General features: G+C 39.8%; 1 protein-coding gene and 1 long non-coding RNA gene across 2 annotated transcripts in view; both read left to right on the forward strand.

The window, feature by feature from the left end:
- Positions 1-4,504, forward strand: part of LOC118208429 — an 11,011-nt gene extending 6,507 nt beyond the window's left edge. Inside the window, exons 3-4 of the long non-coding RNA XR_004761561.1 lie at positions 531-833; positions 942-4,504. This is a non-coding gene — a long non-coding RNA (uncharacterized LOC118208429). The remainder of the gene's footprint in view (positions 1-530; positions 834-941) is intronic.
- Positions 4,505-22,816: 18,312 nt separating this feature from the next.
- Positions 22,817-53,327, forward strand: LOC118207353 (synaptoporin-like). The gene is made up of 5 exons (XM_035380839.1): positions 22,817-23,362; positions 38,952-39,076; positions 48,038-48,236; positions 49,858-50,046; positions 51,169-53,327. Exons 1-5 carry the CDS (start codon positions 23,339-23,341, stop codon positions 51,463-51,465), a joined length of 834 nt encoding a protein of 277 aa, XP_035236730.1. The 5' UTR covers positions 22,817-23,338; the 3' UTR covers positions 51,466-53,327.
- Positions 53,328-71,868: the final 18,541 nt, after the last annotated feature.

The following is a 71,868-nucleotide window of genomic DNA, read 5'->3' on the forward strand; positions in this document are numbered from 1 at the left end:
TTCTTCTATTTGGCTGGTGATATTTTTGTGATACCTGGTGCTTACCCTTTAATCTTGGATTGCTTTGCTTTCAGTGGGTTTTCATTTGTTTCACCGTTTGTGATCTGGCACAGCATTCTCTGAAGACAAGTTGGGCATTGTAGCTACAGTAAACTGTAGAATATCACTCGATACAGCGAGACATGCTCCTATTGACATTAGTGAGGTAAAAGCACCCTATTTCCTTTCATAGGATGCTTTTTACTCACTAATTCCATTTTCTTCCAAGTGCTGCAGGAAACAGGTAATATCATAAATGTAGGTCCAGTGCAAACACCATTTTGATCAGTGTTCATACGTTCTAGAAAACTGCTTGGCAGCTAGGCAGGCACAGAAGTCATTAATATGCAACACCTCCGACTTGGCGTCGGAATCTGAAGACGATATGGAAATCAAGCCAAAGTTTCGGCATAAGAAAAACAAATTTTTTGTTCTGTTCAGAAACTGAAAACTAACTGAAACACTTGGCTGTTTATTTTGTTTTATTGCAGAAACTTTTTTGGTGACACTGATTGGGTGGAAAGTAGAAATGATTAGCCTTTCTCACAGAAGGCAAAATCCGAGGTCCGAGGACCAGCTCAGCAGTGTCCATCTGTCCGTCTGCCTCTTGGACCTCAGTCACCGCAGTTATTGCAGTACTAGCACCCACAGGTAGCTCCACCACCACCACAACCTGCAGTACCGCAGAATTCTCCTCCACCATCATGTCATAGGGCTGACTCTCCTGGGGATGATGTAAATGGGACCAACCTGCAGGGTGACAAAGTCTGGGATTGGACCAATCCCCTGTACTGGTAAGCTCCATTTATAAACATTTGTTTTGAAGTGGTGTCTGTAGTTATTTAGCTAGCATTTACATTTGTTGTCCCCATGTTTTTGTCTTTTTTCCCTCCATTTTGTAGCTGCTCAATTGCGTACCCTTACCTTGTTGGAACGTGTGAAAAATCGGCAAACACATATCCTCTCTGTGCTCAACACCTTCGCCTCAAGGATGGATGCCAATGAGAGAGGATGCAGTCCTAACAGATGCTGTGCATTTCCCTTTAGGGGCTTCAGGAAATGTGGAGGAGTTTGAGGCCTGGCTTAGGGATGCCAACAATGCAGCAGTTAAAAAGAGCACGGTACTGCTGTCTCTTCCACATTACTATTTAGCTCAAACTGTACATAATCAGTGTGGCCTTATTTTACCCAAGATTAATTCAAGTGATAGCTTTCAAATTCAAGATATCATTCAACAGACAGCTGTACTGGCCTCCATTGGAGGACATGACACAAAGAAAGTGAGGTGGTACATTCTTGGACACATGTTTTGCAATAGCCAATCTACAGCACTGGTAAAAAATAAAAAAGTAGTCCCTATTAAAAATTATAATCTGCCAATCACTGCTGCCAAATTGTGGGCCAGCTTCATCTTTCTGGGCTGTTTCGATCAATCACAGATATGAAATGTTGATAATCGTGGATTATTTTCTGTTGCCTGGGGATTTTTATTTCAAGATGAGACACATGCAGTTTACCTGAAGATAAAACCATCATAGCAGTGAAAATACAGTCAGCTAATATATAGCCTAGTTAGTTAGTACTTTTAGTCCCTTAGCTTGCCGGCACTAAAACAGGTAGATGAGTTGGCTACCGTTATCATGTTAATGTTACATTGTTATTACTTTATATAGGTGTAGTACTTACCTATGAGTGGCTATGTTCACTCGATTGAGTTTGTAGTTGGTAGACTACAAATATGAATGATCACGGCTGTTCATTATTGGTAACTTAAGCAAGTGTTGGTACAAAAATTAATGAATGATAGTCACAACATAGTTATTGATAAACAAGTTTCATTAAAGAAAGCTCGGCTGTAAAGTTAGTTCTTTTTTAAGACAGCATTTGGGTGAATATTTGAAGATGATCAAGCTTTAACATTGGCTATTGATGAGCAAGCACTGCTACAGAAATTATCAAGTTGTAGCATAGTTTCCAAGATGGAAAAACTTCTCTTTGACCTGGGTAAGTTTTATCTAGGGTAGGCTAGTCAACATCATGTTTCCCTGTGTGATGCTGCAAAACTGTGGTGGCAGCAGGTATTTTTCATTTCCCAAGTTTAACTTCTAGATTGCTAACCAGTTTGTTTTGGCAATATTGACTTCCTGGCTTGCTGGACACAATGGATCGGGATTATTCAAGTGGGTCTACAAAGATAAATTGACTCGGCAGCAGTTCTGCAGAAGGTAACCTAACCCTGCCTCAGCTATTTATTTTTTTCAGTTGTTGCTCCTGCATGCTAATGCTACTACCAGCGATTCCACTCGTGCTAGCTTCCTAATTAGTAGGCATACACAAACCACAATGGGATAGTAACGCTTTTAGTTTATTGGTGGACTAGTCGGACCTTGTCAGGATGCTAGAATTCGAGGATAGCCTCTGTAACCGCTTTGGTAGGAGGAAGAAGACCTTTGAGGATAAGACACATTTTATTTATATCATGGTGGTGGTATGTTGCATAGTCTAATATATTACTGCGCCCCAGTTGCGCTAACTCCTGGAGTCACAAAATTACCAAAACAGACTTGGACATGCCCTTATTCACCAGTGCCTTGAGTTCTGGTGAGTGAGGGAGGTACAACTCCTTTTTTGAAACTTACAATTGCAAAATGGTTGGATCAATATTGTTATACACTACAGGCTTCATGAGGGTTGAGTCAGCTGGGTTGAAACTATTTCTTTAAACTTCCCAGTTTTTTTCCTTCCACTTACAAAATAGAATGGGCTACCACTGCAAGATCCTCCATAAAATACTGCCATACTGTATGCACCCGAAAAAAACTGGTTCAGGCTTTTTGACTTTTTCTGCAGCCCAGCAGCAGATCTGGCAAACCACCAACCACAGAAATCACTGTTATGCACTTAAGTGGAGAATACCCTCCCTCCATGGGAGATGAAATAGCCAATTACACATCACCCTGCAGGACTCCTGGCCGCAGTCAGCACTAGCACAGCCAGGATTCTAATGTTGGTTTATGAACAACTAAGACCTTGTCCTGGACCAACCGTAAACAATGTCAAAAACACACTGGTTCAATTTCAGCATGCCTTCAGTCTTTAGTCCGTAGCTGCGTAATGAAAAACGTTTCCGAAGTACCATATTACGGGATTTGCTGTATATTGAGTTTAGGACAATCAGCTGATCTCCAGCAATCCTCCTGCTGGTCCCAAAGTTCAGTGTTTATGTTTTTATCACCATTGTGCACAGCGAACGTAAAGAATGGAAATATTTTTTAATATTTAAAGTGGGATAATCTTTTTAAATTCCTGAAATATCCGCAATTGAGCTTATTACTATGCAGAGCCCACATAAACAAGAAAATACCTTTAAAGCACTTAAAAATGTGCTTGTGAACTTCTAAATAAACTGTTACAAAATGAATATTTCTTTGCCTTACATCCTAAACGTTGTATTCATAACTTCAAGATTTCAGTCTTAACTCAATAACAAAAATGTTGCGATTACCTAAATTATTTGCCTCTCTGGCATTACCATATGAAACTGATAATGAGACAAATTTGGTCAAAAACACCTCTGTTCACACATTGATATTGTTAATACTGTTGGCTTTTGACTAGGGCGACCAGTTTTGCTCCCCTTGTCCTCCTGCATGATATTTCAGTTTGTCGCCAGCTAGAGGTCACAATAGTCTCTTTGTCAAGCCCCTTCTCAAACAATTATCCCATGTGCATCATCTCAATAATCTAAGTTGAAGTAATTGCCCGTAATTAAGCATAGACGATGAATCACAGCAATGTTTACAAGCGAAACTCATTCATGTCCTCTCTACAGCACTCAGATGTCAGGCTGTGCACATGCATGTGGTTGGAAGGTGGGGCTTTTAAAGGTTTTTTCTTTTCTTCAAAATCTAGCTCTCTCGTTTGTTTTTCCAAACTTGCATACTGCACCTTTAAGCAGGGTCGTTCAGAAGCTCGAACAGATTTTGTGCTCGAGATTTTATCGTCTGTATATAAAATAGATAAGATGGGTTGTGCGTTGGCCTTTTTATGGATTCCAGGCCACAAGGGAATAAAAGGAAATGAAATGGCAGATAAAATTGGCAAGTCAAGATTGCAGTCAGAAAATATCCAAGTTACTGTATCTTTTGGGAAAATGGACAGGTTTAATTAAAAAGAGTGTTGGGAAGGAGTGACAAAGTCAACAGGAAATGGATAAGAGAGGGAGACACTTTTACTCAATTAAAACATCTCTCAAGAAAGGATCTGTTTATTATGGTAGAAATCGAACTGAACCAGTGAAAAGAATTAGACTGGGAATGGGCTGTTGTGGGTTGGGGAGTGGGTTGAAAGCTATTGGGAAACATAATGATGGACTATGTGAGTGTGGTTGTCTGGATGTTCTGTTAAAACACTGCTCAGTTGGGATGGGAGTGTGGACCACTGGTTCACAGACATGCTTTACATAGCATTTAAACGTCCATCCATGTTCACTTTCATTTCACTGCATATTAGATCAAATAATTGTTTATAAATGTCTCAATTCAAAATTAAATTGTATGATTAGTCACTTGCCATTGGAGTTGAAGAGCCTTTGGGGACCCCTGCAGGATAACCATTGAAAAGTTTAAATCCCTGCGGGTCACATGGTGGACACAAACGGGTGGCCCTACTTTTGACTGAATATTATTATTCAATTATGAGTATAGACCACTATACAATGCATGCGCTGCAATGATAACATGCTGATTAGGGAAGTGATTTTCAATCTGAAACGTGTGAGTTATTGTTCGACAATCAACAGAATAATGAATAAAAGTTATTGAGTAATTTCATCATTAACTTAAGTCTCTTAAATGACAACGTTGTCAAAAAATGATATGAGTTTGAGGTAGTGCAATGCAAATGTGTGTAATGCACAGCCAGTTCTTTAAATTAATAATGGGGTGAAATCTAAATTAAATATTTATCGCTTGAGCATGAAGTAGTGCAGACTTTTAAAATACCTATTTAATGAAAGAACAATTCTCAATGTAACCAAGAACAACAGTTTTAGATACAAAGGCAATAAATAATACCATATGTGTAGCCTATTTATTTGTTTTGCAACAAAATACATTTTTATTTAAATAATTTGCATAGCCATGCGCAGATGAATGGTGAAAGAAGTGGATGAAGTAGGCTTTAAAGAGTTGTCAGAAGGTCCCAGGTTGAAATCCCTGGCCGGGGCCTTTCTATGTGGAGTTTGTATGTTCTCTCCCTCTGGGTATTCTGGGTTCCTTCCACAGTCCAATGTAGGTTAGGCTAATTGGAGAGACTAGCTTTCCTATTCATATGAGTGTGTGAGTGAATGGTGTGTGTATCCCGTGTGAATGGATTGGTGACCTGTCCAGTGCGTAGTTCTGCCTCTTACCCAATGCATGCTGGGATAGATTCCAGCCCACCCTATGACCCTGACCAGAAATAATGGTGTTAGAGGATCGATGAATACTTATGTGCAATTAAAGTTTAAGTAATTATGCTTCAAACATGCTGATTTTACTAGTTTTTCACATGGGTTATAATTACTTAAACCACAGTTAGCAGAGTGATCTTATTACTGTCACTGATTTATATTTTGTGTGTGTGTGTGTACTGTACACATGCATGTGCATGTGTGTGTGTGTGTGTGTGTGTGTGTGTGTGTGTGAGAGAGAGAGAGAGTAACATGCAACCATATAGGGTTGTGTGCGCAAATCACTTTTTAATTCAAGTATTTAAAAGTATTTCAGAACTGCAAATTATCTGCGCATATGCATTTTCATTTGCATTCACAGATAAGCATGTATGTATTTCCCGTACAAGTCCTGTAAAAGCAGGTTTCGAAGAATAGGACACACAGGCATGGGTTACTGCTAAGATTTCTCAGTTCTGGGCACTCAGCTACTGCTAGTGCAGAGAAATTGCGCCCCTGTGTGGATGTTGAATAAAACTGCCAGACATCTCAATGAGAAATGAAAATTCTCTACTGATCTTCATTCCTGGTCTGGAGAGCTGCAGAGCCTGCTGGTTTTTGCTGTTATTCAGCACTAAATTGATCAATTAAAGCAGTTCATTACACAGTTAACCTTGCCTGGTTTCTTGCATCTGAATTAGTTGCTGATATTAAGGCAAAAACAAAAACCAGCAGACCCTGTTCTCTCCGGGACCAGGAATGAAGACCACTGCTTTAGACAGGCGGCAGAAAAAAAAGTCTGCAAAGAGTGCTGTAGCCCTCAAGGTCAGGGTTTCAAACTGCTGCTGCAGATACATATACACTGACCTCCATAATGTTTGGGACAAAGACATATTTTTTCTTGATGTTTCTCTGTACACCATTTTAGATTTGTAATCAAGCAATTCACATCTGGTTAAAGTGCACAGTCTCATCTTTTATTTAAGGGTATTTTAATATACTTTGGTTTCACCATGTATAAATTGCAGCACTTTTTATACATAGTCCCCGCAGATGCTTTGGGTTGGTTCAAATGGATAGAATCAGATGCTTGGGGTTGGATCGAATTGATTGAATCAGATACTTGGGGTTGGATCAAATTGATTTGTCAATCATTTGTGGTGCAGGGAAATAGCTGGTAGACTATTTAACTGACGCTGCTTGCCAAAATCCATTTAAAATTAAATTTAGGCAAGAAACCGGCCATCCAGGTAATGTGGTTGTCTTCTTAATAGCTTAATCGTTTAGACTTTGCGGAGTCCGTTTGTTTTGTAGTTATGGAACAATTGTTTGGCAAGTGGGAGAATTTTCACTGTGGATCCTAAATCTGATCGGTGTCAGGGAAAAGTTAATTGAATTCAACGTTCCAATCACGACATCCACTTACTGTGGGAAATTTACATCAGCCACCAGCTCAATGCTGATAATTTTTTATCTTTGGCTGCTTAATTTGCGTATCTCTACCAGCCGCTTCGGCAGGTAACCACCCATCACTTGGAAGTCCTGTTCTATTCTAAATATCCAGCTGTCTCGTAAAACAAAGAAATTTGCCGGTGAATCTTAGAATGCACCAGTGACTGTGGCCAGTGGACAAAAAGTCAGTTACCTGCCCTGCTTGCATCAGGATGCCAGCTATCCCTTTGGGCTTTGCACAAGTGATTAGACCCTAATCATAGAAAATTAATGGAGGTAATGTGGAACCCTAGCAATATTGCTTTCAGTCTGGCTGATCTATTGATCCAGACGGACCATTGTATTGCCTTACCAGCCCAAGCCTAATGCCAGTACTATATATCTATTTTACCCAACTTTTTCAATTACTTCTTCACTGACTGATTTTCTTAACTAATATATGAAGTATTACTTAAAGTTTTTGTTTTCAATTATAGCAAGGAGAGAGTTTTCTAAAATAGTTCTTCATGAAGTGCATCCACCATTCATGAAAGAACAAATCATTCATGAACGACACACCACTACTTAAACAATGAATGTAATCGTGTTAGAGATCTTCATTAGGGTCAGATAGAATGTACTATAGGCTATTTTAAATAGTAATATTTTTATGGAAAGATTTTTTTTTTTTTTACAATAACATTTTCTTTACACCTTTCAGCTATGTTTGAATGAATTACAGTGGATGTAATTAATTAATTACATGATGTAGTAAATACTGATAGCCGCAGCATTTGTCCAGGACCTTATTGGCTAGGCCAGTAGCTATTGAAATGTTAGGCTATTGATGGCTAATGTCTGCTGTCACAGTAATAGCGGTTTCTGATCAAACGTTAGTTAAAACTTTTCTGTGCCCTGAAAAACACGTAAACAAACCTGAACAAAGAAACTCGGTCTCGGCCTCAAACTGTGGAGAGCAACACACCTTTAAGCACCTGGGCTGATTAGTTAATGCTGCCCAGGTGCATGTGCTCTCTCCACCAGCCGACGAAGACGAAATCAATCAAGCTCACCACCGGACCGAATGCCACAGCATGCTTGGCCTTGTATCCAATAAAGGGGTCAATACATCCAAATGAAACCTGAACCGGAACCAGACTGACGCAAATTTTGCAGATTGACCATTTTTACAATTACATCGGCTCTCAATACCCATGCCTAGTTACCAGTCTGTTAAAGGCAAAAGAAAAATATCCAGGGACGGTCCTAGGATTGTGTCCCTAAACAAATCTGTGGGGTACGTTCGCACGGGTGGGGGGGTGTGGGGGGTGGTTGCTGTTGGATTCTGTCGAGTGGGGGGGATCGCTTGGTAAAGTCCGTCTTACATTGTTATGAAATGTTCTGTTGTCATTCCATTTACAATTTATACCGCTAGTTCCGCGATAGGGGATGAATAACGTAATTACGAAAATAATGTTATTTATCTTAGATTAACATAGGATCGTGTGGCCCCCCCTCGTGGTCGTGTGGCCCCCCTTAGTGGTTGTGGCCCTAAACAACCGCATAGCGCGTTCATGCCACGGCCGGCCCTGGAAATATCGTTATTTTGAACAGAAGAGCTGTGTCGCAAGAGAAGGTTAACCTGCTACAAGGTCTTACTGTAGCTTTACTGCACCTCACTATACTAACTAGCTTAACTACAGTACATCTGCTACATATGCAAGGAATGACTGGCTGTAGCATTTCATGAAAATGAACCACTGCCTGTTTAGAAGCCCCTGTAGTTATTTTATTTAAAAAAAAACATATCCTGTCTGGGTGTTTTGCTTATTTATAGGGTATATGACAGCATAAACTATAAAATGTGTGCTGAACAAGACCACAGCTCCACAATTTAGTGTGCAGTTATGCATAATTTATAATAATTAAATGCGTAATTGAGATGATTCAGGAAAAGAATGTGGTTTTTTATTTTTTTATGTTTTATAATTGCCCAACAGGTGGCATCAGAACCTTGCTGTATGATACCAGAGCTGCAGGTTTATGAATAATAAACAATATAAATAAGAGAGTAATTAACCATAACAAACTATTCCACATAAATGAAAGTTATCAATCAAAGCGGAGAGGGAATATTTCTTCTGAATTATTAACTACATATTATATTAGTATTTGAACATCTTAATACATGATTAATGGGCCTACATAAATGAATCAGCTAGGATATATTGTCAAATAAGTGAGAGAAAGATTACTGATGAGAGAAAGTGTTTTATTATACAAATAATTGATCTTGATATCACTGATAGCATCCTTGGATCAGTATCCAAATGATAGTTCTGTAATAAAAACCCCAGTGTTCTCCTTTCTCATCTAGAGGGCTGACTAGTGTCCTTAGCTTGGTACTGTGTCCGTGGGCGGGTTGGTACAACAGTACAATTCTCTCTCTCTCTCTCTCTCTCTCTCTCTCTCTCTCTCTCTCTCTGATTCAAATGTGCTTCATTTATACATTAATACTGCATGACCTCTCAAAAGCACTGTCAAAGCGCAAGGTCAGCATAAAGACGCTTAGCCTGTGCGGTCTTTTTTCATCTGTCAGTCACATTGCCTGTTTCCGAGTTACACAGAAACCCGCAGTAGAGTCTGCTAATTACTGCGGCCCCCGTAGCCATGAGACTGTAATCCCCGTTCCTCCGGCGGCCCGGTAAAGTGCCCTTCATCTCTGCAGCACGCAGTTTGGAGAGGAAGACAAGCATGCGGGGTGCAGCCCATCTGCAGCTTACCAGCTCAGAGGAGTGTGCAAGTCTTTCTGTGTGGCAGGGTTTCTGTGGGAATCAGATGAAAGGAGGTCGCCGGTGCTTACAGAGGGGGGGGGGAGACTGGCAGGGGCTCTCCACTGCAGGCGACCTTGGCTGCTTTAGGTGTGTGTGTGTGTGTGTGCATTTATGTGTGAGTGTGTTTGAGGTGGAGGAGTGGCTTAATATCAATAATGGAGGAAAAAAATCTCCCCCGTGTTGACATTTTTTCATATAACCCTCCCTCCTGTGACAGTGAAAAGCAGTACACACACAAATGCATGCACACGTGTATGTGTGTGTGCACATAAAATGTTGATACAATGATACACCATCATTAATTTTAATATGTTGGAGGTCACTTGCAAGCAAATTAGTCATGAAATAAACAAACCATGAAGATGACCTCTTCTACTCTGATGCTTTCTCCAAATTGATGTGTCTGTCTTTTCTTTAAACTCCTCCTCCCCAGATGTGTCAAGTAAACTGCTTCTAAAAAGACTGCATTTTAAATGGGTTACTGCCAGTAGTTGAATCTAAGCAGCCAAAATGACAACCATATTTAGGCTTTGAAAAACTCCTTTGTTGCTTTAGCAGTATGTTTGGGATCATTGTCTTGCTGTAGGATGAAGCGCCATTCAATGAGTTTGGAAGCATTTGGCTGAATTTTAGCAGATAAGATGTTTCTGTGGACTTCAGAATTAATTCATCTGTTGCTGTCGGTAATTACATCATCAATGAAGACAAGTGAGACAGTACCTGTGGCAGCCATACATGCCTGACCCATATAACACCCTACTGAAAATCTCTCCCTTTGTGGAAACAAGTCAGGACCGGTGAAGTAACACACTGACAACCACTTTCCAATTGAAAAGGTTTTATTTTGATTTGCAAAGGGAGATCCATGTGTGTGCCTCAATAAGTTTTCTGTCCGAATCTGAATATAACAGCCACAAGTGAGGGTTTAAGTATCCTGGTCAGAGGTGTAACAGCTGGCAAGTGTGAACAGATTTCCCAGGAACACCAATTAGGTCTGCTGCCAGTGACACATCTTTGATCTGCAGCAGTAGTATGTCCTGAGAGTAAAGCCACACATCCTTCGACAAGAACTGAATTTGTAATCATGTCCATTCATTTCAATGACAACATTTATTTGCGTCTGCAATGCATGATGGGATAGCTGGCAATGCGAGGCAAGCTGGCAAGGTGACTGGAAAGAAGGGGAACATGACGTGGTAATCAGATTAAAGATCTGACATGCCAGTTGTCCCTGTTATTTGCCATAGATCATTTTGGTACATTTACGTTATGAGAGTTGCGTATGTATTGCGGTGGCAGAAAGCAAGTGGCACAACCCAACATTTGGTGAAATACTGTTTGGCTGCTTTTTTTGCCAGCAGAACCTGACTTGTCCTCCCTGTTTTACAGGAACTCTTTTTTTGAGTAACATCTTAAAGACTTGGACAGTTCTGGTGACCTGATATTTATCTGTTTGGCTTAGAGTTTGCATTTTTATTCTTTACTCTGGGTGGAACACTGTGTATGAAAAACTGTGTAATTCTAGAAATATTATAACCAGTTGTATTTGCAGAGTTTCCTTTGATTAATACAAGTGAATAGGCATCAAGGTTTTCCACAGGAAGGATGATGATGGTAAGAAAGATTGTCTGCCCTCCTGATATATGTCTTCCATTGCGGTGTTGGAGTTACTGGGACTTCTGCCATTATGTACTAATGTTCCCATGGCAGTTTCAACAAAGTTTAGACGTACCATTACAGCCAGTGGCAGATGGACACAAAATTTTGGTGACAGTGAAGAGTGCAGAAACTGAAATAAAATATGTTGGCTAGTACACTAATGTACTGCTGTGCATCCCTCTGGATTTGTGCATCTGCTTAGGGACTGTAATGTAATGTATCAAAGATGAAATACATAGTTCATTGATGCACAGATTTCAAGTTGAACTGCATATTTTCTACTGTTACGAAAGGTTACATAAACTGTGGGCCCTGTGTTAAGTCATTGGACAGCATGCCCAGGACAAATAGGATAATGATTAGGGATAGGGTTACGGTTAGCATTGAGGCAGCACTAGGACCCTGCTTAGGAGCTTGGATTAGGGAAGTGGAACAGACCCACCTTTGAGATGTGTCTTCCAGGGCTGATGCCATGACTTCAGACCTACACGCACCACAGAGTCCGGTTTCTCTCTGTACTTTTTTCTTGTGTAGAATCTTAATTTCACCACTAGAAGGCAGTGTTACATTGCATTACATGGCATTACTTTACAGTCACTCGACAGACACAGTTATCAAGAATGACATACAGTAGTGGAAAACATCAGTGCCCCTGTCATATATACAGATGTGACCAAGGAAAGGGACCCTTTAGGAACAGTAAGGCAACCATGCACAGCAGAGCAGTCTGGTGGGAGTATAAGGTTTAAAATTAGATGTAAGGTAGGTATAAGGTTATATGAAATAAGATGTGAGGGAGTTAATCTTGCTGTCCCTTAGGTTAGAATAAGAGCTTTCTATTTTATTCAAGCCACAACCAGTAAACACTGGAGGTAGATGTTGTGACATGCACTATTAAAAACTGCAGGCTCCCTCAACATTAAATATTAAGGTGAATGGTTTCACAGTCTTGTTAATCAGATCTAACATTGTGGCAAAAAGTTCTATAAAATACTAATTTTGAGCTCACTTGGCAAGTCTTTTGTGCAGACTGAGAAAAAAAGGCAAGATGTGTGGACTTGTAACTTGTTCATCTTACATGAACAACATGCAATAGTAAGTTTAAGAAATGTATGAGACTTAAAACTAATATAAAACAGCTATTACTGTAGAACACGATTAGCTCACCAAGTTCATTCACCTTCAAAAGGCTGTGTGACCAGTCGCCTGAACAGTTACGACATACTAAAGGTAATCCATCGCAGGTGGAAACTGCAATAAACTAGTTCAACGAGTCAGTGTTCGAAGAAAAAAGCAAAACGTTAGTCATGAAACAAAGGAAAAAATACCCTTAAAAGTTTTAATAACTGTTTTTACGCACCAACTGTTAAAGAGAAAAATTGAGGAAAAGGATATATGGCACTTTTATGTTTGCAGACAGAGTAGTACAGAGGAAAAGCACCAATCAATCAATGCTTACAAAATGTTTATGGATCATAAAAAGAAGAGGAACAGGGCAACGCATAGATGTGGAGCATTTCAGCTGCTATAAGACTGGAATTAGAACAAAATTCAACATTTAACACAGCAAATAAAGACAACTTATCACAGGTCTTGGTAATGTCAATAATATTGGTCTAACATACAAAGACCAAAAGGGAGTCTGCCTTTGTACTCCATATACACACACATACTGTATATATATATATATATATATATATATGTGTGTGTGTGTGTGTGTGTGTGGTGTGTGTATAATAAACATTTCTTCTGCATTTCGGGAAGCAGAAAACCTTTAGACAATTTTAACTTTGTAAGCTTGCAGGGGTGGGTTAAAAAAAAAACTTGGAGAATCTGAAATGTAGCGAAGCAGGAGTTGGTGATTACTTGATAATGAATTCAGTATGTTTTTTGAATAGTGTCATATTCACAATCTTTTTGGGAAAAAAGAATCTCTGTTCACATTTTCACTATGGGAACAATGTAGCAAATTATGCGTGGATAATGTTCCATAATATCAGTCTTTCATTGTGTGAGCAACTGCTGGTGTTCTGATTTTTTTGTTTGTAAGTAGTTGTTTCTAAACGTTTAGAAATATTTTAGACAACAAGGTCTAAAGTTCTTTGACATACATTCTCATGTTGTAGCATTTAACCAACAACCATCAGAGGGAGAATGTCCAGTTTCTGTGTTCCCATTGTCACCAGTAGTTCTCTTGGATGAAAATATTCTGAATGTGTATATATATATATATACACACACAATTTACTGAGTGCTTTTAAGGGAATACATTAAGTGTATAATATAGTTTAATTTATCCAGGGTAAAAAAAGAAAGAAACCTTAGTAAAATCTGTTGATAACAATTCCCTCAAACAGGTCACGAAGTATGTTCAGGGGATATCCAATCACAGGATGAAAAAACAATGTATATTTCATTAAAACACATTCTGCCGATTTATAGATTTCAGGTTGACCTTTTCTGTGAGCTCATCAACAATTCTGTCACATAATCATGGAGTTTGTAACAAAATCTGTCCTTGTCTCACCTCAGTGGTCTGAATGTCAGTCACAGATCTTAAACAAAACCTACAGAATCATTCCCCTCAAAAACTCCAGGAATCCTATGAGGTCATTACATATACTGTATATTCTGGAGTAACCGAGAAAACTGTCCCTTGTAAATTTTTCTTCAAAGGGATCAGACATAATCCATTTTTCACAACAATATTTGTGTATGTTCCTTTTATACTCAGAGGCAAGAGATAATTTTCCATAGTTTGTTAGAAAATGATTTATGTTGTCAATGACCTCAGAAAATTCATAAACAAATGACTACTTAATATTATAGTTTTATTTCTGTAGAATGTATCCAATACCTATGGGCATATGACCTTTCAGGATCTATACAACACCATTCACATTCTCAATTATTTGCGTTGCAGAATTTTTTTAAATGTGTAGAACTGTTTGCAAGGAGAGAAACAATGCAGCAATTTTGTGCCCACTTAAATTGAAAAATTCTTTGATTTCATCAGTAGTCTCCAAATTACTACTTCTGACATGTGATGCATGTTCCTCAAAATGATGTCAGAGACCAATTGAGTCCAGCCACTCCATGATGAACAGTTGGTCTTGTGAGTGCTTTTATGATTCCTAGTCTTATGAACACTGAATACAGAATAGTACTTGATGTCAAAAGAAAATTTAAAAATGGACATTTGTCATGTGAGGTGAAACAGAGTACCCAAGTGCAGGAATTATGCCACAACACGAGATGAAAGAAAATACAAATACTTTTTTAGAAACACAGGGATAAATTATAAACAAGACTGAGCATGATAAAACATAAATAAAAAAAACACATGAGAATTAGGGAGGCTTGATGCGTCTATACAAAGACTAAGACCAAGCGACAAGACTAGAAGCACTAGGAACTTAAATACTAAGGGCTCATTCCAATCTCTTATTTTATCCGTCCTTGTCTCCTTAGTCCTTGTCTGACCTGGAAATCGATTGATGTCCACTATCTTCAAGGACATTTCAATCCATTAAATACTCCTTGAAGGAGCTAGGAGGTTCCCGAAGGATGCTTGAGCAAGGAAACACGAGTGCATCGTTTTCAGAAGTATTTTTTTCAGAGCGTGTGATGTTTTTTCAGTAGATCGACCTGTGGATCCACCTCTCCCCATCTGCAATGTCTGTAATTGACATAGTTTCCAACTTGAAGCTTGACTGAACAAGGACGTTCCATTTGGCTGGTACATGTTGGTGCAAATGGCCTAATACACAAAGTGATTTGTGATGCTACATGTAAGGTATTCATGTATTCGCAAAATATCTTGGATCAAGACATAACTCTTTTATGTTGGCCAATTCTGTCATTCCTGCAGTCTCCCAGGGAGATCCCCCCCCCCCTCCCCCAGAGGTTTGGCTGTTAGGGGTCAATGACGATCTGTTAAATACATTTCTGATAACGTGTAGTGTGTGCATTGTCATTCAATCACAAACTCACAAAAAATAAGTGGACAGTAGCCTATTAGATAGGAGTTTGGAGTGTAGAAAATGCACTTCAGGTGTCTGTATAAATCAGGTGGAACATTACAATACAGCCCTCAGAGGGCCTGGATGTTCTTTGTGGCATGTTGTTTGTTGCATAACAATTGCAAAAGTCATGGATATCTCAGACATAAATGAGGACACGTGTAGGACTCTAGAAGGCATGATGGTGAATTGCATGTGCCAATGCCAATCAGTGAACTAAGTTCAGCAGGACAGGCAGAAGTAGAAGAGCTAATTCATCTATAGCCTGGTAAGCAGGTCCGAAACTTTGTCACCAAAATGTTACATTTTAAATAACCTTAATGTATTGCAATGTTTTGCAAATATACAGTCCTGGGGATTCACTTGGCATTACTTTTTTTTCTTCTTTTTTTGACATCTCAATACGCTTCAAAAGATTCATCCTAATTTCACCATTTTAACACAATTTTTTAAATGGTGAAAATGGTAAGAATAAACCTGGTAAGAACAAACCAGACAAAATGGTAAGAACAAACCTTATTCTTCGTTCTTTACATTTTTATATCACTTTTTCATATGGGTCATATAGGTGTTTGATAACTTTTTTCATTAAATAAATTAAATAATAATTTCAGGTATTTTGTGTTAACTCTGTTTCTCTTTTTCTAATATTACATTTTGTCTAAAGATTTGAAACCATTCAGTGTCACCAATGTGCAAGGAAATCAGGAAGGGGACAAATACATTTTTATGCCATGGTATGGCGAGAGGACCTTATAATACACTGTAAACCACTTGTTAGCATACATGTTAAAGTAACCAAAAGGTAGAGATGAAAATCTGAGGTGTCAAACAGTTTCTGTTCAGATGCTGCATAATCAAATCACTGTTAGTAACTGAAATCCCCCCCGCAAATAGGCGATGATGACTAATGGTAAATGGACTGCATTTATATAGCGCTTTTATCCACAGCGCTTTACAATTGATGCCTCTCATTCGCCAGAGCAGTTAGGAGTTAGGTGTCTTGCTCAAGGACACTTCGACACGCCCAGGGCGGGGTTTGAACCGGCAACCCTCCGACTGCCAGACAATCGGTCTTACCTCCTGAGCTATGTCGCCTAAATTTGAGTGTCATTTGATTTTACCGAACACACTTCTTCAGTTTCACTCAATAAACTCAATTAAATGTATCGTTTATTTTTAATTTAAACTGCAAACTTAGAGTAGATCTTCTCATAACAGCAGCTTTTTTTTCTAATTTGATTCTTAATGCCTAAAGTTGTCAAGCCTCACAAACTTTTATTAAGTTACTGGGGGGACCTGATGGCACGTTGTAGGGTGACCATGCAGGGAGAGGGTTGCTCTAGTCCAGTCAGGACAGCACAAGGCCCAGACTGATGAGCTGGGCAGCACATCTAGTGAGAAACAGATTCATTTAGTGGATGCTGGTGTGAAAAGAAAACAGAAGCTCCGGCAAACTTATGCAATTTTCTCAGTGAAAGACAGCAGCTTGTTTTCTGGAAATACTCTGGGATTCTGGGCAGTCTGGGGTGCAGAGGCCATTATACACACCAAGAGTAATGGACAGATCCTTGGGGGGGGAGGAGGGGGATGTACCTGGATGTACCTGGTGCAGTAAATCAGTTTCTGTGGGAGCGAGGTTGCGATGCTGACTGATCATTCAACTGGAAATATCACTCAGACAAGCTTTGGTGCATGAAACCATAGAGCAGCAATGGGGGAAGCCATGGGAGGATATTATTTAACAGAAAGATTCAGTTTCTGAGGAAAAAAGCTGAGGCCCGAGAACCAAACCCTGGGTGACTGCAGAGGTAAGGCTTTGGGGTTTTCAGATAGAGCCATGCCAGGTCATCTGGCAAGAGTGGTCACAAAGGAATTATAAAAGAATTTCCATTTGGCGACATTGCCTACCATTTCCACCAGGGTTTCCAAAAAAGACCTGATGTCCAATTCCATTGAATGCCACAGGCTTAGTGCTGCTTCTGTTCCAGAGAGGACAGCCATCTCTGATGTGTGTCTGGCCTTGAAGCCAGACTGATGAGGTAGTGTGTCAGCCGGTTGGATACAATCAGTTCAAAGAATTTAGAGCGAACAGGAGGAAGGATACTGGTTGGGAGCATTGGACTGTGGACAGGCCCATGGTTGGGTTTTGAGTAAGGGTGTTATTTTTTCATCATTTGAGATCCTTTCATTTTCTCAAGGAATATTCTGTAAACAACATAACGGTGTAAAACAACATAGCAGAAGCAGAGGTAAAAAGGTGAAGTTCATCCTTCTTAAGGCCCAACGTTGGACATTTACGGTACAGGGTTATATTGATCAGAGATCTTGAAATAGCACAGCGGTCTCACCAGAAATAGTCACCTGGGTCCAAGGGCATAACCTTGGTGCAATAAGGTTTGTGAGCTGTCAGCATGGACTGTAGAGAAGCATGTACTCTAAGGCACTACTGACTGAAACTTATGTTCCATACGAGACAAAAAATATAGCTGCTTACTGCTAATGTGAATTTAATTAACTGAAATTTTTAGTATGATGTGCAAGTGAGATCAATATACACCAATCGCAAGAGACAAGTTGGCTATTGCCTGACTTACAGTTAATGAGTTGGTTTTCAAGTATGTAATTATACCTTATACCTTTGGGACATCTTAGAACTTTTTTCTATGCCTTCCTGTCTCAGTTCGTAGCTCTTTTAACTGTTCACACTGTATTTGTTTACATTTTTAATCAAATGAATAAAGAAGTGAGTGGTGGGCCATTGGCTTTCCAATCGATCTTTGACACTGCAAATCACCCACTCAAAATATGAGACATGCCTTCAATGAGACGTCCAGACCGGATTATTCTCGATGACCCAAAAGGAGGAAACTTTGAGGAAATTTAAAGAAATTTAAGGAAATTATTTTGCCAAGATACAGTCGATCTGATAGCGGACCTTCTACTCCTTTTACTCATATAGTGTATATCCTTACTGGCCTCATATAAACTATGTGAGAGTAGACTGAGAATAATACTATGTAAAAAATATTGTTATTGGTTATTGGTGAAAGAGTTAATATTTTCATGTCAATGCCTGACATGTATTTCCATGGTGACTGTACATGATACCAAACAATAAAACAATCAGAAATTGTGTAGTTTGAATATGTTTGTCCAAATGAATTTCCTGAAAGATACTAAAAGGTGCTGTAGTAATGGGCACTATGGAGTGTGTGTGTATGTGTGTGTGTGTGTGTGTGTGTGTGTAGGTGTGCGGGCATACGTGTGTGACACTGTGGAGTGAGTGTGTATACACATGAAAGTGTGTACCAATATGTGTATGTGTGCAAACATTTTTTGCCTCTATGGTCGGCAATAAATCTGTTTGCTTTGGCGGTGTAATGGGGGGTCAATAAAAATATGTCAATAAATATATTTCATGCTGAGCAAGTTTAGTGTCTAATGTGTTTGTGGTTTTAAACAACCCAGATCACACTCTTACTCCAATGCTAGCACAGGTGTATTTTGGTACTCTTACCAATGCACATAATATGAACACTCAACACATGGGGCAGGCAAGTGATCACACAAACCTACTTTATGGATGTTGACATGACATCACCACTGGTCATGTTGCCTAAGACGTGCATTTATATATATATAATATATATTCAAAAATAGGTTACACAAGTCCTTCTCAGTGATCCACTTCTGCAAATGGTTTGATTTTATTCTGGTCTTTCTTTATATCAAAAAACTGTGCAGAGTTTTATAAAACTGCAGTAGCCGCAAGACGAATCTAGCATTTTCACACAGGGATATGCTTAAATGTGCACAACAGAAAAAGCATACATAAATAATACCCAGATGCGTATGGACACATAAAACAGAAGAACAACAATGTGACTGTTGCAGTAAATTCTAGTCGCAAGAAGACCCGTTTTTCTGTTTTCCTCTTTTTTAAATTGTTTATAAGAATCTGGGTAATAATTTATTTGTGTTTTTTTTTCTGTTGAGTACATCTGAGCATTTCAACTTTTTAAGAGAGCCAGGTGGTAATACACTACATTGTTTCAGTTTTTTTAATATATACTGATTTTTTGAGTGCATCTCGTCATTTCACCACAGCAACAAGTTCACATTCACACTTTATTTTGTGCAGATTTTATTCTTTTGCATTAGTGCTTAGACATACACCTTTGTCTACTTTTTATAGTATTTAGATGGAACCTAATTTAATGTTTGCATTAGAGTGTGTTGCTACTTTGGGTTGCTTATGGACTCGGTTGACTGGCATTGTTGGCTCGAGGAGCATCCTGACAGGATCATTTGCCTGAGGAAGCTTTTCTGAGGAGTCAGAAATGGACATGCGGCCATTCTGTGTCTTCCGAATAAGATATATAAGACATGAGGAACCTGCCAGTTTGCTCCTGACCTTGGTACAATAATATTAAAGGGAAAGAATGTGGTTCATCTAATTGGCCATAATGAAACCAAAGCTCCACCACACCCACAGATAATGTATTTATTTTAAACCAACCGCTTGTGCAGTTGTACTGCAGGTGCACTAATGTCACAAAATTACATAACTTGCCTTGGACACACTTTAATTTACCAGCGTCTTGCGTGACCACTGGAGTATGACAACTGCACCTTGACTGTGAAAACAGGGCCTATAATCATATTGTCTGCTGGCAAAGATATTTCCACACCTGGCAAAATAGTTTTTTCATTGTCAAAATTGTGTTCACTGAGAGTAATTCCATATGCTTTGTTTTTCAAGTTACTGATCGCTATTTTACATAATAAACTTATGTTATGCTAAGTTTTTTATTTTTCCTGAACCAACTGGAGTTTGCGACTGATATTTAAAAGTGGCGGAAAGGGGTAAATAACAATGGTGGTGTGTCTTTAGGCCCCTAAAAGGAAAGCATTAATTGAGCTTTCTGCATCAAGCCATTTTGCAGTATTTTTGGTGGGGGGTTAGTTCCATGAGATTATGTATGAAAGTAATATAATGGTGTAGTTTGCTTGAATGTAGGATAAAGAGGATCCATCCCCATTTCACAAGCCAAATGTAAAGTATGTGCACACAGCTAATACTCAATGCAAACCAAGATGCATGGTGTTAACTGCTGCTTTACAATCCTAACCTGATTACTTGAGTTAAAAATCATTATTGTTACAATACAATATTATTCCATTACATTATTATCACATTACATTATTTGCATACTTAATATCTTTTGTTCCTGCAAGCCAGTTATATCTGTCATATGGCACTGTTGGCATCGTGTATATATTGTAGTTGCTACTCTGTTCAGCACATGCACAGATAATACTGAGCTACCTAAATTAGCATAACCTGGGGCAAGCTTGCACTGTTTGGTTAGCTAGATTGACTGTTGTGATATACACATGACTTATCAACGAATACAGTGCCTGATTTCCTCTATTATTGCACGTCACACTGAATGGTTTCAGATCTTTAGACAAAATGTAATATTAGACGACGAGGACCTGAATAAACACATTTTTAAAATAATGTATTTAATGAAAATAGTTATTAAACACTCAGCCATGTGAAAAATGTAATTGCCCCTTAAACTTAATAACTGGTTTCACCAGCTTTAGCAGCAATAACTGCAACCAAACAGTTCCTATAATTTGATATCAGTCTTTCACATCATTGTGGAGGCCACTCCTGGGAAGATTCCACCATGTTCCAAGTGTTCTGGAGATAATAGCTCTCACTGTGGTTCGGTAGATTCCGAGAGCCTTAGAAATGCATTTGTAACAACTTTTTTCTCATCTCTTCTGGAATTTCCTTTGATCGTGGCATAGTGTGCTTGTAGAAACTTTGAAATTTCTGCTGTAGCAGCTTTAAAAAATGTTGAAAAGGAGAATGTGAGTGATCTGAAAAATATGCAAAAAAATACTAATAATTCCCTCTCCCTTCATATATTTGATTGATTATCTGACAAAGTTGGCCTTCCATAGCAACAGTAACCATGGGCAACATGGCCCTGTGGACAGGGCAGCTTACACTGGTAAGGCTGCAATGTGAAAATATGGAGAGCAGAGTGGAAGAAGCAGTATTTGAGGTCATGACTAAGATCAAGTAGATCATTGATTTTTATTGGATAAGGAAACATACAGAAAATAAACAAGGAGATTGTGTTAGTTTTGCAATGTTTGTTTAACATTTAATATATGTCTGGACCTGGCTCAGACCGGTTCAAATTTGAGGGCTCTTCCAAACTACTGTGGTCCTGAAATTTTTTACGCACAGGCGTATTGACTATTTGGCTAGGCCACGTCTCTCTCTACCCATTTATGAAACCCTCTGTTTAGAAATAGGTGCACTTTAAGAAGCATTTAACTGTTGGTTCCCAACAGACTTTTTAATTAAGCCTTGCTTTAATTGCATCATCACCTTGAAAACCTTGGGCAGCTCCCTCATTAGAAGGCTAATGAAAGACATGAAAAACCAGTAGGAAGCGTAGGAGACCAGCAACGTGCTATTCACCCTTTGAAAAAAAAAAGATAAAAAGGAGACTAAAAAAGCACAGTATTCTGGCATCCCAGACTGGTAACAACTAAGCAAGGTGATGCTGCAACAAGTGGCTTGATGTCATAAATGTAGGTATATCAAAATTTTGCTCATTAAAAATCTTTCTCGGGGCTGTCTGTTCTACTTGCATCTAGTACAATGACTGACCAATGCAAACAAGACCAAAATACGTTTAATCCAGCTCATAATTTCTGTATACTCATTTGCTTCTGCTGGGGGTTGACATTCCTTTAAATCTCTCATTTCTGGGAGGCTGTTTGAAATTAAATGAAATGTTCTCTTTCTATGACTTACAGTACCTTAAATACAGAAGACATCCATACTGAGTATGATGAAGCCAATGGTAATCATTAGAAACCAATTAACATTAAGATTATTGTTGTGAATGATGCAGTTATTATGTTTGTTTTATCGCTGTTCTTAAACTACTAACGAGGATGACAAGCTTGCTCTAGTGGCTAATGAAAGCTGTCTGAGCAGCAGTAATGATCTGATGTTAATTGATTCTGAATGAAGGTACACAAAATAGCAGGACTGCAGAAGTGCACTGGGAATCCCACTGAATATATGTAAATTAAAGACATATATAAAAAAGATGTCTCACTATTCTGAAGGCAAGCTTTTCCTTTCATATTAACAAAAGAATTATGCGCACATTGTTATTCACACATCATTTTCACAGCATTCTTTTGATGGTATTACTTTATGCTGTATGGATGTGTGTTTGTTTTCTGTGTGTGTGTGTGTGCGTGTGTGTGTGTGTGTGTACATGCACATCTGTTTGTATTGTGTGTAAGTGTGTGCAAGTGTGTGTGCATGCATGTGTATGTGTATATACATGCAAACATCATGCGTTATTGTGCATGTACGTATGTGCATGCATGGATGTGTGTATGCCTGCGTAAGTGCATACATGCATACTGTACATTGCCAGTGTGTCCTCACATTGTGAATGTGTGTGTGTAGGTGTGTGTGTGTATGTGTGGCTGATCCTGGTTAAAGTGGGTGATCATATTTGATGCTATCATCAGTAATCCAGGCCTTATTCAAGTGCAAAAATGAGATTCTAATAAAAGAATGTGCAGGACTTCCTGGCTGTTTGAGGGGCTTTCTAACACTACAGGTCTGTGAGCTCATGTGAGTGAAGAAGGAGCAGACTTGAGCATCTGATAGGAGCCTCCCCGAGCCTCTTCCTCTCTGCAGCAACTCCCAGCCTCTCCTCAGAGCTCCGACGCACAGCCCAGCTCCGTGTGAGGGAAGAAGCGTGTGGGAATCCGTGCCGCTCTTCTCACCAAGCGTCTGTAGCATGAGCCAGCTGCCTTTTCCCTGTCGCGGAGTGAGACCCGGCTGCATTCCTTCATTTTAAATGTGTATGGTGATATTCGCTCCGGTAAGTTCATTAACTTTTTGTTTGTGATTCTGTGATATTAATGGCTTGTTCATTCTCTTTGGGAGATTTTATATATGTGTATATAATTTGGGAGATTAAAAAAAAAAAAAAGTGCTGTGATGCAGTGGCGTTGCCAACAATAGTGTACATGTTGCTTATGTGATTGCCAGCTCATAGATCAGGTTTCACTGAACTGTGTTAAAATGTAATGAAAGTAATGATAAATGTGTATAAATAATTTCAGTTGGGGGAGGGACACTATAGGGGAAGTCCACAGTGTATGTTTTATTCAAAAGAGATGCCTTTGAGAGTTGTCTGAGATTATTTTATTGGTCATTGAATTTGGCATTCAAAAAGCAATGATTTTTTTTTCCATCACTTTTATCATTGTTTATGCTTTTGTTTCTGAGGACCCACATGTGCTGTTCATTACTGTGAATTACATAGATCACAGAAATTATAATATAATATAAAATATACAGTTTAATACTGTGTGCCGTGCCACTGCCTTCTTTGTGTGAGCAGAAATCAACAGGTTAAAGCAGTTTGTCATAGACTGCTCAGCCACTCATCACCAGCTGTCATCTCTCTGTTTGCGGTCTACCTGTCTAAATTATTCATTTGTTTCGGAGCTCTATTTAGCAGTGTAAAAATCTTGATTGTTAGCCTTGATGAGAGCTGTCATAGAGGGGTAACACACGGCGCAAGCTGCAAAAAGGACCAATTATCAGTGCCTCCGGATCATCTGACAATCAAATCTGAAGATGGTTTCCCCTCCTCTTCTTCTTCAATCCCATCCCTTTTTTGCCTCCTAGTTCTGGACATCTGATCACCGCAGGAGGAAAAGTACCCCGTTCACCGTGTGTTATCGCTCTCTCTCTTTCAGGCTAGGGCACCATTCGAGTGCAGCATAAAACAGAATGAAAATTCACCGACATAGTTCCCTCCACTCCTAGGGGCACCCCTTTCATTTTTCAGTAGTTCAAAGTTTGAAAGAAGTGCACAGCATTTTCTGCTCTGTCTTTGTGTCAGCCGCGCAGAGCGTGGGCACAAATCACGGCTCAACAGAAGCCCGCTGTGTCTCTGTTTCAACCTTTCAAATGCTTGTACATAATTCATAGAGACTCATTCTCTCTCCCTACCACTGTAGTTAGGCGAGAACGCTTGACACTCCCAATGAGCAAAGTGGCACAATAGAAGAAACACGCTGCACTGTCTCCTGGGAATGCGGCTATGGACGTTACATTCACTAAAACAATTTAGCTTGCTAGGTCTGATTGATGGACTGATTCATTAATTGTATTCGATCACCCTGAAATACAATAAATCAACACATATCCCTGCTTCCATATGGCATAATGATTGCATTAAAAATTATAAAGTAACACCCGGAAATGATCAGTTGTTTATGGGGTTATCTCATAAAAGGCAACATTTTAATTGCATGCTTTGTCATGTTTTTTTATTTTATTTATTTTTTACACAGCATACAATAGTTTCAGAAGTAATCACACACAACTGTTCGGATCGGATTATAATTATTATCATGGCAAATTGTCCACTGCAGCTGCACATTTTAGCATAATTTCTGGATGCTGATAGTAGAATGACACACTCCTGCTTTTACAGGTCTTTATAAATAAGCATTGCTCATGAGAATCACATTATTTGACAATGCACATATTTTAAACACTTAAACAGTAGAAAGACTCTCATCTAATAATAAATTCCACTACATCCCAGACGTCCACTAGAGAACTGACTCTATTTTTCCAACCACGTTGATCTACTGGTGAAATGAAATTAAATACCAGTTAATGGCTTTATCCCCTTTTACTTGACTTGGTAGCTAGTTACATATACATATTCTTACAGAATATATGTTGCCATTTTCAATTGGGATTGCTTGGGATGAAAAGGTATATTGTGAGAGCAGCATCTACATTTTTTTTTTAAACATGACAAAATGTGTTCAAGCTAGCAATGCAATGGTGAACCTAACCATATCTGAATAAAAAATTCCAATAGAGAAATGCAATCTCCATCTATCACTTGCTTTGGTTGCTTTTTTCTCATTAAACTACATGCCATGGTGCCACAGCATTGTGGTCTTGCAGGGCAAAGGTTTGTCTACACCAAAGAGGGAGAGATCTTCTACAAAGGACAACACTAGGCTTACATTTTTATTATAGTTTTTACTAATACACTTTTTCTATTGGGCAGAAAGGCATTTAGCTTGCTATTTTTTAGGGACTAAGATTGGTTGATCAGTTAATCCATTTGTATCTTAATAACTTATGCTTATGCTTATGTTTAAATATAGTTATTTTTACTTTACCAGGCTGTTTATTTATTTTGTATTTTTCATTTTTACAGGAATGAAATTGCTATAAAAAAAAGTTATATTTATTTGTCCTAGTTTTTATAAGGATGGCAGCATGATACTCAAGATTTGCAACATGCAAATTTACCTAGTTAGTTTACTAATAAGTGCAACAATTGACCAGGGCAGCTCTAGCAGGACAGAAATTGACTTGTTGGAAAGTGCCTCATTGAAAGTCACTGAGCTCTTCAGTATGGTGCATTTTACTGCCAATGTGTTTCTATGGAGATTCCATGGCTGTATGCTTGATTTTATGCACCTGTTAGCTATGACACTAGTCCTGTCTATAGGTATGTTTTAAATTGAGTATTTGAGAAAGGCCTGCAGTAAGAAAGCAAATCTAATTAGATAGTACAAATATAAGGTTATGTGGTTTCACTTTGGTTCAGGTGTGAAAGCTTGATTCATTGATCAAAGAGATAGCCATCACAGCGTCTTTACATCTTCTCAACCAAGTGGTTGCATTAAGGCACATGATTTCGAGAAATGACTCTAAAAATAGTTTTTGATCCTGACAGATAATTTACTATGAAGTGCTATTAAAAGTGAAAGGTATACTTTCTTAGATGCATACCATCAGTTTTGAGGCTGCCGTGAGCCAGAGTGCTGTCAATTTGGCTATTCAGCCTGCTCCATGTGCTTTGAGCTGTGCGCTCCCAGTCACGAAAATACTAACGTTCAGTAGCCACACCAAGTGCGCCCGCACGCTGTGCCCATGTGCCCGGCATCATTGATTCTGGAAAACAGAGCCCGATATTATGCTAATACTGTGAATGTGTGCTTTGTTATTATTAGTATTTGTAGTACCATTTCTCTTTCCCTGCATGTTCTTCTAGGGGAAATAATGATCAGTGCTAAAGCATGTGGCCATTTTAAGGGGCCCTGGGATTATCACTCGCAGCTACACAGAATTTAATGGACTAAATGCTGAAAGAATACATTCTTTAGACTTACCACATGTGCAGCTCATTGTTCTTAGCATTATAGGATTAGTCTCCTTACAGTAGAAGCCAAAATATTCCAATTTGTTGCATCCTATGAATATTTGTGGAGAGGCACAACCAAGTACAATAATGTAGTAACGGTTGTTCTGCACTCTAATATAGCACCGTAAACTCCAGTTACCAATCAGAATCTTTTGTAGTTAAGAAGCAGAAGAATGAAGGGACATGGGAGTGATGTAGCTGGAAAATCTATGCAATCTATGTTGATAGTACACAAGCACCCAATTGAAAAAAAAAAAAAAACTAGCTGTGAAATCCACAGGGATAGACTCTGTGTAGGTTTAGGGTAGGTTTGTATAAGTTGATAAGCTTTGCGCCTGATGTCACCTGTAAGTGTATGTAGATCACATGACCTTGCTGAAAAATCTGACATGGCAGCCAAATGTTCACATTACCACACATTTCCTGAGAGCCCTTAAGCCACACAACGATGTGTACCTTGCCATACCACATGGTTTTCTGAGGCTATATTTCGACCGGCAAACCAAATCCAATTTTTTGCATGTCCAACTGGAATCTGATTAAGTCAGAACAGCAAAAAAAAAAAAAAACACATGAAATCCGATTTTTTCAAATCCTATTGAAACCACATACATATGTGCCAAATCACATTTCTGGACATGGGTCTCAATCTGGCTGCTCAAATCAAATTTCAAGTGTTGTTTTTCACGCATTTGACATCACATGTGGACTGCCGGAAAGTAACAAACAAAACAAAGTGGAACACACATATCAGCCATTTCCATCGCTGATGTTTGCCTGATGGGATGCATGAGTTCCGCACCGTGACTATATATATATATCTGTCAGTTCAGCCGACATTTACTATTAATTTGATCAGACCAGCAGATAAGCTTATACCTAGTACTAAACTCTGTACTAGAGTGCTAGACTTTGAGGAGGGGGAGGGTGATGCCTACTGCAAGAAACAGTAATAACTAGCTTTCTAGCAAATGGCTATTTGCTATTTTAGTATTCAACCATGCTGGGAGACCATAATAGAGGTGTTCAATCACATGATTAATCAAAGAGGGAATATCTAACAGTAATCAGCACCCGTCTTTGCCTTGTATGTCATGCCGTACAGTGCTATGCTGTGCACTCTAACACCTCCATATACCTTAACTGCATCCATTGTGTTGATACTGCACATTTGTGCAAACCCCCTCAGGTTTAAACCAAGTGATTTTGTAATGGCAGCAACAACAAAAAAACATTCAGCCTATCTAAACAGGTCTCAACTTCTACAAGATTACTCCATATGCAACCAATTACATACTTTATAAAAGGTACCTTGGATAGGGAAAAATAGTCTTAAATGTTTAAGTAAGGTTTTTAACATGAGAATGAAAAACAGCCCTGTTAGATAACAACTTTATTTAATCAGGAAGGAAGGAAGTCCCTTAAATTCTCTTTTTTGGGGTAGACGTGGCATTGACAGCAGCAAAAAAAAATACAGCATATAAATGTTCCATGTTAAAAAACATAGCATCACAATAATACATAGAACATACTTTTGCTATGTCACTAACTCAAGTCTACAAAACAGCATCATTTGACACTAATGTGCTGCAGAGGAGCATTGGTTTCCCTTTTTAGTTTGCCTGTTAAAATATATGTGCAGGGACACAACCATTCAGAGGCCAGATTGCCTACATTCACTCCAAACACCACTCAGATATCAGATGGCTGGTCAGTGGCATACTATGTTTTGTGAAAAACAGGTGTGGACTTATGAAACTCCTGTCCAGCTATTATATTAGGACATGATGTGCTTGTGAACAGAGTGGTCCATGTTTTTTTTAATACTGCAATATTTGACAGCCATTGTATATTTCCCATATATTTTGCAATACCTTGATAATACATTTTATCTCAGTTTATTCCAGTTATACTGTCTGTGCACTGGATTCTCCTGTTCATCCTTTTATTTATTCTTTCCATTTTCATTTGGAGCTCTTTCTTTCCTCAAATATCTGCCTGTCCATCCTGCTCCCTCTCTCTAACATAAGTCTCCTTCCCCAACGTTGTTCTTTTATGAAATCTGCCTCCACATATCCAGCTACCCTCTCCTTGCTCTCACCCTCTCTTTCTCTAAACCTTCCCTCCAGTTTTTCTGTAAACCCCTTCTATTCCTTGCTTTTTTTCTACAATTATCGCCATCTCTTACTCTGTGCATCCTTATCTGCAGGTTCATTTAGTTCCCCTTTCTTTCTCCAGTATGCCCTCTCTCCTTTCTGAACCGAAGGGGTGCAACAAGTTTGATTCTTTTTTTATTGTATAGAAGAAGAAAAAAACGAGAGCTCCTTCAACCAGAAAATATTTCCATCTCCTCTACTGGATGATCAATAGAGAAGAGACAACAGCTGTATCATAAATAGCTGCAGTGCCAGAGGCTGGGTGATTAGGAGAGAGAGAGAGGGGGAGGGAGGGAGAGAGAAAGCAGGAGAGAGAGAGAGAGAGAGAGAGAGAGAGAGAGAGAATAGCTAAGCTGATGTCCCTTTTGACACTTAGCCAATGCAGACGATGAGTAAATGGCCCAGGAAAATCATCCTCCCTCCCCCTGGTCAATGGCATGGTAACATTTGGCTTTCAACAAAGTACGATGAAAATAACGTTTGTCTTGTTGATAACATGAATAACATTATTCAAACCAGGGACTTGGGGGGCAGGGAAGTTAGAGAGTGAAAGGGGTGTGTGCAGTGTGCAGTGAGGTGTCATGGCTACCAATAATAGTGAGAACACTAACAAAATCTTTTTAGAGTAAGGGTGCCTTGGGGCTGCGGGGAGTGAGGGAACGGGAGACGATGTGTAGAATAGTCTGACATTTCTTTGTTTAAATGCTAGAAATATAAAAAATACATTGGAACATGAGGCTGTTATGAATAGTGGGGGCTATGACATAGTCAAGATTACAGAGACATAGCTTGGGGAAGGGGATGGGATGAATATAATATAGAGATAAAAACTTATTAGGAAGGATAGATCCCATATGAGAGGTGGAGGTGTAGGTCTCTATGAAAAAGAAACATGAGAACAGCCTTAATATTGGACTATGTTGCTGACCACCGGCTTTATACAGAGTGAATACAATGCTCTTTGGAAACAAGCTTGTCAGGAAGATGAGACTTCTTACGGTGACTTCAATTACCCCAGTATTAATTTCCTTGATTACAGGACAAGGAATGTGTGAGGAAGAATTTTTAAATGTTGTAAAGGACAATTTTTTGACACAGTATGTCATTCAGCCTTCAAGAGGGAATCGAATTCTGGATATCATGCTTTGTAATGATCCTACAGAATTTGCAGCACAGAGGTGGTGGAGCCACTTGGGACAAGCAATGATTCTGCTCTTAGTTTTGTTATTGTAGCAGTCGATTTGTCTCAGCTGCGACGGCTGTTGGAGCGATTACACGCACCTGGGCTGCACTAGCTTATCAGCCCAGGTGCTTAAATGATTTTCGTTTAGTTTTATTAAAAGAAACAAAACTGAAATTAAATTAAACAAATAATGAAACTCGCTCTTGGTGTGAGCTCCCGGCCTCAGCCCCGAACTGTGGAGAGCAGCGCACCTTTAAGCACCTGGGCTGATTAGTTAACGCAACCCAGGTGCGTGTGCTCACTCCACCAGCCAGCGCAGCTGAAACCAATCCACCTCTCCAGTGGAATGACTGCAACTGACATATTTTAGCAAATTAAGAGGGCCTCCTGAAAGTTATATGAATATATTTACCATATTTACCAGTACACTGTTGCTATTGGCTAGCAACTGCAACAGCAGGGAGAAGTCAGTGACACATGACAACTGATTAACTCTGGTATCATTTTCAGTTTGAAAAAGACTTGAGACTAATAGTTGATAAAAGACTCTCAGTTTCTGGGCACTGTGCTGCAGCAGTAACAAAGGCTTAAAAGGCTTTATCTCAAGCTTAGTAAAAGGAGACTTAGGGGTAAATTGATTGAGTCTTTTTAATTCATAAGAGGGATTAACAAAGTGAACAACAAGAGATTCTTCAGGTTGAGTTCTGTTAGTAAAATGAGGACCAGCTTTTTAAAATGTATCCTTTACATTTCATTGAGACCTGTTCAAGAGGCTGTGGTCACATACTAATCACCATTACAGCCATCATATATATATATATATATATATATATATATATAACAAAATAGTGGAGTGGCATGGTATAAAAGCAACAATACACCGAGTAAACAGATCAATTAGAAGCATTTACACTTCTCTGTTAAGTAAATCTTCAACCAGTTCATCCACATTCATTTGCCTAGAGGTTTGTATGCAATTGCTTAGGATGCAGATTTGTTTTGGTCATTCCTATTCATTTTTTGCCAGTCGGAAAGCCAATGGACAGTTGATCAGACCTTCGATAACATATTTTATTTTACATTTTTTCAGTACCCAACTCAAGGCTACAAGCAGCATCCCAGCTGGCCATCGAACCTACACCCCGGGTTCCCAAACCATTATACAATGCTGTCGCCACTTGTAGAGCTGGAATTGGATCTACAAATGTTGTGGCAGGGTTTCTTTCTGGGGAGCACTGGTTAAACAGTACAGAAGTAAAAGTAAAAAAAAAAAAAAACAGATCTGCTTTAAGATGTTAACCACTTCTATGGGAGGTCTGCCTTTCACTTGTGGCGTTATGTTGAGAGTTGGATCTGCAAGGACTGCAGATGCACTTGACTCTATGTTCTCCAGTTGCTTCGAACTAATGTTGCCTGGAATGCAGCAGGCAGCTGTTACACTTGGCATGAATCGGTGCCAAAATGAGCTCATTTACAGCTTGTGAATGTGGCCGTTGAGACAGTTACTTAAACTGTCTTCCAACAATTATTCTTGGAAAGTTTAGACCCCATGTCCCATCCCGACATCAGAACCTTTGGGAGTTTTTGTATTCACAGCAAGCTATTTGCTGTCCTTCATTGTTCACTGTTGACAAATGCCTCTGTATTTCTGCACAAATGGCAATGACACAAACGTGAGCTGCTGCATTGCAGACCCTCAGATATTCTAACCATGACTGGATTCACAACTCACGGCTCATAACCTTTATTATAAATTTAATCCTAAATTTCACATGTAACATAACATAACATGACATGACATGACATGACATAACATAACACTTAAGGCGAGAACAGGCCATTCAGCCCAACACTGCTCGTCTATTCCTACCACTAAACTGTACTTAATGTTTAGTTTACCTAGATAGTATCTAACACTGTATCAAGCTGGGCCTTGAATACCCCCAGTGTTTCTGCCTCCACTACATGTCCAGGCAAGCTATTCCACACATTGACCACTCTCTGTGAAAAAACATTTCCTAATGTCTGTGTGAAATGTATCCTTTGCCAGTTTCCATTTATGCCCCCTCGTTCTGCTAACCAAACTCAACTTGAATAATTTCCTGTAGTTAACTTTGTGAATCCCTGTAATACATTTAAAAGCCTCAATCAAATCTCCTCTAAGTCTCCTTTTACTAAGCTTGAAAAGTCCAAGCATCCAAGCCTTTCCTCTTTTATACCTGGAATCAATCTGGTTGCCCGTCTTTGGACCTTTTCCAGCGCCTCTATATCTTTCTTGTAGTACGGTCCCCAGAACTGCACACAATACTCTAAGTGGGCAAGCTCATCTTGGACCTGTCGCCAAGGCCTTGTGGAAATGGAAAATATACAGTAGATATAAATGTTGAACTAATATATATATGAAATTATTGCTATATATATATATATATATAGTGGGGTGTGTGGTCTTCTGCTGCTGTAGCCCATCTGCTTCAAGGTTTGACGTGGTGTGCATTCAGAGATGCTCTTCTGCACACCTCGGTTGTAACGAGTGGTTATTTGAGTTACTGTTGCCTTTCTATCAGCTCGAACCAGTCTGGCCATTCTCCTCTGACCTCTGCCATCAACAAGGCATTTTCGCCCAGAGAACTGCCGCTCATTGGATATTTTCTCTTTTTTGGACCATTCTCTGTAAACCCTAGAGATGGTTGAGCGTGAAAAAATGTAGATCAGCAGTTTCTGAAATACTCAAACCAGCCCGTCTGGCACCAACAACCATGCCACGTTCAAAGTCAGTTAAACCACCTTTCTTCCACATTCTGATGCTTGGTTTGAACTTCAGAAAATCGTCTTGACCATGTTTACATGCCTAAATGCATTGAGTTGCTGCCACGTGATTGGCTGAATATATATTTTTATTAGATATATTAACGAGCAGTTGAACAGGTGTACCTAAAGTAGTGGCCGGTGAGTGTATATATATAAATGACAAGAGAACTGGGTCTATTACCAGTATAACACTGTGACACTAGGCTCGCGTCGAAACTCAAAAAAGTGGTGGAACCTTCTACAGACACTGACACAACCAAGTATATTGGCCATTACTAAACTTCCCAATTGCAAAAGGCTCTCCTTTGTGTCTCATTCATAGATGAGGACTGCCTTGTCTTGAGGATTCGGGTCAAAATGAATTACCTGTTAGATTGGTGGCTATGCCTTAATTGAAATTGACCACAGCTGTCAAAGACATAAATAAAGCAGCAGAAGATTAGTGTTATGATTCAGCTGGACTAATTTCCCCACAGCTTGAAATCTGAGGGGACATTTTAATTGAGAGGCTATAACACAAGGCATATACCTTTTAAAGTTCCCCAGCTTCCACTGAATATTACAAGTTTTGTCTGTGTGAGATGTTTATTTGCATTTGAGTTCATTTTTCTCTTTGACATTAACAACAGCAGCAAAGCAGTGACTCTTCAGCAGAGGTTTGGTTCAGTATTTCACTCGTTTTACTTGATTAATCCAGTCGTGTAAATCTTTTTGTCAAATAAGTGTGAACTACAAATGAATGTAAGCCATTCCAGATAAGGGTGAATGTTCAGACACAAATAATAATAAAGTTTAAAGGCTGATTCGGACCAATTAACCAACAACAGAAGGATGGCTTTTAGGAGTTTTAGGATATGCTCAGATTGGCTCCACAACGACTCCGCATGATACATCCTGAGTTGAGTTAAAGGCAAAAATGATTTTCTCAGCCAACTTTTAATCTGTTTTTATGATTTATTTAATAATTTTATATGATAACCATCATTTTGATATGGACTGTGCAGTCTTTACTCAGTAACCAAATAAGTTCTTCTTTTTTTTTACTTTATTTAAATGAAAACTCATGGTCCTTGCTGTCACCATTTCTATTTGAACTGGGTTATATGGAAGGGTTCTGTTTCGTCATTATTATCCTTCACACGTTGATACCCAGGCAATTGTTATGGATTGGAAGAAATTTTCTGTGCAGCATTCAGTCCAGCTGGTGTCTGGTAGATTCAGAATAGAGAAGAGAGAGAGAGGGAGGTTTCATGTGCTCTTCAGGGTCTTTGAGCAGATTGAGAACAAGGACAGAGGCAGCAGGATTTGACTGGCTCCTTAGAGGCATGGATCTGCAACAGTGATGGATTGTTCTTAAACAAATCCAGATGGATGGAGACTTGTAATAGATACGGAAACTGAAGAGTTGCAAGTGTTTATCACCAGCATTACAGTGACATAGACAAAGTCCTGAAATGCTCGTACAGGACTTTATATTTAAGTATTTAGCAAACTGTCTTATCCAGTTATTTATAAAATGGCACGCAGAAAGGACAGAGAACATGCCAAGTTATTAGTGCCACAACCAGGGCCGGTCTAGGCATAGGCGGTCGCCTAGGGTGACATCTGGTCTGTTCTCCAACACAATAGGTTGCAATAGGTTGATTTTGAGTTGAGCTTATATAATTCTGGGAAAAACTATTTTTGAATGAAATCAAATGGAATGTGAGAACAAGCAAGTGAAAGATATATAGCTGTATAGCTTAGAAAAATAGGGTATAGAACCTGTGGAAATAATAGCTTTCTGTGCTTTAATTAGCCTCTAGAATATGAGCAAACAAAGTGACTGTGGGTGGGGGGGGGGGGGGGGGGGGGGGGGGGGGGTTAGGGTTAGGGTTAGGGTCAGGGGGGGGGGGTGATTAGGCAATAATTATTTAGGTCTTATTATTTAATATTACATAATTCAATAATGGTGGATCGTATTGGTTTAGAACAAAAAGACATTAAGCAGCCCATATACTTTTTAAATCTTAATTTAAATAACTTACCTTTTTTCATCTTAATTTAAATAACAACATTTGTGGCCTAAATATGAACACTTACCTCAATACATCTTTTGTGTTGATTCTTAAATGTATCAAGAGTGGTATTTAAGGAAAGTACATGTTCAGTTGTTCCCTTGTCTCTTTAGTGTCTACACATGTGCAGGGAGGGTGAATGTCCTCTGTGGAACTACTGAGATGAATCAATGGAACAGCAACAAGTTAATGTTAAGACAGAAATGGATATAAATGGGATATAAATATCATAGGTGACCTATAACGCCCATTTTACCTTGAGTTTATGCGATGAATAATAGTGGGTTTCTGGGGATGAAGAGGTTCAGGTAGGTAATGAACCCTTTTGCATCATCAATAGTGTTTTTACCACAAAATCTTAATTATGGAAATTAGCCTGAAACATTGTATGCATAATATATGTCTGTTACTTTTAACAGTGCAGGAATGTAAAAATCAGAGGTGTTCTGTCTTATATGAAAATGATGCCCTTTTCGGATAAGATTGGACACTCCTAGTCTAAATCATTTACCCCAACAAACAAACAAACAAACAAACAAAAAAAAGAACATTCTTTATATGTTATAGGAACAATGAACATAAAGGCATTTTGGTAAAGTGTTTGCACTTGAGCTGTGCCACAGCACTGTGTATCTTCAGGCCATATTGCTAACAATTCATTAAAAATCCATTTCGGAGCAGCACGCTTTGCAGAACGCACATTACTGTATGTGACTGATTGCACAAGCGGAAATATTGGTGCCTCGCTCCACTCGCCCCCATTCATTTCAGTGGAAGCACGAAGTAATAAAATGAACTAAAACGATTACCACCTGATGGCAATCACTGGCCTCTGAGGAGTCTCACTGCCACTGACTGGAATTAAACCTGCTTCACAGGAGCGGTGGCTTGGCTGGTAGGCTCTAGCAGATAATACATCTTCAGTTAAAGTAGGTGTCTCAGCGCACGCTCAAATTATGTTTCACAAGAGCACAGCCTGAGTGAATGGATGATAACCAGGCAGGAGCAGCACCTCCAGATCTGTTTAGCAGCAGATCTTAGAATCAGGCCAGGGCTGTGACTCTGAACCCATTTGTGTAGCATTGATATTTTTGATTTACTTCACATTTATATAGCAGAGATTCTTATCTTGGGCAATATATGGAGGAGGAGTAAAATAGTGAATACAAAAGGTAAAAGAATTAGCACCCATTAAAGAAGTGATTGTACACTCAGATCCAGGAAGATGCAAGGCCATTGTTCTGTACCTGTTCATTAGATTCAGGTAGAAACCACAAAACTGGACTTACTCAGCTCAGTTTCTGGTCTCTGCTGGACTCTAGAGGTGGAAAGTGTGGGGTTTAGCATGGAAATGCCTCCGGCCCCCAAGAAGTCCTCTGAGTCCTCTGCTGAACCAAGAAATAACTCAACTGCTCAACAAATGAACTCAGTTAATATATTCAAAATTGAAAATGCGAAGTTCTTGAGACAAAAAACATTGAATAAGTGAATAATTATAATTCCCTTGCTAGAGAAGTCCATGAAAAGACATTTCATGCAGCCCAGAAGAACTGCCAGGCAGCTGTTGAGGGGCCAAATCGTATGACAGATTTCCAGAATATATTCTCAACCCAGCTGTGTGAAAACGTCCCAGGACGTGCGCTGAAACCCAGCCAAATGAACCGTTTTCCCAAACAAATTAGTCAAGTGGGGATTTTTTCAGTGAGCCCTCAAACCAGCCCTGCAGAAAAACATGAAAATGTACTCAACCCATCCCTGTGGGAGAGAAGGAGAATGTACTCAACCCAGCCCTATGAGAAATAGGAGGAATGTACTCAACCCAGCCCAATGGGAAATAAGGAAAATGTACTAAACTCACCCCTGTAGGAAATCAGAAGAATGGACACAACCCACCACAGTAGGAAATTAGGAGAATGTACTCAACCCACCCCTGTAGGAAGTCAGAAGAATGGACACAACCCACCACAGTAGGAAATTAGGAGAATGTACTCAACCCACCCCTGTAGGAAATCAGAAGAATGGACACAACCCACCACAGAAGGAAATTAGGAGAATGTACTCAACCCACTCGTGTAAGAAATCAAGAGAATGTACTTAAGAGCATGATAACCCCTTAAGTCACAAGAGTAGGTTCATTGTAATTCATTTCACTAATTTGCGATTAATATTAAACAATTAAATGATGTTGGACTTAACTGCAAGTCAAGAGAAATATAAATATAAAATATGGATCAAATATTGAAAAATATAATAAAGGTAGCCTATGGCAAGATCAACAAGTGGGAAATTACAGTCAAGAAAAGGAAAAATTATATGAATAACGAGTAAGAATAATTAAAATAAATACAATATGAAAATAAATAAAATTAAAATACAAAACCTCTCTGGGACTTCCGTTGGTTACACCAACAAATGTAGGCTACATAGCCTATATATTGCAATTTGCAAATTTCCATTTAAGAAGACCAGCTGTCTAATTTTTCATGCAACTATGCACAACCGGGTCCTCATTACCACAAATAGCCTTTCATTCAAGTTTCATACTGAATCGACCAGCCAGTGCCGCCCATGTTCCCAGAGTCCTAGGCATCGCAGCAAGATTAAGATGGATATTGCTGAATAAATATTGTTACAGTTTCTAAATATGTTCAGCTCTTATAGTCGTAAAGTGTGTTTAGCAGTAGCTTCTGTTTAGATAGTTATTGAACTAAGCGTGAATTCACACCATGTGATCGTCAGCTGTGTGAGGAAAAGATGTTGTTGTATTTCAGTGACTGAAGCTATTTACCTCGCTGGAGAACAGCACATATCTTTCTAAAGATGAAACTTAGCCTAGTAGTATCTAAGCGGAAGAAAAGAAATACAGTCTCTCTGAACGGATTTGATTGTTGCGAGCACCTCCATTTTGCTTGGAGCTACAAGTGAGTAACTCCAGCTAGAGCCAGAGTAAATAGTATATACTGCAAAGTGAGTGTTTTATTAATGGTTAAGTATGAGTGTGGTGTGATTGGAATGGCAGATATGGAATGGACCATAATCAATGGATTAGTAAACCGGATAGCCAATTAATTTATTTTCTACAATCTTGCTGACCTGTTGCTGCCAGAGGTTGTTAGGCGAGAGCAAGGAGAGGCAGGTTGGGGAGGGTTACAAGAAGGGGGAAAGCAAGCAAGCCACTACTTCTTCCATGAGCATATAGTATAAAGTATATAGAATTCTGCACCTCTAATAACCCATAATATCATTTGGTTACCAAGTGTTCTTTTGGAGTCCCCAAATTGATTTTTTGGAAACCTGCCTAGACATAGCTCAGAAAAAAACAATGCAGAATGCTAATTTTTGTTGGCACACTATTGTCAGCCAATTTGAGCCTGGATTTGTCCGGCATTGTGGCTGTGTCTGCATTATGTTTCTAAGCCCACCAGACACAGCCTCAAGCAACTATATCCAAAAAAACCTAAACCTTTTATTTGAGAAAAAAATCCACGTGCACTGTGTTTGAGCTTCTGTTACTTAGTTTCAATAATATTTAGAGTAATTATGACTCTCGGAAAACGAACTCCCAAGGGTTACCTCTTCAGAAGAGACCGGGTTTATGCCTGTATTGAAACAGGTTCAAAAATAGTATGCATTTTATTTTGGGTATGCCATTTTCTGGCTAAAGGGGGCAATAAATAAGGAGTTCAACTCTAGTCAATATCCTCCTTTCATTTAATGAAGTTTTTGTTGGTAATGTGTCTTGTTTCAAAAATTTATCAGCATCTGAAATATTTAAATCAGAATCAAAATTATTTATTCGCCAAGTACGATGTAAATACATATTTGATACAGGTCTGATCACCATAACTTTGTGAATAGGCTCTGCAATGTGCTGTTAGCAGATACACATGTTTATAACTAGATTCTGAGATGTGCGGTTAGCTGTAATGTAGGTTTTGCGAGTAGGTTCTGGGATGTGCTGTTCACTGTAATGCAGGATTGCGGGCATGTTTAACACTGTTCTTTTTTTCCCACAGCTTTTTGCCATTTGTGCTTTTGCAACATGTGGAGGGTACTCTGGTCTGCTGCAGGTTAGCATGGACTGCCTCAACAAGACAGAGAGCAACTACAGTATCACCATCAACTTTGCATATCCATTCAGGTAGGAACAAGCACTACACATGCTCAAATGGAAGGTATTACATCGCTCATATTTGAATACTATTGTCATGAACATGAAACAAAGCATGTGATACAGATGACTCTGTTTTACACATATGAGCAGTGCTGTTAGGAACATTGTTTCAGGAATAAATCTGCCTCTTGTTTAAGTGGTTTATAAGAGGACTCCCCCTCCCCCACCCTAAACTAGCTCTCCAAGTGCAGTCTGGGCACACCTATTAATATCTACTTCATAATCCAAATGTCCACTTTTCTTCTTAAACAGCCATGAATTTGTGCAGATGCAAAGATGCACACACCCACAGTGTGTAAGAGCTATGTGGCTCATTCGTCTTGCTGAGACAGATGTGCACAATGCCTGGGACCCAAGAGCTGGCTCCATTATTATTACCCACATTCTTCTGTTTTTATTATAAGGACCTGAGAGCTACTGACCTCATTATAAGGACCTGAGAGCTGCTGGCTCCATTATCAGGACCTGTAGGCTGCTGGCTACATTATCAGGACCTGTAGGCTTCATTATCAGGACCCGAGGGCTAATGCCATCATTATCATGACCTGAGTGGCATGGCATTAGCTTCATTATCAAGACCTGAGAGCTGCTGGCTTCATTATCAGGACCTGAGGGCTAATGCCATCATTATCATGACCTGAGTGGCATGGCATTAGCTTCATTATCAAGACCTGAGAGCTGCTGGCTTCATTATCGGGACCTGAGAGCTGTTGTCTCCATTATCGGGACCTGAGAGATGTTATCTCCATTATCAGGACCTGACAGCTGTTGCCTTCATTATACATACCCGAGAGCTGTTGACCTCATTATTAGTACCTGAGAGCTTCTGTCTTTATTAGGACCTGAGAGCTGTTGGCTTCATTATCAGGACATGAGTGGTCAGGATAAATAACAAAACAATGTACATTCTATCAGAATAGCCCCACCAGAGTTGAATTCAAATGTATTTTGATTGCATCAATTCAGAAGATTACTGAAAATTTGAAAAATGTATTGAAATTAAATTCATTTTTACATTAATTGCATTTCAGTTCACAACATAAATACATTACATTCTCTATAGAATTTTCCAGGAAATGAACTAGTGCCAAAACACAAAGGAAGTAACATATATTATGGCGATGTTCTAAAAGGTTGAAGTTGTTCCAGTATCCAGTTTCTTTGATCTGTTCCAACATCAAAAGTATTGCCTGACATGAGATTGCATAGGTTGCATTTTAACAAGGCATCCCCACTAAGTACGCTACTCGACTTTACTGTATAATATGTAATCTCCGAAGAAACAATATCTCCTTCCAGCTTCAAACACAGCAGCCCCGTCATTGATCATTTGACTGATACAAAGGCAGAGCATGCTGTTCAGAAACACAGATCAGAAGCTTGTGCACAAGCCCATGGAAAGTCAGTGGGTGATGTCAGAGTCACTTCGTCCATATTTTTTCTACAGTCTATGGTTTCAGGTTGTATTATGCGTTTTCGTTTTTCTACAAAGGAGTGCTCAGAATGTGCTCATCTTTGATTTTCGTATGCAAAACAAGGGTAATGCAAATGGTAGCCAATATGCTGGGACATTTATTAGCGATATTCTAAAAAACTCTCCTTTTTGTAATACACTCAGGCTGTTGCTTCTGATGCCTCTTGGTGAGCTATGTCCAGGCTGGCTCAAATGAAGGAAGATGTTTTTCACATGCATTAAATAACAGGAAAACTAATCTAAAATGGGACTACTGCCAGCCTGTTTAAATCATATTAGGTGGTTGATTTCCATTATCTCCTACTTGCAAATGTCTATGCATTAAGGCTAATGTGCCAAAGTTAGTGCCTTATTGTCTTATCACACATGCTAGAATCACATTACTCCTACATAAGTAATCTTGATGCTTACTTTTATACAACAAAACTGCTTTACGTTTGTGCGGAATGTTCATAGATCTACCTGAAAGTTCGTCAGTATAGCTCTTCACTACCTTTTCCTCAAAAACGTAGCTCTTTGCTCATTTCCTGCGGTAAAGGCTAAAGGTGAGTGGCTTCGTTCGGTCGTGTGAAATCCCAGCCGGCTCTCGAGCCCCGTCCCGCACGGGCACTCCAGCGCTCGTCACTAGGCACATTCACGATGAGCTTTCTGAAGGACCTGGCTGAGAGCCTCGCCACCAGGCGCTGGCTTTGTGACACATTTCCGATCCGCTCCCTCCGCGCGGCGAAGGATCACAACCACAAAGGGGGCACAGCGGTCGTTTTAAAGATTTCCGTTTCCCGCTCAGTGAGGACGGGGCTTAGCAGAGGACCCTGGGTGCTAGAAGCTCCCTGACATGTAAAATATGCTGTAACTTTGCATGTCCTGGAAGCACTGGCGTGCACTTTTACTTACTGAATACAGCATATGAGAATGCAGAAAGTAAAGTTGTGTGGTATTGTGATAATGTAAAAAAAATTGTATTCATTTTTTGTCTGATACGGTCCTGTTCACACTTCTTTATATGCCACACATATCCAGTTTCTTAAAATCTCATTTTTGTTGATGACTACAGACAGAACACAAGAAATCATATAACAATTGGATTTATCTTAATCTGATCTGAGTTACCTGGTAGTCTGGGTCAGGTTTCTCCACCATGAGATTTTAATGTGAACATTCCTCTCCTGAAATCAACATCTTACTGGCATCCTAAATCCAAAATAACCTCTCGCGAAAAGTGATTGGGAGTCACGAGGGAACCTGCCAGTCAGGTCAGACACAATGCTGAGCGCAACAACCACAAGAAATGTGATCTAGGCCTTAACAGAATTGGGTATACAGTTCATTGTGACTGGTGTGCGAACAGACAATCACATCTAACAGACTTACAGCAACTCAATTTGTCAGCAGTATGTGATTTGAGTGTGAGCAAGGTCAGTGTCCTCACAGAACCTGTCCCTGATTGGTTGAAAACAGGCAGGGGTCTCTTCAGGCACAGACGGTGTGGCATTAACGTCCCTTTGTTCACGTGTAAGTGGTGTCTCCAAAATCTGGCATTCCTCTGAGCGGTCCCCCCCCCACCTCCCCCACCCCCCCAGCACGCCAGCACGCCAGCACCCACAGCGGTAATTAGAATGCTTCATTCTGGCACGGCATGCTGGCTCTCTGTCGAAATCAAAATCAAACAGGGTTCACCTCCAGCTGGCTGGCATTTGCAGGAAAGCCTTCCATTTTATATGTTCTTACTGAGAACAGTGCACTCAGATAATCTATAAATATGTTCTTTTTATTTTTTTTTATTGTGATAAGAGTTAAAGGTTGTATGAGGTTTTTATTTGTATCTTGTCTTAAAATATTATATGAACATAAGTTAAGCTATTTGAATTCTTCATTTCCATTACTTATTTTTCTATGCATGTTAGCTGTTTTATTTTTAGATGTTATTTTCATTAACTATCATTTTTCATGTGAAGACTATAGTCTTCTGAATGAGCTGTCTTAAAAAGTTAATGCTTTGTTAATATCCTATTATAAACAACTCTTTAAAAAACATATGGCCAGTCAAGCTTTTTATTTATTTATTTCAGTTTTGAGCCACTTTTGACACAGTTACAAGACCTTTAAATCAGTGTCTTCATATATTGTTTTTCATTGATACATTATGTGGATTTTACATCTCTCAACATTTACCTGCAAGATTTCATTTTTTGCACAGGTCATGGCTGTTTATGAATGTCTCACAAGAACAACAGTCTTTCATTCTACAAGGCCAGCAATCAGAATCACCCCATATTTGTCACTGTTAGAAAAGTATGGTATGAATCCAGTTTAGCTCTGGGCCACAGTATCTGTTAAATAAATCTCTTAAATTATACCTGCCCATGGCTATACAGGAGAATTTTCACAGTCCAAGAAATGAAAAGACACAAAAATATAAGAGAAATTCTATTCTGTTACAACTGTTTTTGTGCTCTAGAAGCTGACAGTCTTTGAGTAGTTCAGCAGTTATTCTCTGCACTTAGAAATCTAAGCTGTATGAAAAATATCTGCTGAAACATCGCTGTATCAGCAGAGCTCCTGCTTTATGGCTTATTTAAAGCCTGAAGCAGTGCCCTGATGTATGCTTCTGTGAGTATGCGTTGCTAAGCCTACCACTGTCAAACAGCTATTCCTGAGATCTGAGAGGAAGCTGTGTCACAGACGGGTAAGAACTTCCCTCGCAGAATCTTTGGAGGTATATGAACAGGCACACCTGTGTTTTTCTGAAAAGATGAAATCTTTCGAAGGTAGTTGGAAAAGGTCTTGATGTGCAGTTTGTAGGCTGGTTTCATTGTCTTCCCTGGGTACAAACTGAACTTCTTTTGGAGAGGGAGTTGTGGAGAAGGGGAGTACAGTATGTCCTTCTCTCCTGAACTATCAGTCAGTTTTTTCCTGTAGTTAGGCATTGATTTATATAGTTCTCTGTGGAGGATCTTAAACTAGGTTATGCTACCACAAGTCTGAACCCTGTGACTGGAGGTGATACATATATATGTGCTCTCTCTGAGCTGAACAGTGGTCTCTCTCTATACTTAGTGTACTCTCTCTTAGCTGCCCAGTGGTCTCTCTCTTTCTTTGTGTAATCTCTTTTGGGTGTAAAGTGGTCTCTACACTTTGTGTACTCTCCCTGGGCTGTGCAGCGACCTTTGCACTGCGTATGTTCTCAGTTCAAATGATCAAAATAAGTCCTCCATTTGGTTCCATTTTGAATTGCCAGTTCTTGTCTTTGCTGTTGGTCATCAGTTTTAAATATCAATTCCATAACTATTTTCGTTAATTGCCTCCTCTATCTGGTTACATTTTTCAGTTGTGTTTTGATGTTTTTTTATTACATAGAATTTGCATATATGTTTTCAGTACCAGTGAGTGCTTGAGGCATAGCTCTTGTTCAGTGGGCTCTCTGTGTTTTTTTGTTGTTGTCGTAAGTTTTTTAATGAATTCATATTCATGGTCATTTTTTGTTTCTTTTTTGGATTGTTTTATTGTTTTGTTTTATAACATTTGCTAACAAAGCCAGTGTTTCATAACATTTGCTAACAATGCAATTAGTCATATAATTTTTTCCATTTGAGTCAAATTGGTTCCATGCTGTTTGAAAGTTTTTTATTGATAATTTTTGTATTAGTCATGTTAGCTTTGTCGTTTTTCTTTGCTGGTATTTGTCCAAATATACAGTGATCTCAAGGGGATCCGTTTCTCAGCTGGGTTATTGTTGAGTCTTTGTTGATCCATTTTAAATAAAGACTGGCTTGACAGTGGTCAAATAATGGGTTTACGGCCTGACAAAAAATTGCTTTATATATTTTGGATCAGTGTTAGGAATGCCATATTCTACCACACTACTACCTAATCTTGAACTATTATGTGAATCTATCAGGAAAATTCCCCCTGGTCCTTGCGTTGACTGTATACAGACTAAGTCCTTTACAGAGATGCATTACCTGTTTTCCGCTTTTATTAACCACACTGTTGTGGCTGTTCAGCTGTGCTGTAATGGGAGTGTGGCACAAAGACTCATACCCAAAGAGGTGGTGGTTTCCTGCTGTGCTGATATAGTCCATCTCTTTTATTTTAAAGTTTTAATTTTATTTATAGAAACATTTAGTTTATGGTTTATGTTGTTTTGACATTAGCAGTATAACATTCTCATTAATGACTGTTCCAACACTTCAAAATTAATACATATTCTAAGCAAGTAAAATTAATGAATAAATTAATTTAAAGTAATATTGTAATATTTCCATACAGCACATTTTTACTGATAATGCATACATACAGTTTTCCTATTATTATTTCAGAGGTTTCGAGCAGATGGTATGTAGTAGATCAGTAATCAAGTTCAGTTCCGATGTTGCAGGGTTCAGTGCTCTCGAAGCTACAGCTGCATAGCGCTCTGGCTGTGCTCCTTGTTCTAGTTCGATGGGGTCTACTTTTAGCTCTGGTCCAGTTGTGTGCTCTGGTTTCCTGATATTCACGGCGCTGCAGTTGATTTGCTGTGTGGGGGCTCTCAGTGTTAGGGAGCGTCGGGGTCTCATTGGTTGGAAACTGCTGTGGGGTGGCAGTGGTAGGATTCCGGTTCTCTGTGTAAGGTGTCCCGGGGCAGTGTCCTTCAGCACCTTGGAAAAGTCTTTGATGTCCTGCTTGTTCAGTTGAATGTGCTCCGAAAATCCCAGGTCAGGTGCACATTGTGCCTCTCCATAGCTCTGCATTGATGGTCTGGATGATGTGGAATGGGGCGTCTCCATGTGACAGTCGGGTGGACATGGTGATCCTCTCTGCTGTGTTGCCTGTTTGCGGCAGCCATGTCTCCTCTTTGTGTCATCGGGTCATTGGTGGCAGTATGAATGAGTGCTGAGCCTTTGTTCAGCATCTCTCAAAGAGCAGTTGGGCACCATAACTTTTTTTGCTTTCATGCCTGAGAACAAGAGTCTTTCCCTTAGGAACTTCCTCTGTTAGAATCACACAGTGTGACTGCATCTGCATCAATGACTTGTTCTATGTCTGCGACAGTACTGGGCGAGGCGACTGATACAGTGGGTGTTACGCTGTCGGCTGATGAAACAGTGTGTTTTATGGTGCTTAAGTTGAGGGCATTGCATGTATTGGACGGTGTGTGTATGTTAGGATGGTGTGGCGAACTGGGTGTTTGAGTGAGTGTATTGTTCTATTTTTCATATATTTCACTTGGTAGTGTTGCATGGAACAGAGCACAGGTTTACTGAATTTGAAGAACATCATTGACTTAAAATGTAAAATATAGATTAACAGTTTGGCCTAATCTGACAAAAATAACATGGGAAATGATACATTTATGTAGATAAGAAAGGCTGGTTCATATAGGTTAATACTTAACGTTACGTTGTGCCTTCTCATTCTGAGTGAATGACTGAGAGACTTTGTCAAGCAGTTTCAAGTGGGTATGACAGGGTGCTAGACCTAAACTCAACACAAACACCCTGCTAAAGTAAATGAGTACAACCTCGACTATACCCCAGATGCCATCTGTCCTGTGTAAAGATGCACTTATACAGGAAATACTGTACTGTCTGAGACAAACGTAAAAGCATTGCATGCATAGAGCCTAGCAGGGGATTTTCTATAGAAAATCCCCTGCTTTTTCACCTAAGAAAATGTGTTGCTTATGGCTTTGTGTCATGCTGATGGGTACTGGATACAGAGCAGAATATCAATTATTATTGAAATACCCTCTTTCATATGGTAGCCCACAAACAAGGCTTATGATTGTTTCTGGAGCTCTCTATCCCTGTTTTTTGCAGGCAGTTATTGGTATTTTTCCACATGAGGACCAGAGTTGTGTCAGTGAAAGTCAAGAAGGCCATTATGAGACTGAGAAATAGGAAAACTAGAGTCATAGGCTAAACCTTACCAATTTATTTTGGCTTACCAAAATAAACTGTTTGGAACATCATTAAAAAGAAAGAGACCACTGGTCAGGTCAGTAATTGCAAAGAGCCTGGTAGGCTAAGGAAGACCTCTACCATTGATGACCAAAGAATTATCAGCATAATGAAGAAAAAACCCCAAACACCTGTTCAACAGGTGATGAACACTTTTCAGGAGGCAGGTGTGGATGTGTCTGTGACTCTGCAGAAGACTTCACAAACAGACCTACAGACGCTACAGATGTAAGCCAAAGGGAGGCCAAAGGGAACTGCCCAAGATCCAAAGTTTACATTTTAGGCAACAGGCTTTCAATCACTTTAATATTGTGTCTTCTCTAACTTATTTCTTCCCTCTCGACAATCTAGAAACAAACCTTAATTTCCTTGGATAGTATAATCTGTTCTGTCTTCATTTAGCAGGTTGGCAAATAGCACTCATCTTTCTGTCCATCTCCACTTTTTAATTTTATTTTGGGTCCAGTTTGTTCTCTTTGATTTTTATTTTTGTTTTTTAGTTTAGTTTAGTTTTTTTTTTTTTTTGTTTTTACCAAAAACTACACTTAAAAATAAGTAATAATGGAGGATGTTCATGAGCTCATCTTTTTAACTGCTTAGTCCTGAATTGTCCTGAATTGTAGAATTTTTTTAGAATCCTAAATTCTGTACTAAATTCAGTTTAATTCTGTGCTCTGTCTGGGCTGTAGAATTTAAATTGATTTTTTTTATGATATACTGCATAATTGTGCCGGGGTGTTGGGAGTGAGTCACTGTGCATCTTAGTGACTGATCAAGAAAGCACCCAAATGAGGGCAAACAGTGGTCTTAAATGCAATGCATTTCTAATTAAATTAATTGGTCAAACAAAAAATATGACAAAAATTGCAAACAACAGAAAAAAATCATCTCCCACAGCAAGCTCTTGTAGAGGTCCTAAGATCTGGGGAAAGAGAAAGGCCTCTTAAGGCACAGAGGCTTTACAACCAGTCTAATGAGGGCAGGGGGCAGGACCTGAGCTGACTGCTGATTAGCCTCAGATGAGCATGCCTGTGTGTGATGCTGTCGCTCTCCACGGTCCTGTGTTCCTGGCTGTGGGAGGGAACAGCTGACAACAGCCAACGAGAAGCAGCAGAAATCTCTGCTCCTCCTCCCTCCCCTCCCAAAATTACAATAATGCAGGAACTTTTTTTCTCAAACAGGTTCATGGACTCCCACGTTCCTTATCATCTGTCCAGATTTTTCCCAAGACGAACAGACCAGCCAAATATGGTTTCCATTATAAGACTGTGAACACTAGCCAATACCCTTAGCTAGAATGCTAATTTTCATACTACTAGACTGTGGTGCTACCTATAAGCACTAACCATATTGCAACTTGTAGCTTTGTAACTATACTACAATATTAACAATGGATCTGATGATAGCCCCACCTATAGCAACTAGCTATATCACTTTGGTGTGCTGTGCAGAAGTTCTAATGGTGTTGATTCATTGAAATATGTGCTGTTCCCTTGCCCCGCTGGGCTGTGGCAGGTTGTACCAGGTGTACTTTGATGCCCCCTTGTGTGAAGGGAACAGGCGGGAGCGGCTGTTCCTGGACGGGGATTTCTCCTCCTCGGCCGAACTATTCGTCACCACCGCCGTCTTCGCCTTCCTCTACTCCCTGCTGGCCACCGTGGTCTACATCTTCTACCAGAACAAGTACCGCGAGAACAACCGGGGGCCTGTGGCCGTAAGTCACTGCCGCCAATCGGCACCACTTTTTCACCAAACCTCTCTATTCTCTACAAATGCTAAAAATCAGTAATGTCATGATATTTAAAAAAAAAAAATAGAATTGCTAGTTTTGAGATTGTTGGGTTAAGGACTGTTAAGTGTGTACTGTAGCTGGAAACAGTAGCCTTCTACATTTTACACTGGTTACTGGTGATGTGGTTCAAAATGTTGATTCCAGATTTGCTCTTAATATAGTTACTGAATTGGTCTGCTAAATTTATTTATATAATTGTCTATATCACTTTTGTCTTTTCTGCCACGAGTTAAGAGTGAATAATTAAAAGCCGTATTGAACACAGGCTATTAGTAGTTCATTTGAAGTTCCATTCTAATTAGCTTGTACACCTGAGGTGACCTTATTCAGTCATGTATAAAAGACTGCAGTCAGCACACAATGCCATTTGACTGATGACGGTTTAACCTTTCTGTTTTAGCGTCTATTTTAACCCACTTTCAAGTGAAAATATGTCAGAAATAGCACTTAGTTTTATTGAAACCAACCTTTGTGGTAACCTCAAGAATAATTATATAAACTATTTAAAAACTGTTCATTTTATTGAATTTGAAAGTCTCTGTCATCTGTGATGTTATGGGACAATTATTGACTTTGCAAATATTATAGGTTGTTGATAGGATGCAATGCAGCATTATAAAATTATGAGGAGTTCTGTTGATTAAATCTGACCCAAATATGATTCTACTTTGAGTAAAGCCCCAACCACACCAACCCAACTCCCACAGACAGCTCATTTCTTCTCATAATGTTATTCTCGTAATGTGTGTGTGCGTGTTTTTTTTTTTTTACAACAATATTAAAAAACATAATTTTCTCCAAACCTGATATTACCCTCTCCCATAACCCTTCATGTCATCAATATTGTACTTGCCTTCCATTGCTCACTTACTACTATCATTGGGTTTGTACAGTGCTTCTGTTTTTGAATAGTTATTTAAACAGTTTATGTTGCCAGAGTAGCTATTTTATCCTTAATTTTGGCTGCAAAAGTGTTCTTTGTGTTTATGTATAATACAATTCCCCATTGTTCATCTATTGCTGTCCTGCTGTGCACTCACCTGAAAACCAGTAACTATTTCACACCCTACAGTCCAAACAGTATGACAGGAGTGAGAGTAAGTGCCTTTCAGGGAAGAGTCTCTCTCTCTCTCTCTCTATGTACAGTACCATGTGGACTAATTTTATCTTGCACTCAATTGTCTTATGGGGGCGTGCCATGAACAACAAGCACTCATTTCTCGCAACATCAGTATCTATAAATAAGATAAGGCTTGTTTGAGATCTTGTCCACATTTCATGCTGCTGCAGCAGAAGCAGCTGCATACTTCAACATGCAAACAAGGTTCACAGTCTATGAGGGTCTTCATGCTATCTTTGATTATGTCAATGAAGTGGAGGAGAGAGCAGGCTGAAACTGAGTAGGAAGTGTCTGAGATGGAGGATGATGTTGAATACAATCCTTAAAATGTTTCTTGGAATGTAGCCTTTGCATAAGGATGCAGTGATGTGTTGCATTAAGTGAGCGGTCAGGAACGTGTTCATTCTTCTGTGACTGCACCAGGACTTCATTGTGACCATGGTCTTCTCCTTCACTTGGCTGGTGAGCGCCTCTGCCTGGGCCAAGGGTTTGGCTGATCTCAAGGAGGAGACAGACCCTGAGAAGGTGCTGCAGCTGATCTCTGCCTGTAGAGTCAGGGCCAAGTGCAGCTCTGTTCAGGAGCCTCTCTGGTCAGGCCTTAACATCTCTGTGGTGAGTCGTCATAGAAACTGGCAGAAGTTTTAGCGCTGCAGTCTAAAAATACATAGGGCCATAGGGTCCCATTGTATATAAAAAAACAGAGTTTGTGTTAGCCAGCAGTTGCTGCTTTTTCTACAGTAAAAATGATCAAAGCCTGGGAAATGTAAATCTTTCTGGACATTCTGGCTGACAATTTTATATTTGTAATCAAACAACTCACATGTGGTGAAGACAGATGCAGAACTCGCATTGTTTATACTGGACAGGTTGGGTTAAATTTCAGAACTATTTTACCTGGACTTTCTGCTTGTCAGCCAGATGTACTTTCAGTGAATTTAGGCACCGATGCAGCAAGGTAGCTATTATTGATAACATTACTTTTTAACATATAATTTCAAGGTGTAAATGAAATGTATTGTATCCTCATGTGTTTGCATTGTTCCAGTGACAAGTTGGGAAAAGCTGCCTTTTTATTTTTTCATGGGATTCCTTTCTGTGTGTCTGTATGTGGATGTAAGCATCAGAGTGACATCAGAGTGAGACAGTCCCAGAGAGGGGCCCTTATAGACAAACCCAAAGAGAGTGGCCCTTAGAGACAGTCCCAGAGAGAGTGGCCCTTATAGACAGACCCAGAGAGAGTGGCCCTTAGAGACAGTCCCAGAGTGAGTGGCCCTTAGTGACAGACCCAGAGAGAGTGGCCCTTATAGACATACCCAGAGCGAGTGGCCCTTATAGACAGACCCAGAGAGAGTGGCCCTTAGAGACAGTCCCAGAGAGAGTGGCCCTTAGAGACAGACCCAGAGAGAGTGGCCCTTAGAGACAGACCCAGAGGGAGGGGTCCTTAGAGACAGACCCAGAGAGAGTAGCCCTTAGAGACAGTCCCAGAGAGAGTGGCCCTTAGAGACAGACCCTGAGAGAGATGCCCTTATAGACAGACCCAGAGAAAGTGGCCCTTAGAGACAGTCCCAGAGAGAGTGGCCCTTAGAGACAGACCTGGAGAGAGTGGCCCTGAGAGACAGACCTGGAGAGAGTGGCCCTTAGAGACAGACCCAGAGAGAGAGGCCCTTAGAGACAGACCCAGAGAGAGGGGCCGTGAGGGACAGTCCCACTGATGCCTCTTCTCTCTCCCTCCAGGTCTTTGGCTTTTTCAACTTCCTCCTGTGGGCAGGCAACATCTGGTTTGCTCGCAAAGAGACTGGGTGGTACCAGCCAGGCTATCACAGGTATCCCGCAAGGAGTGCCTCGGAGAAACAGAGCGGCCGATTCACCCGGCATCCCTACAGCCAGGGTAGTTTTGAGGAGCCCCTCAGTCTTGAGCAGCCAATGGGAGGCTTCATCACCCAGCACGCTGTTCTGGGGCAGCAGTCCAGCTACAACCAGGTGGGCAGCTGTGTGACCACTGGGCCCATCACCTTTGCTGGGCAGATATAGCCTCCGAACACTGCCCCCTGCTGGGCTGTAATGGGAGGCTGTCCTAGGTCATGGGGGACTGAGTGTGGTACAGGAGGTTAGGCAGACACACCATTTGTTCAAGCCCAATTGTTTGGGGCTTACCGGCCATAGCACAGGGCTACACACCCACAGCCTGGGGGGCAAATGTGACCTGTCATAGATTCATTATTATTTCTTTGAATATTGAAAATAGAAAAATTAAAAAGTATCATTCCGGTGCATGAAAAATGTGACACAATTCAGATCTGCATCTGCGGTGTCAGCATAACCCCCAATAGAGACACGATAATAAGGATACATACATTATAATATAGTATAGCATATTGTAAGAAGACATCTGCTTTGTTTACACATATGTGCAATATGTCTTATTTATACATTTATATAAATATTATGTGGAAATTTGGCCTATGTGCACATTTTGAAAAAAAAGGATCCAGCCCCCAGGAAGAGGTAGTTGAAGAACCATGATCTAGAGCTTTTCCTACACCAGGGAGAAACACAGTACACTTGAGCCCAGATTCAATGGCCAATGTGCAACACACTGTGTGTTTCACTCCAATGAGCAATGAAATTTAGAAGGCATTCTACTTATAAGTTTTCTAATTCTACTATTAGTTTGGTTGAGACAGGAACAAATTAATGAATGTAAAACAAGGAGGAAAGTAACACTTGTTACATTGCATGTTACTGTGCTTGTTTGATGTATTACTTGGAGTTGGACTTAAAGCAGCTTGGTGAGATTGGTGGTTAGATTGAGGCATGGACTCATTCACAAATCACTCCTTTGATATATCTGAATGTTCATTTTTTCATCATGGTTAATATTGGTAATTGCTGAAAGTGTTTGTGGAGATAAAACTAACACTTGAATGTGACCATTTAAGTTTTGAATAAATAAATGATTTTCACAGTTTTTACCGGTTTTATCTTTTCAGCTTCAGCTTCCAGCATGTTTTTGTCTGTGGGAAGTTATATATATTTTAATTGTTTTATTTATTTCAAACAAATTGAACAATGGTGAAATAAAATGTGATACTTTGTACTTGTTGAAGATTTTATTGTTAATGTTGAAGTGTATGAAATTGTGCAGTTAATGGTTGTTACCTGTTTGAATTTTGACTTTTCAGCCATTTAAAATAAGTATTTCACTAAAATATTGACTTTATTTGCACACTGACTTGTGTTTTAATAAAAGTATGTGGATAGTACTTACAGGTTTATTGCACATGCTACCTGTCCATATGAACATGTAACATCTGTTGTTAATCTTTTGGGAATTTAGTATGCTGGTGTTCATATTGTATAAGGATTCAATTGTTTTGTGTGCTCTTTGTTATTAAATATGCTTTAATATATTTTGATTTTAAAAGTAATACTGCACTCAGTCTGCTGTATAAAGGCACATAAACTTGAAAAGGCACATGAAATCTATCAGACCCTAACCATCCTTAATGAGAGATGAGTATCTCAAAGCTTGTCTCAAGATGAACAGTCATGTCTAATTATAATCAGTTTTTGTGTACTTTCATATCTCCTTAATCACATTTCCAAATACAACTCATAGTTTATCAGTTTTCTGTTGGTGTTAAATGTTTTTAAATGAACATGTATTCATTCAGTATTGATTTTGACCATTCAGATCACATGGCTGCGTTTGTCTCAGCAACTTAAATGAGAAATGGGGATCAGTTTCTTTGCTGTACCCCACTGAACTTGCTCAATGATGTCACATTATGAGAACAATTCAGATTCAACATACTTCAGACCTGTTAACAATTACTGAATGTGAATGCCTGTTTAAAATGCATTAAAAGTTAAATTAATTAATATGCACGAAACTGTAACTGAGACTGTGTCCTTTTGAGACTGTGTGTGCGTGTGTGTGCGCGTGCACACATTAGAATAGGGAAACGTACACTTTCACGAAAGGTCTACTCTATTAAAAGTAAAATCCGTGACTACTTATAAGTGTTCCTTTTGAATTCCAATATGGCGAAAGACATTTATGTGCAGTAATGCAGACTCCTTAGGTGTAATTGGATTAATTTTGGATTTTGGCTGTTTGAAAGTCATTTCCATTAATATCCATGCACAGAACTGTTGAGGTTGTGTGGTGTGTGTTTGAAGCCAAAATACACTTAGTTTTCAAAACATAACATATTTGGCTTTCCTTGTATTAATGTTTTCCCCAAACATGCACATAATTAGGCTAATTTCAACATGACAAAGACCAACTGTGTGGTTAAATACTGAAAACCTTAAGAAGTGGCAAATAGATTCATGCTTTCTTTATGATGCTGTTGTACAATTGTAATTTTCTACAGCTCAATAGCAATGAGTTACAATTGCTTGCCCATTGACATGAAAGGTTGATCAGTGCTCAGTTCAAGGGAGATAATAGATGAAATATCATATCATATTTAACAAGCAATGATTTTCTGCCATCCACCTGCGGATTGAGAAAGCACTCAGTCTGATATATTTATTATACATTAATTGATTTCATTTGACATCATTTATTGAGCGGAATGTTCTGGATATTTTCTCCTTATGCATTTCATTATAAAAGTACTACTGTTATTTTCTGCTGTAAATAATCGAGGTAGGACTTATTAAACATAATGACATAAATTGTAGAATGTCATATATGGATTAACATTTGGTGAATATATGCTAAATTAGTAAACGTATTAATTCAAAGATGTGCACAATGTAAGAGACACTTCACCGTGGTATAAATCTTTTCACAAATTCTTGGTAAGAGAAGGAAACATGCTCTTTGTTTCCACGGTTGTGTTGCAGGGATTCTATTTTGAGAAAGCGGGAGAGGTATGCTTGTTTAATTTGTACGAGGGGAAACACTGTGAAGCGTTTGAAGGACTCGTTCCCCTAGGTGCGTTCCCTCGCCGTCGTTTCCTTTATTAATCAGATGCTCGGAGTGCAGGAACAGGCCCGTTACAGTCTGATGAAGATGAAGAGAGGCTTCGGGGAAACCTCTGGCTAAACAATCGATATGACACCTACCCCAAACTCTCTGCTCCTTATAAACAAACCAGGTCTGCCGGAATGGAAATAAAGCAGACCCTATGGTTATATAAAAGATGGCCTGGAAAAAAAAACTTCTTTTTGTGTTTGGACTGGCAAACTATGTCTGAGGAAGTTTGGGGAGTTTCAACTGCTTCAATGCATGTATTAAATAGCAGTTCTAGTGAAGGCCTTCCTTTGGTTTATTTCCCATTCATAGGCAAGTAATGGAAACGGAATTATCTTGTAACCTTTGTGTAATCGAATTGAGCTTCTGCTCATGGAGCCTAATGTACTACTACATTGCATGGGCAAACAACTTCACAGAGCTTATAATATGTAGAATGGATTTTGTTGAAAGACAATTTTATGTGTATCATTCTATTTTAGAGTTTCAGGGGTTTAAACAATTTGGGGAAGTTTCTGGAAATTTTTCGAAATTGATCATAAAAGCATTGTTTTTTCTCACACTCAAAACACTTGATTAGGGAAACTCTCCTCATCCACAACCAATGTGTAGCACCCACCTGGGTAGGGTCGCCAGTTGTCAAGGATTAGCTGAGAGACTCTCAAGAGATTTGTTTTTGCTGAATCCAGTGCATATGTCAGTTATGAGTATCTGTTTTTTTTTTTTTGGGCAATAGCGGCATGGCCTTGGTCATGTTATGAGATAACAATGACTTGGAGACTACAGTGGATAAACACAACTGGCGAGAGAGAAAGAGGGCGAGCGAGAGAGAGAGAGAGAGAGAGAGAGAGAGAGAGAGAGAGACTCTTCCCTTAAAAGACACTTACTCACTCCTGTCATACTGTTTGGACTGTAGGGTGTGAAATAGACACTGGTTTTCAGGTGAGTGCACAGCAGGACAGCAACAGATGAACTGTGAAAAACTGTACAATACACAAACATAAAAAAACACCTTTACAGCCAAAATTAAGGATAAAATAGCTACTCTGGCAACATAAACTGTTTGCATAACTAATCAAAAACAGAAGTACAAACCCAGTGTAAGTAGTAAGTATGCATGCATAGGGATGGCCAGCAATTCCCAATGTTGTATTTTGGTTACAAACACAACACTACTTGTGAATATTCAATGTGTTTATATTGTTTCATATGTTTATTATGTTTTTAATGATGTTATATACTTAAAGATTAAAAAAAAAAAATATTTGGATCATCCATTGATGTCAAATGAAATGACAAATCTGGATGGAGAAGAGTGGGCGGAGGTATAATTGCAGTTTAGCTACATTTAAAACAGTATGAAACGGTATTACAAGTTAAGTTTCCCTCCAAAGTGCTTTCTAATTTATAGTTTTTGGTTGAAGGAGCTGTGATATATAATCTGTAGAAATGCTATTTCAGTAGAAATTGCATTTGGAAAGTTTTAAAGTCACGCAACGCTGGGGAAATAGCTTTATAAAGCCAATAATATGAGTAACCTTGTCTAGACATCCATACATGAGCTTAGACAAAATAAAGGGGGTTCCATGTATACAATGGATTTCAAAACTAAAGGGCAATTCCACGCGTGTCATTCTGCGCGTAAATGAGGGTCTGCTTTCCACGAAGCGAGCGAGACCGTCTCACACATATCGGCTCTTTGACCTAGCGTGTCTCTGGGGGGGGAAGGAGGTCGGCGGCCCTACGCACAGCGAGCTCAGAGATAACGAGTGGGCAACGACGAGTCGCTCGCCTCAGAACCCCGCTAATCACAGGGTTCTCGGGTAGTGATTAAGACCTCTGCGCTGAAGAGATAAAGGCAGTGTTTGTCCAGCCTTCTGCAGAGATGCTAAATGCCCGCAGGTGTTCAGGACACAAAGATGCTGATGGCCCGAAATTGCGGCGTAGCTGCCCGTGCATGTAACAATTACGGTTAGGTTGTCTGAGGGAAATTAGGGGTTGCGTTAGCATTCGTGCCATGGATTTCTGTAAGCAGCAATTTTGCATGAATGTTCTCGCTGCATGCAGAAATGCTGATCATGTTAATACCAGTTCTGGAGGCTGACTACTGGACACTGAGACGTTTATAATCAAACCCACTCAAACCTCTGACCTTTTAATCCATAATGCTCTTCTCCCAGGCTCCTACCTTCGAAACAGCTTACTGTTGAACATACACCATCACAGATATACCGTAACACTCAACAAAAAACATTTTCAATGTACAAAAACAGGCTCCTTAAAATCACAGGTTGTTTCAATCCCAGCGGGGCAATTCATCAGTTAAATATCCAGTGTTGAACTCAGCATGGTGATGTCACATTTCGGCTCACTGTTCTTCCGCTCCTCTGTGACTGTTCCGTAGTGCAGCATCATACCTGCTAGCGGAAGAGCATTACAGTGTGTCCCATTGTGTTCTCTTACCGTACCACCAGCCACTACACTACAGGAGTCTTACCTGACTCGCTCATGCTGGGACTTGTGCTTCCCCTGACGAGAGTCCGCCCACCCATGTCCCCGACTCCCCACCCTCTGGCTGGGTCCTGCGTGTGTACAAGCGCCAGCTCATCATGAACCAAAGGCTTGACAGGAAATGCAGAACCAAGCCGTCAGAGTGTCAGACTGGGCCAGAGCTCGTTGACCCCATCAAGCCAGTAAACTGAACTTGTTCTGGTCTCCCCCATGCCCGCTGGACCCGGCTACTTACCAGCTGGCAGGCAGACAGGTCCCGGTGGCATGCCAGCCACTTGTCCAATAAGCTTGCTGCCCCTGGGGTGATACAGGGCGCCCTGGTGGTCAGACTGCATGCCCTCCACCTGTTGTGGAATTCAAGCCGTCGTCAAAGATTTCCTGCCCACTTCAAAAAGCTCAGCTAGTACAGAGGGGCTTCACCTTTTCCCCTCTTGATGTGCTTCTAGCATGCATGAACAACAACTGAAATTCTCACACATTTTAGGTATCTTATATGCAATAAGACAGCTGTATGCTACTGAAATGAAAATGCAGTTATCCTGCCATGCATTTCAATACATTGTTAAAAAAACGGGCTTAATATGCGCATGGTGGGCTTGGACAAATGGGCCCGTAAAAAGTGGCACTTGCGGCACATGAGTGAGCACCATGGTCTCGGATGGAATCCGAACCGTGCTGGCGGCAACTGTGGCCAGCGGCCCCACAGGTGTGCCATATAATTGGCTTTGCATTGCTCAGGGATAATAGGGGGGGATACAGTCAGTAGGCTAGCGACATTGTTCATTGCTCGAGGGACTCCCGCTAGCCATTCCGGGAGCCCACGGCTCCGCACACACGTATGAATGGGTTTCATGAATGGGCCCTTCTGTACGCTAGCGCGGCTTGTGGCTGCGGTGTGAAAAAAAGCAGCTTGTTAAATGTGTAATCTGATATTGTGTATGGGTTTTACATTCTCATAAAAACCAGAAATTGTGAAAGAAAATCTTTCTGAATATCCAGCTCATGAAATGTCCACAGGAGGTACGTGCACATGGCCATCCATAATTCAATGAGTGAAATCAGTTCTGGATCTGGTGCTATGTAATGATCCTGACAGCATTTTCAACATTGACGGAATCAAGCAACTCGAGACAAGTGATCATTCCACAGTTAGTTTTGATTTATTTTGGAAAATTAACAGGGCCTCCTCTTTGGCCAGGAGTGTTTTTATTTTTGGTGAGCCAACTTTAACAAGACGCGAAGGAATTTGTGTAATACAGACTGGGTGCAACTTTTTGATTGCAAGGCCGTGAATGAAAAGTGGGACAGGTTCAAAATTGTTATTCTTGAGGCAGAATGTAAATTTATTTGAAAGGTAAGGAAAAGTAAGTTAAAGAAACAATCTCCCCAGTGGATGAACAAAGCCATACCAGAGAGTTTGACAAAAAAGCAACAAAAACAGTATAAGATAAAAACAACAGCACTGAGAGAAATAAGACTTAATATTGTAATATGCATGCTATGGTTAAAAAAAAAAAAACTACGGGAATCTTAGAGGCTCTTCGAAAGGCAAATCAGCCAAGATGCAAAAAGCAATCCTAAGCGTTTCTTTCAATACTGTAGTAGGAAAAGGAAAGTCAAGGAGGATATAAGATACACCTGTGATAAAGAAGGAGCACTGATTTATAAGAATAAGGATATTGCTGATTCCTTAAATAGTTAATTTGTTAAGAGTATTACTAGAGAAGACGCTATGAACAGACTGGATGGTGTATTCAATACTCAGAATGTTTTAGCAGATATTGATATAGAGGATAAAGAAGTTACATGAAGACAAATAAGGCAACAGGCAGGTATTTTTAGACAGTCTAAGAGATAGCCACCATGGTTTTCCCAAGGGAAGGTCATGCCTGACAAACCTTTTGGCGTTTTTTGAAGAAGCTACCAAGCATTTTGATTATAGCAAGGCTTATGATTAAATTATTAAATATTTCAATTTCCAAAAGGAATTTGATAAGGAACCACATGGGAGACTTATTAGCAAAATGCAGATAGTAGTAATTGCAAGGATGTATTTAAAAGTGGGTTCAGAACAGGTTAAAGGGTAGAACACAAGGAGGGGAGGAGGCATCTTATCTAGGTAGGGTGCTTTTGGAAGTGGAGTCTAGGGTGTTTTTTCCTATGGTGGTTTTTCAGGTGTGTACCATCACGCCAGAAAATAAAATTTTCTTATATAACACTTATATATCAGGAATGCAATTTCAATCAGAAGAATGCATTTTAAGTTGGGTGAATGTGAAGAAATGTCATTAAAACATGTTCAACTGTGTTGCATTACTTTAAATTGCACTAATTTAAAGTAATGCAACACAGTTGAACATGTTTTAATGACATTTCTTCAGCTAGCTGATTGTTTGGTGGCTCTGCTTCCATAAGTTTTACAAACAACGATTTAAAATCTTGCCATTCTAATAAACTCATGGAAGCAGAGCCACCAAACAATCAGCCAATGTTTCCGCCAAATAATCGGTATCAGTCATGAATTTTCAAATCGCGTGGCGTCCCACAAGGATCGGTGCTGGGACCACTGCTCTTCCTCATTTATATCAATCAACTTGACAGGGACATTGAAAATACATTAGTTAAATCTGCAGATGATACAAAACTGGGAGGCCCAGCTAATAGTTTGGATTCTACCAAGGTAATCCAAGAAGATTTAAACAAAATCCAGAAGTAGGCAGAAACCTGGCAAATTAAATTCAGTATAGCCAAATATAAAGTTCTACATATGGGAAATAAGAAAATAAGGCAGTATTTCATTTTGGGAAGAAAACAACTGGAATGTGTTCAAGTTGAAAAAGACTTGGGAGTAATGGTTGATCAAAGCTTTTCACGTTCTAGGCATTGTGCTGTAGCAGTCAATAATGCAAACAGATTACTGGGATATATGGCCAAAAGTTTTGAGTTTAAATCCAAGGAAGTAATACTGATCTTATACAACACATGTCTTCAACCACACTCAGAGTATTATGCAGTTCTGGGGACTTTACTACTTATAGATAGAGGCTCTGGAAAATGTTCAACCAAATTGATTCCTGGTATGAAAGATAAAAGCTGAGGAAAGACATCTTAAGATCTCTTTGTGCTTAGTAAAAAGAGACTAAAGGGTGATTTGATTGCGGCTTTCATATTCATAAAGGGTATTAACAAAGTGAACTACGAGAGATTCTTCATGCTGAGCTCTGTTTGTAGAACAAGGGGACATAAATGGAAATTAGTTAAATGTAAATTCTGCACAGACATTAGGAAGCATTTTTTTTGTGCAGAGAGTAGTCAATGTGTGGGGTAGCCTGCTAGGTCATGCAGTAGAGGCTGAAACTCTGGGAGTTTGAAGACCAGGTTTGATACGGTGTTTCATACTATATAACCTGTAATTAATCAATACAATATAGTTAGGAAAGTGGCGAGAATTTTTGGGCTGAATGACATTATGTTCTCGTCATTATGTTATGTTATGTTAAAGATCAATCCGATTGGCTAAGAAAAAACTTTACATATTGATAACAAATTGCTGGTTGAAATATTAAGCAGAACATTTTCTTAAAATAAAAATTGAAAAATGGAAATGGTACGTACTGTACATGTTCTTGATATGTACTTTCCCTACATGTAAAATAAGATTTGAGATCTACGAACTTGTCAATAAAAACACATGCAATGAATTTGTTGCATTTTTGGAAGATTGTCTTCCTTTAGAGTCTAGGACTGATGCAATAAAGATTTGGAGTGGTACAGACAGGCTTCAGGTACCCTGCATTTATAATTCACAGGAAAGCACGGAGAAGCACAAAACTAATTAAATGAGACAGGAGTGATCTCGCTAGAGAGGGTTCACACTGAATAAAGGGCATATTTTATTGCCTAATTATTCATGGTCAATTGTCTGGGAATACAAAGCGAATAAGATTTACCAACTGAGCAATATGGTACAAATTCGGCTGAGGAATCAGGCGAATAATGAGCAGAAGATTCACGGGAGAGCAGAAGTGTTTTAATCTCCTTCCACCGAATGATAATTACTGAGAGTAGAAGGAAGGAAAAACCTAAAAACCTTTTTATGGTGACCTTTAACCTTTTCCTGAACAACAAATCCCTTGTCTTTGTCCATTCTTTGCTCTTGTTTGAAATCCCCCCTCCCCCACCCCCACTCAGCCACCCTCCCTGTATAGAGGACCTATTTATTATTATGCTGACATGAACAATCTAATAGCACCAACTATATTTCTCGTAAACATAATCAGTAACCCACCCTTTGCAAGCAATGGCTGCTTAATGTCTGTGACCCATAGATATCACCAGGTGTTGAGTATCTTCTCTGGTGATGCTCTGCCATCTTCAGCACCTGCTTGTTTCAGTTGCCTTAGGTTTTCCCTTCAGCATGTGAAATGCATGTTCAATTAGATTGAGATTGGATGAATGACTTGGCCACTCAGGCATTTTCAGGTGTTTTGCTCTGAAAAACTCCGCTGTTGCTTCAACAGTATGTTTGGGATCATTGTCTTGCTGTAGTTCTGACCCATGTGTTTGGAGGCATTTGCTAGAACTTCAGCAGATAAGATGCTTCTGTACACTTCAGATTTAATTCTGCTGCTGCTGTAAGCAGTTACGCCATCATTGAAGGTAAATGAGCCAGTAACTGTGGCAGCCATACATTCCAAAACAATTACACCCACACACCATGTATATATATATATAAATATACACCGATCAGCCACAACATTAAAACCACCTGCCTAATATCGTGTAGGTCCTCCTCGTGCCATCAAAACAGCTCTGACTCGTCGAGAGTTTTTAAAAATAAAAAAATAATGGAAATACTTCACCCTCTAACAATATCTTAGATTTGTATAGCCCTGTAGCAAATAATAATGTAATAAACTACCAATAGTGTAATAACTCCCAATAATGTAATCCATTTCAAATTTTTTATGTAATAAAAACCAATAATGTAATAAGTAGTAGTAGTGTACTTTATTGATCCCCGGGGGGAATTACTGTTGCACTGTTGCAGCATCAAAGACAACAAAGTAACACAATCAGATACAAATTTACAGTAGATACAAAATATCAGATACAACTATACAGTAGATACAAATACATACAGAAATCCAAATATACCAGAGGACACCTTCAGAGGTGGAGTCCATGCCTCGACGGGTCAGAGCTGTTTTGACGGCACGAGGGGGACCTACACAATATTAGGTAGGTGGTTTTAATGTTGTGGCTGATCGGTTCATATATATATATATATATATATATATATATATATATATAATTAAGCAGCATTGAGCCATCAGTCATCACTGTGAGTGCAACTAGTTGTTATCTGTTATCAGAAGTTCCTTATCATATTTTAAATTGATGTATGTATGAAGTAACAGGCCAATCAGCACAAGAAAACAATTCTAATGCAACCTTTGCTCATTCCATACAAATGCTTATGTTGAGATGAAAGAACAAACATGATTCAATATTACCTTGACTTGAGTAAATAAGAGAGTGAGCTTTTGCAAAGTGGAGATAAGCAAATCACTGTCTGCTGATATGGATTGAAATGAGAAAAATAAGTGTGGTGCCTCTCCCAGAAGTATATGTACACCTGCCCGCCTGTTGCCTAGTGACGCACGCAAGCTAAAACTGAAAGAGCGGGTTGATCAGCCCACTATATGAAGGCCAGACAGTGTATAAAAGCAGAATAATTTAGTTTCAAAGGCAGAGCCAAAACGTTGGCTATATTTGTGTCAGTTTATTATTTTCAAGCTTTAATAGAATGGCTGAAAAGAAAGACAGTGATGCTATGCCAGAACTGTGAAAGTCTCCAAATGTCTGGTTCTAAACTGTAGGAATTTGCTTGTTAATCTTTTCATCTCAAATCCAAATGTATTAAGTTTATAGCAATATATATATATATATATATATATATATATACACACAGTATTAGTCTTTTTGATATAACTGTCTTCCCCCCGAAACATCTACAGTAAGAGCAATCAACACACAGACACACAGACCAGGATGATACATAAGCAAGTGTGAATTTGAAACAAACAAATAATAATAACATTATTATTATTATTATTATTATTATTATTATTATTATAAAGTGTAAATATTATTGACAATAAAACAGATATGATAGCTTCCGCTATTTTTGATTTGTTTTGTCTTTGTTCTTTTAGTTTATTATTTTCCATTTCCAAACCGAAACCCATGAGGGCGACTGTGAGGTGCATTTTTGTTTATTTTTGTTACCTGAGGCATGTGCCTCCTTTTTGTCTCTCAGTGTTCCCTCTTGTAGGAGGATTAAGTAAAATGTTGAAAGGCTGATTGAAAGACTGTTCTTCCGGGGCATGTGTTGTCACGATGCATGAAAATTTGGTCCCAAAACCCAGGAAAACAGCTATTAGTTGACTGCCATGAAGGCCTCCCCACAGGACAAGCCACCTTGTCAAAACGTGGGAGGTTGAAAATCACGCTCTTGCTCTGCTCGCAAAAACACCAACATCAGGTGCTGCACTCCTTCATGGAAGCACACACAGCAGATAGAAACACTGTCCTCCTGGAGCTGTTAAAGGTAAAGAAACCTTCCCCCACTCCCCCATCAGTCAGTTTCAACATCAGGATGAAGAAGATTGTTCCTGGATGGGTCCTGGTCCTGAACACCTGCTGGCATTGGCTGCAGCCAGAATTGCGCAACACGGATGATATTGTACAGCTGGTGGCATTGGAGCAATTTATTCTGGGGCTCCTGAAGGCAACCTCAGGTTGGCTCCCTTGCCACCAGCTGACCTTGACTGCAGCCCTAGAGCCCTAGATCACCTGGTAGTCAATGAAGACGCAGGGAGAAGACCCCCACAACTAGGAAGGCTGAAAAGTCACTCCCTCTCCCCTACCCCAAGAACCCAGTCTTATCCCAACCCATATCCTGATCCCAACCCCAGGCCCCGCCCTCCCATTCAGGTTCAAGCTGAGGCTATGGATAAACACAGTGAGGTGGCTATATGGTGTGTGCATGCTGACATACATTACTATCCTACCGTCTGCATTGAATTTACCATTGAGGTGAGGTAAGGTAAGCATTGTATGGTGGCCATGGTGACCTCCTGCACCCCTTTTCCGCAGACTTTGGGAACCGAATGGCTAAGACCGGGAGCTCATGACAAGAGCAAGCAAGTCTATTAGTTTGTCAGGGCACTAAAAACAAAGAGACACCATACTATGCTGAGGAGCTGAGGAGCTGGTTAGCTGGATAGCGAAGAGCTGAAAAGCGTCTGCTGTGTTTGGTTTGTTTTGCCTTTGTTGTGAAATTGTTGATTTATTTGTTTTTGTGTCTGCTTGAGTGCACTCAACCTGCAGGGTGAGTGTAGTCAGCGTAGTATTTGTGGCGTGCTGAGTTCTACACAACATAGACCTCACAGAGGACACATTACTGGACTTCATACAGATAGATTCAGAGCCTCATGTGCCAATTACAATGGATGTTAGAGAGTCACAGAGTGCACGAGAGAGCAGGGACTGTTTCCCTAGTGTGCCGTTTCCCTCGTGAGTGTGCATTCATTGTATTATGTGCCTGTCTGTTCTATTATTGTAATATTATTACTGTACATTTATTAATATTAAAAGTCAGGGTGCCTTTGTTGATTAAAAAAGTGGAAAAGTCAAAACTGTGTTAAGAAATAACGGGACCTATGTTGATTGAATTTGCTGAAGCTGGCTACATGCTCAAAATATAGCCAGTGTGTTTTGCATAACTGTCCAGTTCAGCATAGCTACAGGCACCCACTATTTGTATTTGTCATTAAAAAAAAATATTAAGGCATTAAACCAGCCAATAGATATGTTACATGGGCCTAGCCACAAGATGAGGGTGTAATCACAATATTATGACTATGAAAATGCTAGTAGCTCTTGTTTGAATATATTCAATAAATATCCTGCCAAAACACATACGGCATATGCAAAATTATAGGTTCATGCTACAGAACACAACTATAAAACCTCTATGTAAACTCCTGCACCCTTGACGAAGTACACTGTGCCTCTCACAGAGTTCTCTCTGTGAGGTTTCTAAATAAACTCGGAACTGAGATAGTTATCTGAAATATCTCTACCGCGGTGGTAGCAACATCATGCTATGCGTAGGACGGAGTGTAGCACAGTGGGTAAGGAACTGGGCTTGTAACCGAAAGGTCGCAGGTTCGATTCCCGGGTAAGAACACTGCCGTTGTACCCTTGAGCAAGGTACTTAACCTGCATTGCTTCAGTATATATCCAGCTGTATAAATGGATACAATGTAAAAAGTTGTGTAAGTCGCTCTGGATAAGAGCGTCTGCTAAATGCCTGTAATGTAATGTAATCTATGGGATTACTTCTCAGAGACTGGGAAGCTAGATGCCATCAAAGACAGGATGGGAGTCAAATACAGGCAAATTATTGAGGAGAACCTATTTCAGCCTGCAAGAGTTCTGCTTTTAGGCAAAATATTTATGTTCTAACAGAATAAAGCAAGAACTACAAAGGAATAACTTGCAGTATTGAAGGTCATTATTCTGGAAAGGTTCAGACAAAGCCCAGACTAAAATCTCATTGACAATCTGTGGTATGACCTAAAATTGCTTTGCACCAACATTCTCTGTCTAACCTAACTGAGTTGGACCAATGGGCAAAAATTCCAAAACCTACATGGATAAAATTCATACTGACATATCCGGAAAGACTTGGAGCTATTACTGCTGCCAAAAACATTTTTTAAAAAAAGGTTTTGACTCTGGGGTGTGAATAAAATTGTAAATGAGAAATGTAACTTTTTCTCATTTGAAAAAAATGGAATAAAAAAATATTTATTGAATCATAAATGTGTTGAATTTATTGTGTTGGTGAAGGGGAAAAATGTTTAAATGTATTATTTCAAGGGGAAAATACTTTATGGACTGTAGTTAGGAATTTTGATTAGTTAAGCTGATACTCAAGTTTTTCCTTACCACTGTCATCCTAGGCTTGTTTTATATAGGTTTTAAGCCTAGGTCTGCTGTAAAGCATTTTATGACAGATGTTTTTTTAAATGCGCTACATGAATAAATTTGATTTGACTTCAAGACAATTAAGTAAATGTTGATTTGAATAAAATTGTAAAAGTGTAACAAAAAGTGCAACTGATAACACAATGTGCATAATGCTTCATAGAAGTGGTTGCACCTTCACCAGCATGCTGTGATATATTCCTTATTTTGCACTTATTCTTTTATACATGATAGCCAGCAGTGCCCTCTGTGCTGAGTGTTGTGTGTATTATGGAGCGCTGGTGCTAGACAGCTTGATTTCATCAAAGGTGGGTGTCAGTATGGCGCAGCGCATCGTCTGAGGTCATTGCTAAAGCGGTCTGCATGATCCGACGTGTCTGCTGGACTTGATTATAAATATGAGGCATTCGTTTCTCGGTGAAATGCAATGCTGGAGTTGTTTTGTACTGTAGATTTGTCTTTCACAGACACCAGTTAAGGTCCTGGCACCCAGGTTCGAGGGCTTTAACAGTTTATAAAAAGAATATCTGGCGCGACATAAAGCAGAACGCTGAGCGAAAGAGAGATTTTGGAGGATGAAGCCGCTCTGTCCTACGCATGTCAGGCATGTCTCTCGCTCCTGAAGCAGATCGTGAATTCCCACCGCAATGAAATTTTTGTAACAGCTAAGGACAAGACGGTACAATCAGTACTGCAAAAAAAGAACCCCTTTTTTAAAATTAGCGACTTAGTTTGGAGCTTTAAATGCAGACAATAGACTTCATTCCGGCTGCTGGAGACAAGCTATTATACGCCTCCAATTGAACAGACACCTGAACTCACAAAATCTCCGAGTACAACCAAAAAAAAGAGCTCGAAATTGCTTCCAAACTCCACAGATATACAGCCTGGCTTGAACTGCGTGGGAGCAACAGAACTTAATTTAAAAAGAGAAAAGGTATTACGAAATCCTATTTTATTCACAATATTTTGAAGCACACAAAAAAAAAATAGTGATTTGTTTAGCTCTGGACCGCAGGGAAAGAGCCGTTTACATAAGGTTCCTTGTCTGGTTCGACCCTTTTCGCCATGGTAATGTGTGGCAGGTCTGTTCAGCCTTCTGATCTAATAGGCTGATGAAAGGGATGCCGGAAAGTTCTCCTGGCGCACAGCGGTCTGGCCTGCTGCCCCACTCATTAAGAACGACTCTGCTGCATGGTGGGTGGGCCCTGAGAAACTCCGGCAGGGGGGGTGGGGGGGTGGCGGGGGCATTCAACATGTTCAACGTGACATCTGTCTACCTCCAACCTCCCTCCACATTCAATCACTTCTGTCTCGCTTTTAATTAGTCAGAAGGCCAGAACGAAAACCCACGGTCGAGACACTTCCTCAGTACCGAATACCATCTCCTTATCAAAGTTGCAAAATGGGAATGACTAAATGTAATGACTACAGGAATCCATAGGCCATTTTAGACCTGCTGAAAAAATGAACGCGCAGGTACCGAATTGAAAGAAGAATGTTGTTTTCCTGCACTGTTGGGTCCCCTACACAGACATATAAGTAAGGGTACATTTTCTACTCTTGCTGTAGTGTGGGGGGAACGGGCCAAAATATTTAAGCCACAAAGAGCGGGGTTTTCAAACACAACACAGTTGCTTATCATGTATGTCATACACCAAGCGTGACACCCCGGGGAGGGAGATGCGGCAGTACTGGGCAACACCGTTGTCTGTTGCATGGAGAAAGAGAGCACACCCACACAAACATGAAATAAAATAAACGGACACCTTCACTCTTCCCCCTCACAGGTTCCAGGCAAAAACAATGAACTAAAACAACAAGCTAAAATAACAAAGACAAAAGAAAGTAAAACAGAGCAGCAACTTTTCAGTTCCCTGCTCTGTAGCTGACCCGCCTTCCCGGCCAGGTCCAGCTCCTCCAGCATCCCAGCTGAGGACTCATTTCTTTTTAGTGCTCAAAATAAAATGAACCGAAAATCATAACTGCGCTCTCAGTGTTAGCTCCCGGTCTTGGCCCTGAACTGTGGAGAGCAGCACACCTTTAAGCACCTGGGCTGATTAGCTAACACAACCCAGGTGCGTGTGCTCTCTCCACCAGCCGGCGCAGCTGAGACCAATCCGCCTCCCCAGCGGACCGAATGCCACAATATACAAAATAAAATGTGTAAAATAAAGAATATCACACATCACATAGCACATCACACTGATGAAGGTACAACCACTTGTATGAAGCATTATGCATTATGTACATTGTGTTATTGATTTTAGTATTGCACTTTTTTAAAATCATTTTTACATAAATCAACGATTATTTGATTTGCTTGTGATCTTTCCCTCTCTCTCTATTTCAATTTTTCTTTCTCAATTTGATCTCTCTCTCGCTACATGACAACCACAGTCATGTTGCCAAAGCAACACATACAACACACAGGAACACTAGATATACAACATGCAACAAATATGAGCCACAACACGCTCTCTCTCTTACTGTCTCAGACGCTACCAATATTCACGTATATGGCAATCATCTGAAGAGCTCAGAGCCCAGAACTCAAGGAGGTCATTCTGGAACTCCATTCTCACTGACATCATGGTACTGTGTCTTTCTTACAGAGATAGACCCAAACCCACAGGCCTGTGGGCCTGGGTGAACCCCAGCATACTTCCCTGCTTTTCTGCATTTGAGGAAAACCCCCTTGAGCTTTATTTAAATTTATCTACTTGTGGATGCCTTTTTGAGTTTATTAAATATGCCCACATGGAGTAATTAGTCTTTCTATTTGCTATTCTTGTGTTTCCTCATCTGTACCACCTCTCTGTTGCCACAAGGTGACAGCATTACAACAATGGAGAATGTGGGTATAAGGCACAGACATGGAAGGTATAGTATGTATGTCAGACAAGTAGGATTTATTTACAGTTTCAGGTGTGGCTGCCCCGAATCCAGCTCAGACTACAGCTTATCTCCTTTTTATAGGTTACCCCTCTGAATGGTGACCCAAGAGAACAGGCAACGGAATATTCCAAAATGCCAGACATGTATTAAAATGATTTCAATTATAAATTATTATTTAAAAAATCAATAAACAACTACAGTTGTTGATAATCCATCATACAATAAACTGGAATCAAATCAAAATTAATGGTATGTCAGTTTAAAGATTACAATCACAAACTTAAGTCATGCAATCATGAATGAACGTAGCTTACTACTTACAAAGAATTAAAAAGACATTAAACCAGACATTAATTGATATTACCAGTAAAGAGTGAATGAGACCAGTAAGACAGACCTTGCGAGAGTATTATCATCTTCCAGTGCTATTGCAACAGGAACAAAAGTAGAAAGGTTTAAAGCAAAGAACGAAACAAAAGAGGAAAACATTGTGCCTCTCCCAAGACTCATACTGATCTCAAAAACTAACTTCCTCCTCCTCAGCATAAATTCACCTTACTGGGCCTGGGGATGGTGGTTCTGACTGGATGTGTCGGAGGTAAGGTACTGAATGGGGATGGGCACGTGTATGGCAACTACTTTTTTATTTTTTATTTTACCTATTCATTTACAAGTTCCAAACCTCCATATATCACTTCCTGTCTCACTCTGAACGATGTCATGACATATTCTGTACATAGTCTGTGCAAATGTACTGGAGTTATCCCTTGTTTCCTTACGTCTGCATTCTTTTTATTAAGGGGACATGCTGATGATAAACCTCTTCGTCTCAAGGAGTGTTTTCTTCTGCAGAATCTCTTATGTGGAGTTTTCAGTGGACAGCATAATGTAACAGCTCGGCACGATCATTCGGCTAACCAGAAATCATAAACAGTAAATTATATTTATTTTAAAGGGACGTGTTTTCTGGGTCGTCCTGGGGATTTGAGCCTATTCCTGGCAATTCCAGCCTCTGTGCATTCACGCCAGGACAGATGACACGCACATTCCATTCTGCTGCGTTGTAATAGGCAGAAATGCAAAAACGCATTTCCGTAGTGTCGCCTTCTCCATTAGAAAGCCTCGCCGCGGTGATATTTTGGGGGTAATGCTAGTTCAGGACAGCCTCACCTGAGAGAAGCTCGCTGGCTCAATCACTGGAACAAGAAGTGCTGATTTCTCATGAGTTTGCGTTCTCTGCTGCCAGGTAACAAAAGCGGCGGTTGAATGGGATCAGGTATAACTGCCGAGCCATTACCGTGGCTGAGAGGGCGCCTTTCTCTCCGTCGGCTATACAGCACCGGCTTTTCTCTCAACTGCTGAATTTTTCCTTCACCAATCGCGTTTACTTTGAGAGACCATCTGAGTTCCGCACATCGCATCAGGCGCAGATGAACCTCCGCATTGTCTGGAAAGGGAAGCCACAGTTAAGATTAATTTGCTAACGTAAAACTCCTTCCACCAAGTTTCATCCAGCATTGCATTATAGGTTAGTGCCCAGGTGTGGCTTTATGTGCCAAACCTTACACCCAAATTTATAAACAAAGACAGACAATCAGGAATGGGGGATAACTTAGTGATGACCGAAATTATGCAGCATTAGCACATTACGTATGGCTATACCTGGTCATGAGGAAACAAATGGGTCAGTCATTGTGTCAGTGAGGCTAAGGGAGTATGAGATGGAAGGAGGGAGGGAGGGAGATGAAAAGGAAATTAAAGGAAAGACAAAGAGGATTGGGATTGGTTTGTGGTGTGTGTGGGCATGTATCTTTGTGAGAACCAAATGTCCCCACAAGGATAGAAAGATGAGGAAAATTTAGCAAGGTGGGGACCTTTTACTGGTCCCCAGAAGTTCAAGAGGCTGTTTTAGGGTTAGGATTTAGGGTTAGGGTTAGGGTTACAATTAGGTTACGGTTAGGGTTAAGGTTAGGCATGTAATGGTTGGGGTTAGGGTTAGGGTTAGAGGTTACAGAATGAATGTAAGTCAATGAGAAGTTCTCACAAGTATAGCAATACGAACATGTGTGTGCGTGTGTGTGTGTGTGTGTGGGTATGTGTGTCTGTGGCATTAGTTATCAGACTAGTTCGATTGTCTGAGAAATTGAACAAGTACTAAATTTTTTCAATTTATCATCGCTGTAAAGAGTAATGACAGGCATATCTATTGACCAGGAGATGCCATTAGAGAGGCAGATGTTAAATGCTTCCTGACACCAACACTTCAACCAACCCAGTCACTTCAACCCACTGTGTCATTGCTTCAGAAAGCTTCGCTCTGTCCATCACTACCGACCAAACAAACACACAGAAAGCCTTGAAACTTGCAACTGAGTGTGCTCATTTCACACCTGTGCAAACCTGTTACAGCTTGCACCAAGTTCAAAACCTTGCATTACCATACAGGCCAGCTAATGGAACAGCTCCCCCATACCTCCAATCAAATCAATTCTCAAATCCTACGCTCCTGCTGGATCTCTCTTTTCTGCAGACTACTGGTGACTGGCCCTCTCCTTCCTGTATGGCTGCCTCTCCCAGTCATAATGCCTGTGTGTCTTGGTCCCAGATCAGTTTAACAAACAAAGTGGTCAAGACCGCAGAATTATTGGCTGTCTTCCAACACAGACTGAAAGACCCACCACTGCATCTTGGTTCCCCTCCCATCCCTGCCCCGTATCATTATTTTTTGTATTCATTCAAGTTGTGTTTTTTTATGGTTTTATGATGGTTTTCAGTTATAAGTTATAATTTTGTGGATTTATGTCTCTCTTCTTAGGGGTTTTTATGAGTGTATTTTTAAACTGGAATTTATATTTTAGTTATTGGTTAATATAGTTAACATGCACTAGCGCTTTAATGTTATTGCATCTTAACCGATTGATCTGGGAATGTTGTTAGCAGATATGGCACTATTGGTCATATTAAATTAAATTACAATT

The sequence above is a fragment of the Anguilla anguilla genome, chromosome 11 (assembly GCF_013347855.1).
Source record: "Anguilla anguilla isolate fAngAng1 chromosome 11, fAngAng1.pri, whole genome shotgun sequence".
Classification (NCBI taxonomy): Eukaryota; Metazoa; Chordata; class Actinopteri; order Anguilliformes; family Anguillidae; genus Anguilla; species Anguilla anguilla.

Bases quoted from the DNA above. Each gene is read 5' to 3' on its own strand.
- LOC118207353 (XM_035380839.1), top strand. From the start codon at position 23,339: ATGTGTATGGTGATATTCGCTCCG. The intron at 39,077-48,037 runs GTAGGAACAAGC...GGGCTGTGGCAG, and splicing joins AACTTTGCATATCCATTCAG to GTTGTACCAGGTGTACTTTG. The intron at 50,047-51,168 runs GTGAGTCGTCAT...CTCTCCCTCCAG, and splicing joins CAGGCCTTAACATCTCTGTG to GTCTTTGGCTTTTTCAACTT.